The following is a 72,089-nucleotide window of genomic DNA, read 5'->3' on the forward strand; positions in this document are numbered from 1 at the left end:
AACTGATGACATATATGTGTAATAATAACTTGTCAAAAAAATAAATGTGTAATAAAAAATGTATATTATATTCTAAATCATTTTGTTAATAATAAAATAATCAAAATTGTTATTATTAGTGACATTTAAATTAAAAATAAAATGAATTATTTTTTTTAATGGCGAATCAAAATTTGTAGATATAATTAAAATATTTATTTATGTATTATTTTGAAGGATGTAAACATGGATTAAAATTAATTACATAAATAATTCTTAAGGAGAGAATTATACTCCAAACATCTCTTAATTAGGGGAGAAGAGTATTAAGGTAGCGAATTATAATACAAACATCTCTTAATTAAGGGAGAAGAGTATAATTTATTTTAGGTTTTTACTTTCAAAAGAGGAGAGTGTATAATCTTTGAGCTGTCAAAACGGGCTATCCGACCCGTGACGGGCCGACGAATGATAGGCTTGGACTTTTGCTGGCCGGACCAAAAAGGCCCAAAAGATAAATGGATTTAAAAATATTTGTCCAAATCCGGCCCTTTGCAGACTACGGGCTTTTGGGCTGGCTCGGTTACTTAAAACTTTTAATCTAAAAATAAAATATTACACACTAAAAAATACCTACCGATAATTCAATTAGCTATTTACCACAGTTTTTTTTTTATAAAGTACCTCACTTCTTAGAATAGTCGCCCAAATTTGTATTCATAACATTTGAAGCTAAAGTATATATTTACTACTTGTGTTTTAGTATCAGTGCAAAATGAATCTAAGTAGGACACATGTACGTCCAAATATATGTAACGATTAATAAAATTATATTAGCATGGTTACAGACTGCATAACAAGACTAGGATCACGTTAATTGTTAGATAAATGTGTCTCGTGGTAACTATTTTTATTCCTGCAAAGCATTCTTTAGTTAATGTCATTATACTTTAAATGTATTCAATCAAATCATGATTACATCTTTATGGTGGGCTATAAAAAAAATTATGATGTCAAAAAAATATAAATTAAATGGGCTACCCGCGGGCCGGTCGGGCCAGCCTACGATGGGCTCGGGCTTCAATGAGCTCGGGTTAAAAAGGCCCGGTTTTAAATGAGTCGAAATTTTTGTGTCCAAGCCCTACATATTTTCGGCCCGTTTTCACAACTCTATATAATCCCTTCAAAAAAAGGAGGGGAGTGTATATTATAATATGAGGGAAGGGGAGGGGAGGAAAATTTAAGCTTCTCTTAAGGGAGGGGAGAATAAATCACTCTAAAAATAATTGTTTAATTTTAGTATTTGCAAATGTATCACTTTTGGTCTTTTATTTTATTTTACTACCTACAAAATTTATACATGTTAAAATAAGATGCTATATTCAATACCGAGATTTTAAATTGCTTTTCATTGATGGAGAAGGATAGACTCACTTTGAAGAATTGTTTTTGTCATTTTTCCTGCTTTTACCACTACTAAACCATGTCATTTAATATAATTGTTCATACAAGTTTTATTTTTTCTAGGTCTAGGATTGACTCACTTTTTAAGATAGTTTAGCGATGCAGTTTTTGTAACATCTCAAACTACTTTAAGTATTGGCGAGTGTCCCTACTAATCAATAACAGTTTGTTCAGCCTAGTTTATCCTCACATGCTTTTTGAGTAGCTCCCAACAGATCATTCATCCCAAAGTTTCTCTAAAACAAACATGCTTAATTATAAAATTCTTATGGTATAGACTACTGAAAATAAGATGCAATTTTTGGGTAAAGATAACACCAATCAACTATCATAAGTCATCCTTCAACCACATTGTAACAACCCATATGATTTTAAGTATTGCCGACTGACCAAACAAATCAACACGAGTCCTTTTAGTATGTTTTGTCCTCACTCACAAGCTTTATAGGAAACTCCTTAGAAGGTAATTTCATAATTGCTCAAAGTCGAACATACTTAACTGTGGAGTTATTATAGAATGGGATATCAAAAATAAGATGCATCTTGTCGATACAGATAATATCAGACAATTCTTATATGACTTCTTTCAATCATGCAGTGTCATACCTACTCGGTCTAAGAATCTCTCTCATTCATTATGTAAATTTGGTACGCCCATGAGGTGTCAAGAGTCGTTCATTGTGATGTCTTGCGCACCGGAGACCACTTCCTGCTCTTGTCAATCTCGGACATTACATGTCCACCAGCTTCAGTTTGGTTTGTCCTTGAACTATATCGAACTGGGAGATGTCTGCTCTAATACCACTTGTAACTCCCCAAAGGAATTTAAGTATTATCTATTGAATCTAAAAACCAACATAAATTTTTTCAATGTATTTTGTACTCATTCACATACACTTTTCAGGGTACTTTTCTAATTGTCACACATCCCAAAATTAATCCAATCAAGTAACCATAACTATGAAGTTTTTATTAAAAAAGGGCTAACGAAAGAAGATGCATTTTGTTGGTAGTATATGTAATATTAATTAATTAATTTGTTATAACTCAAGTAACAATTCTGATGTGATTTTGATTCATATGTTAATTTTCATAAAAACGTCTTAAGAACTGCTCATTAACATGTCTTGTACACCAACGATCACTCCCCACTCTCTTCAGCCTCAGTTAACACGGTTTTTCTAAGGACTTTTGTTAAATAAAAAACGGTGCATTGATGTCAAAAGAAAAAAAGTCAGTGATATAAATTTAAAATATGTTAGAAATTATATATCAAATTAATAAAATAATTTTAATGTTTTAGACTCTTTTTAAAGATGCATTTATTCTCCTAATTTTTGGCATGCTTTTCTTGCGTATTAAATCATAGGTTAAAGTTTAACTTTTAAATCAATGTTCATATGGAGCGGATTTGTTGAAGAAAAAAAATGAATTTTGGTCCATGAGGTGCTACCTCAATAGTAATGGGTTGACTTTGTAACCTCGAAAAATAAAGTTGAAATCCTCTTGGAATTAGTTGTAAAATGACCATTAATGTTATTTAAATTATTATTAGTTTCTCCCTTCCAGTAATTTTTAAAAATATTAGTTAAAATACGTCAAATATACTCAACTATATGTAATTTAATGAACTACAAACAAGTTTCTGTCAGTGGAAGGTCTGGAAATTTGTTGGTCCCAAACTTCCATATCTACCGATTGGATATGGACGCTCGTGCATTCTTTCCAATAGTCATCGTTTTCTCCGTTAGAAATTGCTATTTGTTCGTCATATCGACTCTTTCGGTAGTTAACCGTTAATGAAGAGACCAAACTCATGATGCCACTTGTTTGTTGGTCTATATGACAAAAAAGAAGGTGCGCTAGACGGGGTGAATAGCATTTTTCAATTTTCAAGAGTTTGCGAAAGCGTGAACTGAAAACTTGTGACTTATCGGATTCGTGCGAGACAATGATAACAATTCTAAGACAATGAGTAATAACTAAGATTTAAAGTTGAATTCATAGGTTTAAATATTGAATCTTATTAAGCACATCAAATATCAATATTCAAGCAAACAAATTTTAAAACTAAACAATCTCAATCCAAACCTATTTGCAATAAATCACACTAACACTAATAAACACAAGGTATATGAATTAATAGTTTGAAGCTTAATTGAAGCTTGATTGTGATAAAATGGAATTTGAAAGAATCTTAATTCAAGTAATTAAGATTAGGTTAAGTGTAGTAAAAGTAATCACAATCAAATCAAATGGTTTCAAACATAAAATTCACATACATATAGCAATATGAAAATCTAAAAGGATTGGGAAGAGAAGAACACCAGAATTTATAATGGTTCCCCTTTTCGTCCTTGCTTCGGGGTACCTCCACCATTCTTGATAGAAAACGCCTTTATCAAGGACTTCCACTATTGTTGAAAAATGTTTACAAATTGTTATGATTACAAAAGATTTTCTTGATAACCCTAATCTTCAATCCTAAGCAACCTAAACACCACCAATCTTCAAAAACTCTTTAAATAGAAGATTCTTTAAGTCTTCGAAACTTAAGCTCTCATGAAATATTAGTTGGAATTCCTTCACCTTGAATTCTTCTTTTCTAAGTTTGAAGCTTGGATCTCCTTAAACGTAAGAAGTTAGAAAGAACCCCCCACAATTCCCGTTGGTGGTGGAAAGAAATCCGTCTTTTTTCGTAGACCCTTGATCCTCAATCAAGTTCCCTGAAAGAAACCAATGTACAATTCTTGTAGCACTCTAGCAATTTATGAATCAAAATCCACAAAGAATCTTAGAAAAAGTGTTTAATCTGAAGAGAAAGTGAAGAGAGAAGTTTGGAGACTCTAAAATGTTATTTGCAATTGATTTTATGAGTTGGAAAGTGTATGGGTATAGCTATATATAGACATGAGTGACAAGTGCAATTTTTGTGGCAAAAATAACTATATTATTCAAATAATGTTAATTATGATTCGATTTAGACACGTGAAAAGGGAAAAATCTGAAGCTATGAGATTAATACGAATCAAGAATATTTGATATGTTTCAGAAGTGTCCAGATGAAGATTGATACGAATCAAGAATATTTTATATGATTCAAAGGTATAGAAAAAAGTAGTTTTGGCACGAAGATTAATACGAATCAAGAATATTTGATACGATATTCAAAAAAAATCAAATGAAGATTGATACGAATAAAAAGAACAGTTATATGATTCATTCACGTAAATCACAAGATCAGAGAACTCAGATGATACGAATCAACAAATTGTTATTTGATTCAAGCATGATACAAATCAATAATTTATGATGCGATTCAAAGTAAGAATTTAATTCTTGTTTTGTTGTTTGTTTCAACAGATCTAAGTTTCTAAGTTAGTTCTAAAAAAGGTAATGTTTGAAATAAAATAACTTTCATAAATAAAGAAGAATGTTAATATTCCCTTAATACACTATTTTCATCTTTAAGATGATATTAACATCTCATTCATCTGAATATTTACGATTTAACTATCTAACACTCGCACAACGTGCGGGTCTCATTCTAGTATAATTTAAAATTCACCCCACCAAATCAACGTGTATCACTCTTCAATGGAAGACCGAAAATTACTAAAGCTTGGTTCTCTAAAAAGGATCACTGGTCCTAATAACGTCTATCTCCTTTCGTTGGACTCGAGTCACTGCTCAGTAAAAGATATCTTTCCAACAAAGAAGAAATTAGTTACACAGACTTTCCAAGTCTTTAGCAGAATAATTTATCACATGCATGAATAAAATTAGAGACGCATAACTCAAGGATGCATGGTCACGAGATACAGTTAAAACCAACAACACAAAACATAGCCCCTCCTTACTTTGTAAGGACTTGCGATAGTTCATAAAAAGCAAATTAATTCGTATATTCCAATATAAAAAATACATATTGTATAATTAGAGTAACATAAATCACACACCCCCTTAACATCTTTTATATTCGTCTTTCAAGGTCACTTAATCATATAAAAAGGACTCGACGAAAATCTCCAGCATTGCTGCAATTTTCAGCTTTTTTTTTCCTTTCTTTTATTTTGATTTTTGTTGCTTCTGCTAGTTTTTATTCTATTTTTGTTGCTAGTTGTAGCTCTTGTTTGTTCAGTCTTGTAGTTCTAACTTATACATTGCACTGCCTCTAGTGCATCCGAGGTAACTCAACTTTGCTTGAACTAATTCATGTTCCAACAATTGACAAATTTTTATGCATTTGATTGATTTCCTGTGCAAAAATTAGTTTCAGCATTACTTTTCCCACCCCGTGCCTTTCCTCGCGCGTCCTATTTTTTTTCAAAATTATTCTCGGAGCATTCCGGATTATATAATCCGGATCCGGAATGATGTTTTCTTTTGTTAAAGGGTGAAAAAATGGGTAACGGGTTTTTCCGGATTTTGTAATCCGGAAACTTCAAAAAATAGGGCGCGTTAAATGATGTTTCTGGATTACATAAACCGGAAACCCCCTAAACACCCTTTCTTAAGGTACAGATTATATAATCCGAACTGTATCAGCACAAATTCTAAACATGTTTGTTACATGGATAGTCATTTTAGGGACAATATTAATCTTTCTAACTCTCATCCTTCTGTTTTGGGTCATTGTTACATGTTCTTGGTAAAAAAATCGGGTTTTCGACTACTTGATCGGATTGCTCCGAAACTTCCCCAGAAAATCAGAAAAAATTCAAGGACCATGACTCCCTTAGAAGGAACTTCTTATGGGACTCCGCCCCTCAAAATCCAAAATTCCATTGTTTAGACTCATTTTTCTTTTTTCTTTTTTATAATTTTTCATATTCTCAGAAAAATTCGAAAAATTTTGCATTAGTTTTATTTAATTTTTAGAATTTTTTTTGTGCTATTTATATGATTTTATTTGATAGGTTTTTAGCATTTTTTACTTAGTTATTTTATTGTTTATAAAAGCAAAACTCAAAACTGCTGAAATTTGAGAGAGTCTGATGACTGATTATACATAAGAATTGTTTGGATTATAAAATCCAAAATAGTAAACATGAATCTGAATTTTAAATTCCGGAATGCACAAATGCATTTTTGAAAATTTTACAGGGCGCGGAAGAAGGTCATAGGGTGAGAAAAGTAATTGTCAATTAGTTTTGGTCAAGCATTCATAATAAGTATTTCTGTTTCTGGATGGCCAAATGGAAGAAAGTAAGAAAAATATAATAATTTCGCTAAAAAAAACAAGAAAATGATCAAAACAATCTACTTTATCCTTGTTGTGAACCTGGCGTGAAACCCTATCTAAAAATTTCGATAGAAAATGATTCCCGTAATAGGAAACTAATCCAAAATATGAGTTATGAACCTCTCAACGGAGGAAATAAAACATAGTTCACCAACTATAATTGCTAACAAGTTTTGTTACATATCATGCAAGAATGTCCACAGACCACTTTTCTAACTATTCCGATCGAACTCCATAAATGGTCCAAGGTATGAATCCTACAGTAAATTCATATCAACAAAAATGCCAAAAATTAGCTGGTTTATCAACAATTCCAAGCCTATAGTGTAAAGGCGTGACATATATTTGCTGGTTTGAAACTAGAACGTATAAACAGACTATGCTTCTGACTGTATTACTTTGCCTGCTTGAAGTGCATCTTGCAGGAAGCCCACAGCGTTATCATAGTTCAAGAAGCCCATAAACCAAAATTCATGATTGTCGACAGAGATCACTTGGATGTACTTTTCAGCAGGATTGGCTGTATTAGATGAAGGATTCACTGCTTTTAGCTCATGCAGTGGAATGACTACCTGCAATCATCACATAATACGCCATATCAAATGAAAATATATCACTTGATGCAATATTATTCTAGATCACACAAATTAAACAATAAAAAAGAGGACTACGTGTGATGTTATTATGAAACATGTTTTGTGCAAATATTGTTACAGAAAAAATATGAATTAAATGATTTATTATAGTCTGAACAAGAAAGAAAAGGATGATGTTGAGTAACTATATTGCAGATAAGAAACAGCAAAAAGAGAAGATCTTGAGCAAGTTAGAAACCTGAAAGCCATGAAATGCAGAACAGAGCTGCCATTGTAGATCTTATTTAGTTTCACATTTTAACCAACAGATAAAACTGGAGGCATTTGTTTTTTTGTTTTATGCGAATAGCATCAGAATTCAGTTTCGCTGTAAAATTTAAGACTTTTATTTTAAATTTTGCAAGACCGTGTATCTACAATTGTGAAAAAGTAGATTAAACGATGTAGATTAAAAGACCAGAGACTGTGTATCTAAAATTGTGAAAAAGTAGATTAAAAGACCAGAGAGCAGTAATCGAGTCTGCATTACATCAGAGGACAGCAAAGTAACTTTATCGAATGGTGTTACAATTGCAATAGACACAGAGCAGCTAGCAGCTAACAGTTACAGAAGCTGGGCATAAATAGGGATAGAGGATCTGGTTGAGGTGTGAATCTAACCTATGAAGACTAGGGAAACCAAACCCATTAAACAAGACATCCTGAGATTAGAAATGTAGACCCTGCCATATGGGACAAGCATTTAAACATTATGGGCTCAAGAGTATCCAAGAAATGTGCATTCAATGCAAGGAAGTTCTTCTAACTTGTGATGAACTGATGATTATTATTAGGACACAAAGGATAGTGTGAACAACAATAACCCTTAGAAAGCTATAGTAAGGGGACTTGTGAAATAAATGAACAAAGGGAACATCATCTTTTACAGATGTAGTAGGGAATTAATTGATAATTTAAACTATTGTAAGGAATGCATGGTTCTGGATGCACTAGGGAATGACTTCAGATCCTCTCGTGTTTGAATCTAACAAGAGGGGATTATCTTGGTGATCTTCCAGCTAAATCTCAATGGGTCTCACTTATATATTTGGTAAGTTGTAGAACCCATCAAGTTTTAATGGTGAAATCACCAAAATAACTACTCCCTCTGTCCCATAATGAGCAACACATTTGACTATCTCGCACAAATTAAGAAAAGTGTATAAATGAAGGAGATATTTTTTTTAATAATTATACTTGTCAAGTATTAGTGTAATCGCTATTACCATAAATGCATAGTGTAATATATTGACTTGGGAGTGAGGAAAGTAGTATTAAATTAATTAGATGATAAAATTAGAAAACAAGCAATTCATATTGCATTGAAAATTAAAAGGGTCATTCTTTCTTGGGACAATTTTGTGTTTACAAATGGATCACTTGTTGTGGGACAGAAGGAGTACCTCGTGTTGGATTCCAACAGGAGAGGATCCAAATCCCTAGTGAAATGATTGATAAGGTAAACTATAGTCAGGAATACACAGTCCCAAAAGTTGAAGGGAAAGGAAGTTTGGGTCAAGAAAGTTAAACCAGCTTCAATTGTGTAAGTGCATGCACTCTGATAGCATTGTGGTGGTGGTGGGAGTAGGCCTGTAGGGACAGATTAGTAGATAAATGAGCCCAAACTCGGATAGAAATGTAAAAAAGGGTCAAAACTACCCACTGATCTGTTTGGACAAATTTGGCTTGATTGGAATTCAATCATATAGTTTTTTACAGCTAAATGACAGTAAACATAACTTTGAGAGATAGATCCAATTTCACACTGAAGGCATCAATAGAGGAAATGCAATAAGGATAAACCACTACAGAAAGTCAGCATAGGTGCAGGCCCTCGCAAATAACAAGTTCAAGAGGTTAGTTGTGTGCAGTACTACATAGCTGGAGCAAAAGAGAAGATAAGATACTTTGTCCATGCAGCATGCAGTACAGAAACTGCAAGCACCTTTATTGGTAGAAATGCCATATTTGGAAGGTTGAAACAAATTAAACTAGTGTAGAATGTGAAGGTCCTACAATGCCATAGACTGTATGTAGTAGTGGTTATTGTATCTTAAAAACCAGTTATAGTAACATGAACAGTTAGAGTGGGTAAATCAAAAGCAGAAACACCATAGTAGCTGTCACTAGAAGTTGCATACATTGTAGTGCGTTGAGAGACCAGATTGGGAAAGGTTTTCTGTGAGATTAGTTGATGTGAGGATTTGTGGAGGAAAGTAAAGTAACAGACTAAAAGAATTGAGGAACCTTGATTTACTGACAAAGACAACCAGGACGCGTGCTCTCGATATCATTAGAGCATAATCCAAGAAATATAGTAAAGGATAGTAAAATGCAGGAGAGAAATCCCTGAAGAATGGTGTATTTCATATTCTGTTGAGCTCAATGAGGAGCTCTTACATCTATGGAGTCAGCAGTACAGTTGAAGAAGACTTAAAAACAGCCAACTAAATCTAACAGAAGCTGTTAGAAATTATAACCGTTGACAGACTATGAACAACTAAAAGCTAACATTTGCAAAAAATTAGGGGAAAATCCACTTAATCACAGAACAACAATGCAGAACTACACGGGATGTAACCTCTAAATGCCCAAAAATCTTCATTTAACAGATTAAGCCTTATCAACTAATTACCACTAATTAATTCTAGTTTTAATTCCCTCAACTAACATATACGATCAAATTATAACAGCAACTAACACTTTCTACAACTGAACTGGAGACTGGCCTACTAAACAATGCAACTATATCTATACACGTTCTTTTAATCCCGGTTTCCCCCTTAAGGTGGCCACGTGCTTTTGAAAAATACTGTGACTGGAAGAGTTCAACAGGAATAAAATTATTGGAATTGGTAATTAACACCTGATAACATACGAGTAGCAGATAGCCATTCAGGAAAATCAGTCATCTTCAGGAATTTGAGGTTTGAGGGGATACTTATGTTATGATTGACCATTCGCCAAATATGAGTAACTGATGAAATATTCTTTAAAGAGTAGTACTCCTATAATATATATGCTTCTAGTTAGTTGTTAGTGTTTGTTTGTTGGTAAAAAGGGTCAGGCTCAGGAGATGAGGTCTATAGATAGGAACTAAGGCAGAATTAGTAAGCAGTAACTGAGTAACGCATAATTTGTACGGAGGATTTATGCCCTTACAAATTTGCTAGAGATGTACAGAAAGGAGTTCTCCAATAAAATTTTGTTTCGTCAATCTATCCCTTAATACCAGTTGGTTGCTATCATCCTCTATATAAGGTGGCATGTTTCACCTTGACCCTAGATCCAATATTTCATGTCTCCACATTAAGCTGATGAACCGGATTATCAGTTCAGGTTTATAGACATCTGCCAAATCAATGAAGATGATGTACATTCTCCAGCAGATTGCAGGCAGCACATGAGTCTAGCTCGAGGTTGAGTCAGAAACTTGAATATGGCTTGACTAAAATTTGAGTCAATTATTTTCTAGTTGAGCTGAGATAGCATGTTTTAATATTTGGATTTTGGCTTTACTTGGCCAGGTTATATTAAACGAAATATTTAAAATCACTATTTTCAATTTAAATGTACACAAAGCATTTAATCCAGTTATTCATCCACTAAGATAGCTGACATCCATGTTCAAATTTTAAAGACTGAAACAGTCTTAAAATCAACATATAATATAGAGTTTATTTATGCATTAATTATCAGAATTAAGATTGCATTTATTTTGGTGAATACAGTCCAGCATAACTGGCATTCTCTTAACTAGCTTTGCAATATAATGAATGAAAAGCAAGAGAATCTGAAAAATAAGTTCTGCAAGTTCTGGAAAACAGCAAAACTAAGGTAATTAGGGTTATTATTTTATAGAGAAGGATAAAAATAGATATTCTCAGTATTATTTAAGAGTAATGCACAAATCAAATTAATTAAAAACCACACTAACTGTCTATGCTACCCAAAACAAAACAAAAACCACATGGATTATGAATACCAGCAGACAATGATAAAGTTACATGCTAAGAATATCATTATTAAGTATTTGGACAATAAAGTATAACCTAGCTGAACTCGTGTATTATTATTATTGTTGTTGTTGTTGTTGTTGTTGTTGTTGTGACTATTACTATTTATTATGAGCGGTGCTATGTAGCACGACGCCCTTTACCACACGACTAGCACGACAATGAAAATCATGCAATTTGCATTGTGAAAACATACATGCAAAACACCACAGACTCCACAACAACGGTCTACACACACTTGTATTCATCATGATACAAATTCTAAAGCATTATAGTGATAAAATAAGATAAATAAATACTATCTTTAGTCAAAAAAGAAGATAAATACTAGTAGTATTAGACAAGACAAAACACACTCACTTTATGATATGGAGATGCCACAAGATCAGTAATTTGTGATTTCTTTTAGGAGAAGTGCATCATTAATTAAAAGGGCTATTTAGGTTAAAAAAATATTAAAAGAACCATACCAAATGAGCTTATCTATCCATTCGTGCAAATATAACGACAAAATATGTCGTGCACAATAGTATTTTCCATTTATTATTTATATATCTCCTCCTTTAGAACAGTTAAGTCTTTTCGGTCAACTCAATATTTATAGTAGTAATATCGCTATGCATATCAATAAGAAGTAAAGAAGATCAAACTTAATGACATTTCTCATCATTAACAGTTTCATGAGCTGCTGCCTGACTAAATTTAACATAAAACAGCTTAAGTACATATTCAGAAGCCACTCAGATAGACTGCACCAAAATTTTTCTGGAAAACAGCGGTTCATGATGTAATGACAATGCATTCCCTTTTCTATGATAGAGTACTAAATATGTACCTTATAATAACTCCATTCTGTTTTGTCCTCATTTTTGTAGGAAATAGGACTGTCACTAGAATATGCAATCTTTGCTGTGGATATATACAAAACTCCCATTACTGGACCAGCTGACGTAGATAGATAACATGCAAAAGAGTTCTGAAGCCGTTCTTCTGGAACAGTGTCAAATGTACTTAGGAATATCTTCTCATATCCACCTTCTGCCAGGACCTTTGTTCCCTGCGCAATTCTTCCCATAGCAGCTTCAGCCATGCTAGGGCTTGTTTTCACTTCATTATAACATAACACAACAAGCACGTTTCAGTTATTTATCATAGAAGATTCAATGCAGATAATGAGAGGGTGGAAACAAAAGAGTATAAGACACAGAAGATAGGTCAATTACATTGATTGATAAAACAGAAAGAGCGAAATGATACGCTCAATACAACCACCGGTTGTCATCATGATGCTGACTCAAAGCAAATATTCAATAAAGTTATACAGCATCAGAAAACAGCATATAAGGTCAATGTACAACAAAGGATCGTTTGGTATACTCAATGGAAAATTCTTCACTAGCATTTCTGTGGATATTTGAAACCAACCCAAAATTCATAATAGAAAATCACTAAAACGATCATGAACTTTTGAAAACACGCCAAAATAACTCAAGAAATCATAGACCCCCATACAAGTTAAAGAACGGACCACATTATTAGTATTACGGGACCACATTATTAGTATTACCGGCAATTATTTTATCATAAACTTTTGATTATTCATGTTTAAAAGGTTCCAAGTTCCAACGATAGCTGAGTCTAGAAAAACAGCTAATTCCCATAAAACGATGAACCACAATGCGGGTCTTAATCACAAAATGCACATTTCTGACAAATACATATAACAATCTCAATCGTACTTAAATTTATATAACTCTAAAAATTAGTTTCTAAATTGGTTATTCCAATGTAAAATTCAACTTGCACCTACTTGATAACTAAACACATTACGACGACGAACCAAGAACATAAGATGAACAGAAAACGTACAATGTTGCCAAGTATTTCCAGCGAGAGTCTCAGCCTTCTTAGTTGCCTCTCCCACCTTCCTGCTCCATCTTCCCAGCACATTACGAACAGTCACCACCGTCTCTGATCACAATCAACAACACAATCACACACAAAACAACAAATAACTAAACTATCAAACTCGTCTCTAACTTTGTAAGACGCTCTCAAATAGGTCCGAGGCTATGAATATTTCAAAAAAGTCTCCGACTCTGTCAAAAAAAATTACCGGCACCAAATTGACGGTAAATGGTTAAAAAATATGAACTTAATTGATAGTAAGCGATTAAATATAAGGATCAATTTGAAATATTCATAATCTCAGCGCTTATTTCAAAACAAATGCATAAAAAATTGAATAAAATTATGAAAAATGACCGAACAAAAAAATCATCGAAAAACTAACCCATAACGTTGAATTGAGGAGGAGGTTGAGAGAAAGAAGGAGAAGAATTGAAATACGTATTCGAACGGTGTTCATGAGGAGAAGATGTGAACGTTGATTCCGTAACCAATTCAGGACTCCAATGTACCGATTTCTTCATGCTACCGGGCGATGGTTCCGTGCCTAGCGGTTCCGATCCAGATCCGGATCCGGCTCCCTTTGCTGCGGCGGCGTCTCCGTTCGGGTTGGGAGTTTCGGTGTTCGTTTCCGGCTTCGGTTGTTCCATGATGGCGGCGCGTGAAAGCGAGTGTTGAGGTGTTGTTTTTCTGTTAGATTTTGAAGGATTTGGATTTTATTATTTTTTTAGTTAGAATTCGGAAAGAGAATTTTTGGTTGGGAAGAGAAAGGAAAAGGAAAAGGAAAGAGAAGATTGGTTGAATGTGTTGGCTTTTTTTTAGCGCGAAGACGAAGGATGCGTGTTTTTTGTCCAATGGAGTTGAATCTTTCGAAGCTGAGGGTATGGGAGGAAATTGTATGAAATTTAAGGGCATTTTTAATAATTTCATGATCCATTTTTGTAAAAAAATAATAATTTTATAATCGGTTAATAAGTATCTTTGAAAATCGAAACATTATTCACGTATCTCAAAATAAACAATTATTTTTATGAAAAGTCAAATATTTCGATTTTAAATGCATTGAATACACACATTTTTTTAAATGGTTATCAGTAATTGTCTTTAAAGAATTTATTGTGGCATTATTAACATTTTCCTTGTAAGAATTGGAATAACATTAACCCTTGATCTATGTTGATGATAACAAAGTAAATACATGGTGATAATTTTGTTGATGTAATGTGTTTAGGTGTGTGCATAAAAATGTCCAAATTAATCAATATGAATATAGTTCAATTGATAAAGATGTTGCATCAGGTAAAAGTTAGATTTTGAACCTTGAATTTATCATCTTCTCATCATTGTTGACGAAAGATTTTTACCTCTCATAAAACTATTTACACGTAAGTATATATAGGATCGTGTCCACAGGGAGTTGCGTATTTCATAAGCATTTTCCCAATATTTATCACGTTAAGTGTTTGGGTATAAATTGTTTGTTTGTGTAAAACTATTTTCCTAATAGACATAAAAGTAAAACGAGAAGAGATAGGGCTATTCCGCTTGCGGTCAGAGACATCAACCAAGCGTAACAGCTGCAATCTCTCGATCGATTAACGGATTCTAGCTTTTTAAACTATATTATCACAATCACTCGACAATATCATTCGTGTCCAAATGATATCGTTATTTCTAAGGGATCGTTTAAACATCGATTTCCCAAACATTTAAACGATCACAAAGTCGATTGGGTAGTTTAATCGACGATTTCCCAACCGATTAAATTACCCAAAAGCATTAAGTTCTAGATTAAAAGTGATTATCAAATATTAACATCCATGTCTAGAGTGATAACTTAAGATAGATTGTTATTCTATTTCTAGATTCAAAAGTATGTGTCCATATCTTTTTGAATCTCAATAAAACAATAAAAGCAAGAATAACAACAATATTGAATAAATAAGCTAGAACCATATATTAAAATATCAAAAGATTACATAATAGCTTGTTTGAATACCTCAAAACTACAAGAGTAGATGTAGCTACATATGTCTATGATAGCTTTGCAAAGGATGAAGAAAGGGTGAAGATTCCATGACAAGATCCATGATGTCTCAACAAATCTTGGCTTGAATCTACTCCTAACTACCTTGCTTTGTGTTTCTCTCTCTAGAAAAGCCCTAGTCTCTCTCTAAAACCAGAAATATATGAATAAAAATGTAAAATGAATCATTGGAAAGAGAAGAGAAAACTATTTATATGGGCTGACTGCGTGCCAGTTCGCTTAAGCGAAGCAGAGTTCGCTTAAGCAAACATCCAGGAAATCTCCAGTTGACCATTGAGGTGCTGCCACGTGGTCCCTATCTTCTGAAGTTGGATGAACTTCGCTTAAGCGAAGCACAAGCGAACATGTGAGCGAACTTTCCTGGAGCTCACTGGAACTTGGTCGCTTAAGCGAACCATAGGTCGCTTAAGCGAACTGACCTTTGTTCATGAGCGAACTGGAAGCGTGCTTGTAAGCGAACAGAACGGTTGCTCTCTGTAATTGGTTCGCTTAAGCGAACAGGAGTTCGCTTAAGCGAACGGACCTTGGTTCAGGAGCTTCCTTCTTTTGGTCCTTGCTTGTCATTTCCTGCATAAATTGGGTAGAATCAGGCATGTAAAGCATAAATGGTAAAATTGCACTCAAATGGTAGCTTTTCCTTAGATAACTTGCAAAAAAAGTCACTAATTTGCCTAAGTTAACACATGAAATATGTTACTTTTGAGCACTTATCAATTGTCTATTTTAGACAAGCACGTCATCAGAGGCGGACCCAAACATTTGATATTAGTGTGACGAAAATAAACTATGAAGCAAATTATATTACTATAAATACTAAAAAGACGAAATTTTGACATGTAAAGTGTTTTAGCAAATTGGTTTAGGCAAGATCATTTAATCAGATTGCTTAAAGGTTCAATTCCCAGCAACCCACATTTTGTGATTAACTATTTTATGTTTTTTTTTGTCAAATTAACTATTTTATGTTAATATTTAAAAAAAAAAAACATCAAGGAGAGATGTGCGCCCGTATATTATACCTAATGGATTGTTTAGGTTTATTATATAGAAAAAATTGGGGAATAATCTGGTGTGGCAACTGTCACACTACCTTATGGTAGATCCGTCCTTGCACGTCATATATCTGTGTTTGGGATTGTGGATTATCTAAGAGTTTACTCATCTACTCAAAAAAGCTATTAGTGAACCTTTAGCCTTTTGGCGATAATAAGAACAAACTTTTCAAAGGATCCATTTTGAATTTCAGATGACTCGAAGAAAAGTATCGAGGTCATGATTGTACAAGTAGTGGCGAAGATTATGGAGAAGACTAAGCAACACATCTTCATTGAAGAATATTGCTAAGTTACATAATTGCAAAGCCAGAAAATAAAATTATCATTGTTACAGGCCAAAGATTCAAGAGATGTTTTGATAGCCAAGGATTGAAAAATCATTTTCAATATATTTGACTTTGTAATCCTCTAGTTAAGAAAAAGAGAAATGATATTTGTACAACCACTTTGTGACAACTTTTTAACAATTTTTTCTCTCATACTCACATTATTCTCTTATTCTCTCTCTTCCTTTTTCTCTCTCCATTGTTTTTGACCAATGAAAAGAGAGAGAAAAGAAGTTGTCACAAAAATTTTATCAAATGGTTGTTCAAATATCACCACTCTAAGAAAAAAGCATTTTTAAACTTCAATATTGTTGTGACTTGCCTTATACTGATTGTATTCCTCAAATGAATTGATCCTACTAAGCTAGATCTTTAAGAGTACTAGAGTATAGTCACGTTGACAGTCAGGGGCGGAGCCACCCCCAGCTATTCTGGGCTAGTGCCCAGGCTCGGCTCCAACTTTCTTTGTAGCAAGCCTAACCATTACTAGAATTTTTAGCTTTTCCTGCGGAGTTTTGTGTAAATTCCGCAGGAAACACATTTCCCTGCAGATTTTGCCAAGGATTTAGGTTCCGCAGGAAAGATATATCTGTAGGAAATGTGAAATTATCTGCAGAAAATGTGAAATTATTCGCAGGAAGGAAGTAACTTTTTACGATAAATTTTTTACCCAGACTCTTTAAAATTCCTGGCTCCGCCACTGTTGACAGTAGTATACTTGATGGTTGGTGTTGGTTATTGTGAGTGTTAGTGGAAATCCTTTAGGTTGCAGAGAATGGACTAGCTATCATGTTGACAGTGAACCGACATGGCAATGAATTTCTTGCCAAGTGTTGATAGAGTTAGGCTCCAATGAAATGCATGGTATTGGAAGACTATTAATGTCACTAAGTTTTGTGTCAATGTTCGAGATTCTTTGCAGCATAATCTTTGGGGTCTTTGGGTAATGATATGAGTCCCAAAGTCATTTTTGCCTAGGATCAATGTATAGCTTTGGAGTTGTCTTGGAATATGGGTGTCACTGCGGCAAATTATGCTAGTAATTCTTATTTGAATCGTTCTCGGCTTTGGGCTTAACTTACTCCCTTTAAGGGTTGTTTACCTTAAAGGTAATGGATGTGCAGACAAACTTGTCAATCATGGCCACTATATAGTTGGAGACATTTGGTAGAATGTTTTGCCTTCCTTTATTAGGGAGAATTTTTTTAGGTATCGATTTGGTTTTTTTTTTCTTCAGATTTTTCGTTTTCCTTAGCTTCATTGTTTCTATTCGTTTTTTGTCATTTTGAGGGTTTTGATTTGACCCCCCTTTTATATATATTTTACCCCTTTTTAAATACGAGTTTTGGTACAATAAACTCATTTCATTTTATAAAGGTCTATTTTAGTCACCAACATATTTTCCTTTAGATCCTAAATACCGTTAGTACATAACAACAAATTTATGCTAGTACTTAACAACGGAATCTCATTTTATGAAGATTTATACCCTAAATGCTTACCGTTAGTACTTAACAATGTTTTCCCTGTCTTTCAAAAGAAATACGAGTTTTCCTTTAGAAAAAACAAATGTCACGTTTCAATTCAAAAAACAATATATACCAAAAGTTATGTTTACCCTTCAAAAATATAGTTACGTTTTATGGAAGAAAAAAAGTGTTGTCACAATATATTTTTTTTACAAGAACTTTTTTTCCAAAATTACGGGAATTAAAAAAATTAATATTATTAAAATTGTGTGTAATCACTATCCTATTTTATCTTTTAAAAGAGAGACTTTGTTTATGTTTTCAACATGCTATTTATTGTTTATTGGAGAAAAAGATGTATAATATATAAATGTATGTACTTACAAGTTACAGTATAAGGATTGATATGACGGTAAGTAAGTATATTCAATGACTGATATCATTATTAACGGAACGTTTTAACATACATGACTATTTTGACTAACGAAGTGCATAATCAGAAACTATTATGAAATTTCGATACATTTAAAACTATTGTGGTTACTCGTTACATATTTAAGGACCAAAATAACGATTACTCCATAAAAAAGACAGGAATCTCTTTGTAAACATCAATTACTTTCATGTCCTCTAGTCTTAATTTTATTTTTTTTTAAAAAGTAAAATATGGGTATTTTCGTCAAAGAAAAAGGCATTAGTTGTTAAAATAGATCTTCATAGATGGATCTATTGTAAAAAAAACCTTATATATATATATATATATATATATATATATATATATATATAATATAAGATCCATTGACACCAGATGTCAACGGATTCGTTGACACCAAATCTTAAACTTTCATTTCTTTTAATCTAAAGGTCAATAATCATTTATAAAAATCTTAATGTAGGCATTCAATATTTCATATCTCCTTTCCTAAAAATCCTCTTGTTTCCTAAATGACGTTTCTCCTGTCTTCATTCTTTCGTTCTTCCGGTCTATGCTATTCACTCATGACTCATCTCCTTCACTACTAGGTACACTTGCTGATTTTTCTTATCATTATTATGATGATTGCTCAGATTTCCCATCTAAACCATTGGTCTCTTATTTCAAATGAAAATTACAACTTCTTCTCATTTAAATTTTCTTACCGGTTCAAATATATTAATGGAGGATTGTGATTTATTAAGCTAAAATCTATTTCAAAATTATAATCAACAAACTGTATTATTTTAAAAACTCAATTGTTAAACCTAAAATTTCGTCAATAAAATGAAACTCATCAAAAATACTTTTCTGGAATCTTAGATTTACTACTTTCATCTCCTTAGATTTACTACCTTTCTCTCCAATTACTATTGTTTTCATAAATCTGGCATAGATTGTCATCATGGCCTTGAATCCGTGCGAGGTACTAACCATAAGGGGATTGAGACGCATACCTGAATAATAATAGCAAGCAACCATGTTTTTGAATGATTGAAAAAAATTATAATATGTGATGGAGAGAAAGTTATGTGATGGAAAGAAAGTTACCCACGTAAAAAAATTGTGAACTAATTAACCATTTTTTTACATTCATATGCAATTTTTTTCAAGGCATTCTAAACGATGATATCTTGCAACTATTTTAATTATCTAGTTATTTTGCAGTCAATCAAGAGAATGAGTAGGATCATGATATGATCATGTTTCCAATTTCAGTTTTGTAATTCATTAAAAACAATAATAGTGTGTGATTGAAAAGAAGGGTACACAATAAATAAAAATGTGGCACTATTTTTAACCCTTGATCAAATTAATCAACGGATGAGATTTGGTGTCAACGGATCCTGACTCATATATATATATATATATATATATATATATATATAGGGGGCATATCAAGTGAGAATGGATAAATTATGTGAGAATGATAGGAATAATTATCAACCTTTGGATTAAAATGAATGGTTAAGATTAAAAGGCTCCAATTTAAGGTGAAAACACCCAAAAACCCACATGTTCTGGCCTTTCTTCTTCTCTCACCCGTGATCTCTTCTTTGGTTCTTCTCCCTTTCTTCTTTTTCGTTTCTAATTTTCCTTTCTAATCTTCACCTTTGATTTTTTTTATTTGTTTCCCTTCTCATCTTTATCATAAAACTCTCTCAAATTCGGATGCTTTGTCCACTTCAATTGATTCATAAATTGCTCCTTTTCCTCTCAAAGACTGTGCTTAAATCGTAAAACAGAAGAAAATTGGATCAATTAATTATGCTAATAAAGTGTGCAGCCATTGATTTGAGATCTAGCCTTCAAAATAGAAAACACAGATCGGGTATTTGGGTCGAGTGAAACTGGGAAGGAGAAAAGGTATTACACGATAGAGAGATTGAATAGGGAGATGTACTGTAGTATTAAATTGGAGCCTTTTAATCTTAACCATTCATTTTAATCCAAAGGTTGATAATTATTCCTATCATTCTCACATAATTTATCCATTCTCACTTGATATGCCCCCTATATATATATATATATATATATATTAGGCAGCAGAGGATTGAAGCTTCTTAAAGGTGCCAATCAATTAGGATGTATACATTTCTCCCTTCAAGTTTTCCGGTCTTAGCTTATCGTAAAAAAAAAGAAAAAAAAGTAAGTATGATCCTTTTCAAAAAAAAAATATTTTCTTATTTCTTGAGAAAAAAAACTATCTTATACATTTTCTCCTTAAAAAATGTATCTTATACATTTTTAACTATAAAAAATTTAATGATCGCTCATTATATTTTAATTTACCAAGTATTATTCATTTATAACCCAAAAAATAGTTGATGTTAAATTTTAAAATGAAAAGAATTCTATCAATTAGAAAGGATTTTGAATTGTTATTGATATTTTTTATTTATGTACACGAATTTTAAATTTAACTAACATAAATAAATACATTTTTTTGGTAGTGTTACAATGTACCAGGCCAAAAGAAAAAGAAAAAAAAAGAGGGATAGTCAAAATTAAGTTCCAAGCTTATCTTTCAAGATCAAAGATTCCATGCCATGTGGAGGGTTCAAGCGAGTAGAGCATCTGATACGTGATCTTTCCTTAGCCATAAAATCTACACACATATTTTGTTCTCTAAGAACATGCACCAATGTTGTATTTCCACTTCCATGTAGAGCATCTTTAATATGAAGGATGTCAGTAGTATAAGTGTGCAAGGTATGATCACGGCCAGCAATAATCAGGTCAACTGCTTCCAAACAATCACTCTCACAAATAATGTTGACATAACATTTTTCACTACAAAAACCAAGACCTATCTTGATAGCACGTAACTCAGCTAATAACGCATCAGCTTCAGCTTCATAGTGAGAAAAACCAACTATCCAATCTCCATCGTGGTTACGAACAACAACACCAAGTAACAAACATTATCATGTACACATTTTCTCGCAATCACATAATTCACCACTCACATAATTCACATAATTTACCAAACCACATCATCACATAATTCACCAAATTACATCATTAAGTATGAGACATTTCATAAAGACTCATATGCATGCAATATTTTAAACACTTCTACTTGCATTCGGAGGTAACTATTACCGAGATTCCACTAACGTAATAAACACCATAAATTACATTCTTCACCAAATAATGTAATAAACACCACCAATTACATTCTTCACCAAAGACCGAATATGATTATGAATGCATGGACTCTCAAGTAAAGACTCGACAATGCACAAATCATCAAACTATATTATATAATTTTCACCATCATATAATATTTTCACCAAATAAAATAATAAATAAAAAATTACATTAACTAAATTTACTATGGTTCAAGTCTTTATTAATTATATATTTCAAATAAAAAGTCTCTTCTAATGTGTTAATTTGTATTTATCAATAATTTTAATCTATGAATGAATATGTGTTCTCTAGTTCACGGGGAAAAAAATGTTATATTGTCATATGTGTTATTTGTGCCGTTGAATTTGCTATCATCCAACACTTTTATTGTTCTTTTGAGAATTTTGCCCTTGTGTGTAACTAAAGGCTAGAAAATAAATAATAAAATGTTTGTATAAAAATATAATGAACTCGTCAATAATTTTATTTGAGATCCCTACTAAGGTCAAGGGAACAATTAACTGAGCTATATGTACATTTTATTTGAGATCCCTACGAAGGTCAAGTGAACAATTAAGTGAGCTATATGGTCATGAGATGTTAATGTACTTAAAGAGACATTAAATAATTATAATAACATTAGGTACAGTTCTTGGAATTCTTCAAGTGCTCAGGAATAATTAATTGAAGCAACCATTAACTATTCTTATGGTATACACTCTCTACTATTATAAACAAAATTTATATTTTAAATTCATTCATTTAATGATATATATGGTTTTTATTATCAACTTGAGTTCAATTGCTTGAATATTATTTAATATTAGTAATTGCACAAACTATTTTACTTTATAAAATTCATGATCAACAATTTTATATCTATTATGAATACACAAGACCAAACACATGGCCAAAAATATTTTTTTTTAGAATAAAAAATGAAATATATTAACAACGGCAGCGGATCCCCTTTAGCATAAGTTGTGCTCAAGAGGCCGCTTCAAAAAAATACAAGCTGTCACAGTACAAAATCTGAAATAAGTGTCGGTAAATATCCAAACAAAGTAACGGATTTGACCACCACCTTTGAGTACCTAAAGCAAAAATAATGTTATTGGCTTTAAGCCACGACAACAAATTAAACTTAACCTTTTCCAAGAGATGTATCACGGAATTTTGAACGACATGGCCAAAAATATTAATGTTAAATTTTAAAATGAAAAGAATTTAATCAATTGAAAAGGATTTTAAAATATTATCGATATTTTTTATTCATATATATAAATTTAAAATTTAAATCAAATAAATAAATACATTAGCTTAATTTAATAAGGCTCAAGCCTATATATTTTTTTGAACAAGCCAAAATAATAAGCCTATATTAATGTGATATTTCAAAGAAAAAGACTTTTCTAATGTGTTTTTTGAAGAAAGACTTTTCTAATGTGTTAACTTGTATTTGTCAATAATTTTAATCTAAGAATGAATATGTCCTCTCGTTCACCAAAAAATGTTGTCTTGGCATATGTATTATTTGTGCTGCTAAATTTGCTCTAAAAAAAAAAAACACTTATTTTCTTTGGGAATTTTGCCCATGTGCATCACTAAAGGCTATAAAATAAATAATAAAATATTTGTATAAAAATATAATGAACTCTAATAACCATTGATGATTTTATGATATCGTTACTAAAGTCAAGTGATTAATTAAGTGAGCTATAGACATATCCATGTACTTAAGAGATGCTAAATAATTATTGTAATACTTGGAAGGGTTTCTTGCAATTCTTTGGGTGATAAAAAAACTATTTAATTGAAGCAACCAACTCATTGGGTGTATGTACATTATAAAATCATCAAAGAACTTCTTACTTGTTCCATGCTAATTTGGTGGAAACAGTAAGAATAAAAATCTTGAGTTCATTTATGCATCCACTTTGATCATATGTATCCTAAAAAAAACGTTGAGGTTATGATACTTTAAATATACTTAAAAGACATCTACTTATGATTGTACTTTTGATAGGAGTTCTTATTAAAAACTATTTAATAGAAGTAAACATTGAAAAGTTCGTGTGAGTTTGACATAATTGATAGCAATATTGTGATATGCATGATCGAAGTTTTAATCTCGAATTTTCTACTTATTCATGTATTTAGACACTAAACTATTTGATCAAACAAATTGAACATAGAGCAGAATTGTGTCCACTATAAAGTGATCAAAAAAGTGTTATATTCATTGCATTCAAATGATGAAAAATATGACTAAAGCTATCAAATTTGTGTATATTATGATCTTATTTCTTCCCCCAATTCTTGTTGGAGCTGGCGAAATTCGTAAGTTATTTTTCACACTCTTTAAAAAAAAAAGTTACCTAATACACAATCTTTCATTCCCTTTTATTAATACTTTTTTTCTTTCTTTCTTGATTTACACTATAGCATATCATCAATGTAAATTTGACATGGAATGTATGTTGATGAAATGTGTTCCTGGTAAAGTTAATGTGTGCAGTTTGGGAAGGTGTTATTGCGTCAACAGTTAAGTTAAAAAATAATTATGCGTTGCACCTAAGCCTATACTTTTATTTTTTCCATCATAATGTTGTTCATTTCTATAACACTATAGTGTGTGTGTATTCTACCTTTCAATATTTTCATTGGCTTAGAAATGTGTTAATCATATTATGCAAGTGTTACATCACCTTCTTTGATTTTTGCATATATAGATATTAAAGATAAATATGATCTAGTTTTTTAATACACTATCTATGAATCTTAGAATTGTGGTCCAAACCTTAGGAGAGTATCGTCTAAGTTTGATATTTGCTTGCATATATATAGAGAACATGTATCAAATAAGAGGAGTGGTTATTGTGAGCGATGAGAGGATTCAATTTCAATCCTTAGATGAATATTAATGGGTTCAAATTAATTATTGTTAAAATACTCTATTCCTTCTTGTCATGCGCACTATTCTTCTTCTTCCCTGTTTTCCATCATCTTCTTTCCTTCATTTATGTCTAGTTCTTCCTCCCACCACAACAAATTTGATGATGCACAGATTATTCCACTATCAAATCAAAAATCAAACTTTCCAATTGCCATTAAAAGAGATCCAATTTATTAATCTTCTACGAAACTTCACATATGTCCCATTAATTTGCTTTTGTTTCGCAATGGAATCCACAACCAAAACTTAGTACCGATCATTAAAAAGCATCAGTAAAACAAATCTATTATCCAAAATTCTCTTTATAATTTGATACAAAAGTCGTGATTTTCTTTTTGGTACATCAAAAGTCGTGGTTTTTAAAATAAAAAAAAAAATAGAGCTGATTAAAAAAAAAAAAAAAAACAAAAAAGAAAGAAGCTGTGTGCAGAACCCAAATAGTGAAATTTGAAGAAAAATTGCAACATATATATAGTATTATACACCTTAATTGTGTCAGCACAAGTATCTTCATCTAGATATGACTCGTACATTTAACATTATATAAGATGTCTCACCTTATATTTGTTTTCTATTCTTGTATGCATATATGTTTGCAGGTTTTTTTCCACATGGTCGTAAAAATTAATTGATGGAGCTTCTCGTGTGAGAGTGGATTTTGTATTTCTCTTTGTCTGTTTTTTTAGTATTTTAATTTTGATGTATTATGTATAAGATATTTGTACAACTCTAATAGTGAGACCCTCAAGATATTTGATTGTTATTTGCTTGTAATTCTCGAGTCAACCAACTTTATGAGTTATGAAATTATGTTTTGAAAATGTGAAAAGCAAACATGTATTGAATTTTTTAATTTTTATGAGAATTTATTTATGGTATAAACATGTAGTTTCTAAAGTGGTTCTTAGTGTATAAAAAGGTTTTCTAAAACTCTTGTGCACATTTAACTGGAAATCTTTTTAAGTAATTAATTATTTAATAACTAATGGATAATTACATTACTTAATAACTGGTGTAGAATTTCATTTTTAAATGAGATTAAATTAGTTGTCTTTCAACCGACTTAAGAAAATAATGCAGTGATTATTTTGAAATTAATTTAAACTCAGTTAAGTTGTCTTTATGAATAGTTGTTTGATATTCAAATTCAATTCCTTAATTTTTTCCTTAGAGTCAGTTGAAAAAAGAATACGCGTAATGGATGATCTAAGTAATCAGATTCATAACAAAAAGGCTTAAATGCAATTTTACCCCCCCTATTTTGATTGAATCTGAATTTTACCCCCCCTATTTTAAAATTCGGAATTTTACCCCCTCTATTTTGATTGAATCGGGATTTTGCCCCCCTTATTTTAAAACTTGGAATTTTACCCCCTCTATTTTACGTTTTTCAGAATTTTACCCCCTATTTTAAAATAAAGAACCAAAAAATACTAGAAAAATAAAGAAACGATTAGAAAATATTAATTTGGTAAAAAAATATAAGGAAAACAAGAAAACACAAAAAAAAAAAAAAAGAAGTAAAAAATAGAAAAACAATGAAATTACAAGAAAAAAATCAATTAAGAAGAATACATGAAAAAACTAGTTTGCACCTCTAAATATTTGCTATTTTCATGTATTTTCATACTAGTTTTTTATTTTATTTTTAGAGATCATACTAGTTTTATGCATTTTTTCTAGTATTTTTTATTCATTTTTTTTAGTATTTTTTTGGTTTTATTTTTATTTTTTCATTAAAAAACATTTAATACAAATAATTAATTATGTGGATAAAATAGGGGGAGGGAGGCAAAATCCTGAAAAACATAAAATAGGGGGGGTAAAATTCCGAGTTTTAAAATAGAGGGGGTAAAATTCCGAGTTTTAAAATAGGGGGGGCAAAATTCAGATTCAATCAAAATAGAGGGGGTAAAATTGCATTTAAGCCAAAAAATTATATCAATTTTGATCATGTTGATTAGATTTCTAAAAGGATAGTGTGTCGAATTGACTTATACCGAAAATTTCGATCGTCGAAATTCTAATTCCTACTTTGGTCTTAGTTCAATTAGGTCATATACAACGGTCGAAATTATTTGATTTGATACCGTTTGTCGGTTATATCCGTTTTGGTCGTCATAGGAATGTCCTTCCATGTTGACTAGGTTTTTGGATGGATAGTTTGACGGATTGACTTATACCAAAGATTCTAATTGCCAAAATTCCAGTTTCTTACTTCGTTCTTAGTTCAATCATGTCACATCTTACGATTAGAATTGTTTTATTTGATACCATTAGTCGGTTGAATTTGTTTTGGTAGTCGGAAGAATGTCCTTCAATGTTAACTAGGTTTCCAAAAAGATAATTTGTCAGATAGACTTGTACCGAAGATTTTGATTGCCAAAATTGCAGTTCATACTTCGTTCTTAGTTCAATTAGGTCATATCCAACAGTCAGAATTGTTTTATTTGACACAGTTAGTTAGTTGGGTCCGTTGTGGTAGTCGAAATAATGTTTTTCCATGTTGACTAGGTTTTCGAAGGGATAATTTGTCGAATATACTTGTATTAAAGATTATGATCGCCGAAATTCTAGTTTTTACTTCGTTCATAGTTTAATTAGGTCATATCCAACGATCAAAATTGTTTTATTTGATACCATTAGTTGGTTAGGTCATGTTTTGGCAGTCCGAAGAATGTCCTTCCATGTTGACTAGGTTTATGAATGGATAGTTTGTCTGATTGACTTATATGAAAGAGTCCGATCGTCGAAATTTTAGCTTCTAATTCGTTCTTTGTTCAATTAGGTCATATCTAACGGTTAGAATATTTTTATTTGATAATGTTAGTCGGTTAGGTCTGTTTTGGTCGTCGGAGGAATGTTTTTCAATGTTGACTAGGTTTATGAATAGATGATTTGTCTGGTTGACTTATACCGAAGATTCCGATCGCCAAAATTCCAGTTCCAATTTTGTTCTTTGTTCAATCATGTCACATCCAACAGTCGGAATTGTTTTATTTGACACTGTTAGTCGGTTGGGTCATGTTTTGTTCGTCAAAGGAATGTCATTCCATGACCCAACCGATTGACGATGTCAAAATAAACAATTTCAACCGTTGAACATGACCTAATTGAACTAAGAATGAAGTAGGAATTAGAATTTCGATGATCAAAATCTTTCATATAAGTTAATCTGACAACTTTTGCGACAATGTTCTCTCTAAAAATCATTTTTAGAAAGATGACACTTTGAAAAAAACATGTGATTTTTACTAGTGAATATTTAAGATAGTGAATGCCAAAATCTCATTTTTAACCCATGTTAAATAATAACTTCTACTATTTTTGAGTAAATTTCTAAAAAATATATTTTTAAAAATACAAATAAAAAATCCATTTAATTTGAGTGTAGAGATGTTAATGTTCCTTATGTTTAAGTTGAACTCATATAGACCATAGATCTAATCCAAGGGTAATATTTATGGCCTTTACCTTATCATTACCTTATGTTAGCGGCCACTACGGACGACCAAGACGGACTTAATTGACTAGCGGTCAGTTTGATATGATCTAAATGAATTAAGAACGAAGTAAGAATTAAAATTTCGGCAATTGAAATATTTCATATAAGTTAATCCGACAAACTATTCCTTCAGAAAAGTAGTCAACTTGGTCGAAATCTTTTATATAAATTTTTAATATCACACACACCCTTAGGTCACTATTATAAGCAAAAATTTACATTTTAAATTCATTTAATTTAATAAATAATGTATATGATCTTTATTAAATATCACATACAACAATTATTAAATGAACCTAAAATATGAATTTTTGCTTATAATAGTTATCGGATGGTGTATATAGCTGCAAGCATTTGATGTAATATATTGCATTAATCATAGAATCTTTTATTGCTTAACCTTTTACGGTTAATAATAATCAAATTCCGTACGTATACAATAGAATTAGTGGTACAATTGGTTTGATTAGTGTCTGTTCATGAAAAAAATTGTATCCAGTTCGATACCCATCGCCTGCGTTGTATGAGTTTTTTTATTTTTATTTGTTTTTACTACTTCATCTTCAACCTCCAGACGGGTCAAAACGACCCAGTCAAAAATCCTCGCGACCCGGAATAGAAAAACTATAACATGTCATTTTAGAAAACTCAATTTTAACCTAGAATCATGAATCAAATAACAATTCCTTGTGATTTCAAGCAATTTTCTGTATCTTTAAACACTCAAAACTGAAATATTTTTGTTTTCCAACAGAATACCCAACCTCAATCATGGGAAATAAAGCTCTTTTAATTTATAAATGGTTATTTAAATAAAAAAAAAAATTGACTTGTTGCGGTAGTTGTTGTTGTTTAATGAATATTGATGATACCGATGATGGTGGTGGTAGTAACTTGTGGGATGGTGATGCTGGTCATGTAGTAAGAAGGATGAATATCAGAAAAAATAGTTTTTACCCGTGCCATGAGCACTATTTTTGTGATGATAGTGCTGAAAAGAGATGCAGGGAAATCAGAACAAGGAGAGAATAAAGAAGAAAGAAAAGAATAATTAAAAGTAGTAACTTATTTTGTTTTTTAAATAATAATAACAAAAAAAAGGGGGGACATGCCAATTTCGTAAACAAAAAAACTCGAGTGGAATATTTATAATTAACTTAGGTGGATCAAAAGTATAAATAGCAAAAATAATATAAAACTATTAAAGCTAGTGGTGACCTGCAATTGCAGGTTTTTTCTCCCCTCCCACCGTGAGAGACCTGATTTGGTCTCCCACGCTAGCATGAGCCTCAAAAAATAGGGTGAAGCAAGAATTTAACTTTGAAACGTCTATTCTGACCATGGGACAAAAAGGACATAAAGAAAACAAGGATGCTAGCCTATGAAAAGTCTCAATGGCCAACTCAATTTAATTGGCAGAATGAATACGTCTCTATTCTACGAGGACAAAGATGTCAATATCTCAACTTTATTTTTTCCACTAGTACTAGTTACAAACCCGTGCTTCGCACGGGTTGAATTACGTACTTTTTAAAAAATTTGTTCTAAAGGAGAGATGTTCAAATTACAGAACATTGTCATTCTTCGTAAACTTGAGAACAAAGGTCCCATAATCTGAATATTTGTGAACTTGAGTTGCTATTAAAACGATAAACTGTCAAATTCATAGGTTTATAAATTAAAAAGGAGAGAATAATTAGTAAAACTTAGTCCTAACCACTGGTAAATTTGCACTTACTTCCTGTAAAAAGTCTACCACTGGTTTCCTTTCGGGACACATAAAACCCATTGAAGCCAAAAAATCAGGCACTTATACACAAGGACCTTGGTACACAATGTGTCCATCAGAGAGTAAAATAATGTCATAAAAAAGATAGTAAGTCTCTAGTGATGGCTGTTGTAGTGATATCACAGCAGTATTTCGTAACTTTTAATTGCATAGTTTTTGGCATATTCGAATAAGAGAAGAAAAGTCACAAATATATGGCATGAGTCCTTGAAGCTTTTTAAGGGTTCACAAAAGGAAAAATAACTAAACATGAACAAAATCTTGTGTGCAAAGAACCTTAACATCCCACTGCCAATAGTTATATGTATATAGAACACAGAGAATAGCCCAAGCATGCACTAAGTGTCTCATTTGCAACTTTTACTTGTCAAATATTACTAAAGTTTTAGTAAATGAAATACATTTTATCATTGATATCAACTCAACTAAACATTTTCTTAGGAACCATGCACAACTCAAATGAGACACTTAAGTTATAAAGAGACGGAAGTAGGATAAAATAATAACACGTTAACACCTCCACTTGAACAATGCTTATACCTTCGGGGAGTTCTGGCTGATCAAAGGGAATACAGAGTGTCTTTGCAGCTCCTGTCTCACCCTTTGTCCTTGCTTTGACATCTTTTTCCACCTCCTAAAGCATTATAAACCCAAGAACAGTTTACCAAGAAAACACCAAACCGTAAATTTAAATACTAATAAGTGATCATTACCAGAATCCTCTATCTTGGTCCCATAATTCTATGAAGCGGTGTATCATTCCAAAAATAAACATTTCATGCGTCAATATTTTTTCACTATACAACACAACTATTATGAGTAATAAAGTTTCAAATGTAGCTCAACCCTTTATAGCACAGCTTTACCAACAGCTAATCACTATATAACTAATATGAAAATGAAATTCATCTATATAACTGATGCAGTATGACAGATTAAGGTTCATATGGATCCTAAACCTAAAGTGGTAAGAAAAACTTCGATATTGTTCTGTAAGTTGTAACCATGATTTGATAGCATCAAGAACACAATAACAAAGATTATAGAGGCTTAATTTATAAATGAACAAATTTTAATTAGATTTTGTACTAAACTTATGTGAAATATATCAGATTTTATATGAATAAATTCATGACATTAATACCTGAAGGCCCCTCTCATTTGTGCATCTTTCAAGCCTTCATCCTCATCCTATCATATAATTTCGGAAAAATAAAAATAAAAATATTTACCAGCTAATGCAGAAATTGAAGTAGCAGTATTGTTTACATGATATTTAGGCTCAAGCATCAAATAACTGATGTTCTTACCTTGACTACTATCCAATGCCAACTGCTATTGTCCTGCAAACATAGTACAAGAAATGAAATTAATCATCATTTTTATTAAAAAATGGTCCTATTAAAATAAAGACACACAACATAAATAAATTACATAAAAAAATATATATTGCCTGGTTGCCCACCTGCACTGTTATGGGAGGCCTTAAAATTGTCATGGTTGTTGAACATTCCAAAGGCTACACTACATCCCAGGAGCGAACCGGCAATGCTTCCATGCACAGTTTTGGCAAGAACAAAAGTCCCTTCGTCGTCCCAAAGACAAATACCAACACCGGTGCGATTATGGGGGATAGAAAAAGCTGCATCAACGTTACATTTGAATCGACCACTCGCAGGGGGCTGCCACTTGATCTGATGCGGTTCAGCAATAACTGATGCTGCAGGAACATAAGCTGAACTGTCATCAGCAGCAAACTGTTGCTTCAGACCGTGTGGTGCAGGCTGCACAAATGAATCATGTAAGTAAAGTAAAATTGTAAAACACGAAGGCAAAAACACAAATGAAACCTGATAATCTATATCCATTTTTCCCATTTTTGGTTGCATACATACTTTTTTGAAACCTCACAATGCTCTTGAAGATAATGCTCTAAAGGTCACTCATATATCATCTCATTCATCAAATACTTGTCCAATTAGACAAAAAGATACTAAAATATATTTATTACAATATATAATACAACTTGGTCTCACCAGTTTTCTCAGGAGTGGCATTTTTTGTTTTCTTAGAAACTGGAGTTTTTGAAGCAGATTCATTGGGCCTCTTCTTTCCCTGGTCCACCTTCAAAACAGAATGACAAGTTTATCTCAAATCACAGTAATAACGATAATAATTATAACAAATGAAATAACATCATGATAGCAATGTGTCATTACCTTCTTCACAGGAGTCTCTTCCTCGTCATCTTCATCACTCTCATCTTCATCTTGACTATCACTATCAGCATTCTCCATCTACAATTATCAAGATCAAAACAATATTAATAAAATGTTGAGCTCAGACATGCATAATCAAGACTTATATTTACTGAAGATGAGAAGAAAATTTTCCTAAGCTGAGAATACTATATGATAACCCCCTAGCACTTTTAACAAATTTATCTCATTTCAACTTCGTATATATTAGATTGAAGGACAATATGGCTACCAAAAATTGACAACTTATAGCAACATGCAACTAAACAAAACATTGATCGAATACCTCATCATCAGAGCTTCCAATTTCATTATCAGATTCATCAGAATCTTCATCTTTCACATCCTTTGGATCAACAACCTTCACATGTTTTGCAGGTGCAGCATTTTTAGCATCAGCTTTTTTAGGTTCAGAAACCTTCAATTTTCATGTCTGAAAGTTTACTAAGCCAGTTACTCTTGCCAAACTACTAAGCTACTAAATTATTGCAGCACACCAAGAATTTCAATACAGATTAAAGCACAGAAAATGAGACTTCTACTTTTAGTCCCAATCAACACATAAACAGATGTGTTAAACATAAAATCATTTCTGCTACTCCTTAGACCCCCAGAAAGCACTCTTCTCCTAAAAGTCTTGCTAAGATTAGATTCACTTCATGATTATTTTTTCTGCATTTCATTATACATTCTTTATTACATCAACCAAGTGTTCTAACATGAATAAGTGCAACATGATCAGACTCATTATGAGTTTAGTAAATTCATGAATGAATGCAATGTAACTGTAGATAGAAACTATGCACAATTGCCTAATTTCAGAAATATGCAGATCAACTAAAAGCTGAATCAAAGTATGCACATATGCAGAAATATTACAGAACATTGAGACCAAGACTAAAGCAACATCCTGTATCACACCACATATCAAATTTTACCAGATCAGATACACAATTGCCTTACTTCCACTGGATGAAGTTTTTATTCATGAATATTAACTGATTCATGTTCCACCAGATTTTGCAGCAACTCCAACAAAAGTCTTCAACCTGAAAATTAAAATAAGAAAACATCTTAACCAATGTTCTTATTTCATTTCTAATCATTAACACTAATACTAATAACAAACATTCAAAACTAAACCTGTCAAGTTTTATTAAAATAACAAATAAGCAAATTTATTATATACATAATAAATTTATATTGCAACTACTACTAATATAATACATTAGTCTACTTAGTTGTACATCAAACAACTATTAAATACTACAAGTTTATTATCATACATTACCTGTCTACACAATGCAGGGCATTGTGTTCACTTACCTCATTTGAGATTCTCTTCTAGATTAAGTTTCATAATCACTATCAACTTCTACACTAATCACAAGTTCTGATATAAATTTATCAAATGCCTTGTATTCATAAAGTTCTACCAAACCAGTCCTAAAATTCAGTTTACAATAGTCAGAGCTCAACTTCGTCTTTTTAATTAAAATATCAAACGACGTCCAAATTGAGTAAACGAACATTCCCTGGAAAGCTTAGAATGTATAGTTTATAAATATTATTTTATCTTTGGTGTTTAACAATCTAATTCATACAGTTTTATCAAAGAACTTGCATATATACAGAAACAGGGCAGAAACTTTAACTCAACTTGAAACCTGAATTGCTCATACTTCACTCAATGTAATTCAACGATTCTTGAGCCTATTCTGTAGATATTTTTGTCTACATTGCAATGGTTCAAGTTTCACTCTCAAATGATCTTTGTATAAAAAAACTATGCTCAATTTACTAACAGGGTATCCAATCTGCAAATTGCAGAATTTTACTTTCTCTTACTTACTCAATTGATTCTACTTTTACATTTCTTAATCTAAAACATTATTATCATGATATAACAGTATAAAAGTAACATTCACAAATAAGATTTAGCACTAACATCCATGCCAAATTCAATCAAATGCAAACACACTGATTCAACATGCAACAACTTCATCTACTAAGATTTCTATGCATGAAACATGTTCTATTATTCCCAAACTACAATTCCCAAACTAAGATTTCTGTAAATTTGAGTTACTTCACTAAAAGCAATAATAGCGGTACAATATATTATGGAGAGAGTAACAAAAGAGTGCTGACTAAAAACTCATTCAGTTAACAAATTCTAACTACCTAACAACAGTTGTGCTAATGCTTCAAATAACTATCAGTTAACTACATATACTAGCATTCAGTGGCAGTTCCAGCTTTCTGATTCTGATACATTATGACGTACTCGCGGAGTCTCTCGGCTTTTTGTGTCATGGAATCAATAATCTCTTCCGTTTCATCATGTATCTGTTTTGGCAAATAAACTTCCAAGAAATCAAACCACTCACCTAAATTCATCTTCTCCAAATCAGGCCAATTCTCATCCCCATTCAAATTCTCCTTTTCTTTCGCATCATAAATCTTTTTACCAACTCCATCACCAACACACTCTTGTGATTTCTCCTTCTCTTTATCTTCTTCATCACCAACACACTCTTCCTGTAATTTATCCTTTTCTTTATCTTCTTCGTCACCAACACACTCTTCCGGTAATTTCTCCTTCTCTTTATCTTCTCCATCACCAACACGCTCTTCCGGTAACTTCTCCTTTTCTTTATCACCAACACACTCTTCCTCCAATTTCTCCTTTTCTTCAGCATCATCACAATTCTCTTTACCATCTCCATCACCAACAATTTCTTCCCGCAACTTCCTCTTCCCCTTAGCACAACCCCTCGTTTTCTTTTTCTCAACATTCTCCACTCCATCCACCAAGCTCAAATCTTCCCCAATTACAACCCCTTTATTCTTCACATTCCTTGTCATCCTCACACTCCTCGGCTCCTCCACCTTCTCTTTCACACCATCCAAATCCCCAACACTCAATTCAGAAACCCCCATTTTATTTATCTTATTCCTCAAATTCCTTGTCACCCTCACATTTTTCTTTACTTCCTCCACCTTCTCCTTCACACCCTCCAAATCTCCATTACTTGAATCACAAATTTTAGCCACATTCTTCTTATTCTTCGAATTCCTTGTCACCCTCACATTCTTCTTCACTTCTTCTACTTTCTCCTTCACATCATCCAAATTACCATTACTGGAATCACAAATCTCAACAGCATTCTTCTTATTCTTCGAATTCCTCGTGGCCCTAGCATTCTTCGGTTCTACAGGATCCAAATTCACATTAGTAGAATCAGTAACAATTTTCCTGCTCCGCGTATTCCTCGTAACCTTCGTTGGTTCAGGTCGATCCACAATTCCATCTTCATCATCACCATTCAACATTCCATCTTCATCAATACTCTGTACCGGAACCCTAAATTTAACACTTTTACCACTATTCCCTTTTTTACCCTTCATTGGTTTATCTTCTACCATGGTTTCCGTAGGTTTACTTTGGGGATTGATGAAATTGACAAGGATGGAAGTAACTTCACCGATCTTAATGGTGGAACCATCGCAGAGATGAAAAGGAGTATTCGGAGGAACAGGTTCGTTGTCCAAAACGGTGCCGTTAGAGGAATCGAGATCTGTGAGAATCCAATTACCGGAATCGAAATGGATAGTGAGGTGTTTGGTGGAAATACCTGGATCTTTGATGGGGAGGTTGTTGCCGCGGATGACACGACCGATTTTGACGGTGGATCCAGGTTCGAATTGGTGGGTTTCTCCGTTGCGTGGACCGGCGAGGATTTGGAGTGTGAGAGTGGGTGGGTCTTGTTGTTCTTCCATTTTAGTGAGAGAGTGAGTTTGGAAGGGGAGGATTGAGGTGATGAGTTTGGAAGGGGAGGATTGAGCTATTGTCATTTTACAAAAGAGTTATTCAATTTTATTTTTTAATCATTTTATTTCTTAAAAAAAAAATCATTTTTTATAAGAGGCTTTTTTTTTTTGATAACGTAAGAAAAATGAACAAGAGAAAAAAATAACTAATTTTTTTGGTAAAAAATAGTGAATAGCTGATAAAGCTAACTTATAGCGGATAAGCTAGCTGATTGAATTTGCAGTGTTTAGTAAAATTTGTGGTTGAACTAGCTTATAAATATGAAATGACATAAAAGTGATGTATTTAATGAATATTTACTATTTTTGTTCAATTAAGATTACAATGGTAAAATTGAGATAAATGATGATAAGCTATAAGTATTTGAAAATGATATGGTTTAATAGTCCTTTTGCTTCTGGCATATTTGGAGGTTATGATGTAAATGGCGATATTCTATCCTCATTTTTATATGTGCAATATATATCATCAGATTTGTTTTGATTGACCTTTTTTTTATTATTAATTCTGGCAAACATCATGTGGTGCATTTAAAAATGTATTGATGCAAAAGATGAATCTCTGGCTTTAACAAACCTAACTTGGCTCTTGTGCTTACACCCTGTTATAGTATATATAGGGAGAATTGCAAATGATAATCAGTGTGTGTTATGTTTATATTTATGTTTGTTTGTATTAACAACCAGAACAGGTCGTTATTTTTAATATGGTGTAAATATTTGTGCCACTTTTTTGGAGTGTGAGGCAATGCAGCAAATGCTATGTTTGCTAATATATTACTTAATATTGAATAACAGGATTACAAAAGGAATGCATTCATGGAGGCAGATATACAGTGTTCAAATGCCATACATTCTATGGAAAAGAGGCTGAGGGCTGCTTGTAATGCTTCTGATGCTAGGGTTGATAATGTTGCAAAGGTAATATGTTGCTTTTAAGTGATGCATTTATTCTTTTCATTCCTTCATTCTTTCATTTTGTTGGTTGTATTGTAATATCTTGTTTGAAACCTGAAAGGGGAAAACAAGAGAGCATGCATGTTCTTTCAATAAATCTTTTATGAGCTCTTTTTTGCAAAAAAAAATAAAAAAAAATATCAAGATGGCCTTGTTGAATTGACGACCAGGTTGGATATTTTATCTTCGACGCAGGTTCTTGATGCTCTTTTAACTGAATATGAAAAGTCCATTCAAGGTCCTGGAAAATGGAAAAAACTTGCTGTCTTCTTGCAGCAAAGGTTTGTTCAAATATTTTTCTGTGAAGTTTCTTTTTGTGGTTGAGTGGAGTGGAACCGGTCTTTTTTGCATCTTTTTCCTAAAAAATTATGTTTCTTTGAATAGTTTTGAAGGCCCTGTGCTTGACCTTTTCAAGAGGGTAATAGATAAAGTTGAATCAGAAAAAAGTTCTCTTGCTTTACAACGTCGGTTGAATGAAGATAAAATGACCTTACTGACCAAGCGGCTGGAAGCCAGTGAAGGTGAAAAGTCTGAGTACATCAAACGCTATGAGGATGCCATCAACGATAAGAAGAAATTAACTGATGAATACATGAACCGTATTACTGAATTGCAAGCTAATCGTCGCTCACTGGACGAGAGATATTCTAGTATCTTCTTTGAAACAACTAATTCACCATCTTTCTCTTCTTCATTACTACCAAGGTGGTATTGATGCATCACCCAATTGGTCTTCTCAGGCTTCTTTTGCCTTCCATAGTTGGTGTAGAGGACTAGTATCTTCTTGAAACCTTTCATAACACCATCAATAATAACTGGTCTAGTTTTCCCTGTTTTGTGCCATCTTGTTTCACTTCCTTCTTCATCAGTTTGAACCTTTCTTCTTTTCCTTGTTCCTGTTGTGTATGCTTTAGATGGCCTGTGAAAAAAGTGCCGGATCTGTCCATCTTTTTTTACACCTGCATGTTTCATATAAAGTGAGACTTCTCACTGCCATAACATTAGATTAAACCAATTTGTTTAGATCTAAACCCGTGTCTTAACCCGATCACAGAGACAACCAAAATGATCCCAAAACAAGTTGTTAAATAGTAATGCATGAACATTTATTTTATTTGGAAATAAATTTAACTAACATGTAACTAAGAATTTAAAATCAAGAAACAAATCATTTATAACAAAGAAACAGAAAACAAAGTTTCATAAAAATCAGAATTAGCACGAGAAAGTGAAAGTGTAAGACATTTTTTTTGGAGAGATAATTAGTAAAAAAACACATATGTCCTTTTAATATTTTGGAACGGGCCAGTTAACCTGAGGGTTAATCCGAGTCTGTGTTTTTATCTCTATTATGGTCTCTAATTTTTTTTTTTTTTTTTTGGATTCGGATCGGTCCCAATCCAAAAGCTTAAGTGTCGGCCGGATCAAGTTTTGTAACCCAAAACATACGGAAAAGAGATTTAGCTAACACAAGTACTATGATGTATATGAATTGCGAGTAACAGATTGACATAAATGGCTTGTTGGTGAAGATATAAAAAGTTTATCAAAGAAAAAATTAATTGCATCTCCAGGATTTTGGTTTGTTCTTTCTCACTTTTTACCTTTTGATAATTATGTGCAGTTACGTTACGTCTTGACATGTGATTAATGTTTAGGATAGTTAAGATTCAAGACACCTTTCTCATTTTTGTCTCCTTCCTTGTGCTTTATTTTCATTGGGAATAAAATGCTACGTACTTGAGTTACATAAAAACAGCAATAAAGAAAATAATAGAAACAAAATTAGTTTTCAATGTACATGTCATGAAGTCATCTTTAATTTTTGGAAGAATCATCAAGAAAAGGAATAGAAAACAAATACTTTGATTCCTTATGAGTTAAATATAATCAAATCATGTGAAATTTTGTTTACGCAAACTTCTATTTGGTATAATCAATCATTTGTATCATGTTAATTTTCAGGTATAGAAATATTATTGCCCATGATTAAAGAATAGTGTACACGTTTACATTTCAATGCCACCACACTCACTCATGCATGCAAACTTGTTGAGTTGGTTAAAAAATCATGTGATCAGTCCTTTCATTTGCTTAAATTCTTCGAAAGATAGAATCTCCAAAGAATAATCACATTATCACGTTACAAATTAATGCAAGAACTAAACATGAAGCAAACTAGACGTTATTCCTTTGACTGGTAAAATATCTTATTCCAGGGTCTTTATTAAATAAATTTCTCCACTAATTATTTCACAAACCAACCCCCAGCCTCGTGTTATTAAACTTTTAGGATCTATCATAACATACAAGGTATATATTTCATAGGAGATTCTATATATATATATATAATTTTTTTGAGTCATTTATATATAATTTTAAAATCAGCAAATTAGTGTAGACTATTTATAATGTCTTCGCCAAAAAAAGAGCATATATTATTTTTTTGACAAAAAAAGAGCATATATTATTTTTATGACAAAAAAAGAGCATATATTATATACAATAACAATTAATTTAGTTCTTAATCAGCAAAAAAATAGCTGTATTTTTTGGTAAACCAAATTTTATCACTGAGAATGCAAGGGGTACTCTCTAATCCGTTTCCTTCAAAGAAGTGTTATAAAAAAACTAGAATTTTAACAATCAACTTTTCTTATAAAAAAACCACTAATTAAGTTTTAGATAAAACATAAAAATCGTACTTCTAATATTAATTTGTCTCTAAATTTATTAAGTAAAGAGTTAAGACAAATATCAATTTTTTTTTATCATTAATTGATTTTTCTCCCTAGTAGTATATGCATAAAACGGGATTTCCAAAATCCAAACCATGCATCAAACAAGAGAAAAAGTTAGAAAGTAAAATGAAATTAAGACCTGGTAGCTTTTCTGGATGTGTATAACAGATTCCGTTCTCTCCTTCAAGTGTTGGTATGAACTCATCAATAAGAGGATGAAGTTTGGGCACATCAAACAGAACCTTTGCTTCCAAATGCTGAAGTATCTCTTGATCATTCGGATCAAACTTCACTCCTGCCGGTAAACCCGGCAGTTCATTGATTCCACCCTATTCAATCATTCACACACAACCAATTATAAAGTTAAAAAACTAAATAAAGATTGGAGCATTAGTGATTGGTGCGTCATGTGTGTGAGTGTTGAAAGTCCAGAAAGTACTGAGTTCGATTTCTGCTAATAAAATAAATATAATTAAAAAAACACAAACACTAAGGGTAATAAATAATACTATTAAAATTAAAATACCTGATCTTGAAATTCAATGTTATGGCCACATGAGGGGCAAGTTAGAGTTCGAACTTCGGTTGGTTTTGTTTCATCATCTGTAACAAGAGGACTTTCATTGCTAGTTCCAGGAATAACAGTAGATGTTATTAGTTCAATGCCCCTATCTTGATCATCTGAGTCATTGCACCATGTCATGATCCCTTTAATTGGGATTTTCCAATTCTATCAACATAAAAACAAAGCTCTTTATTTCTTCCACACCACCCTACAACAAATATCACAGATTCAGCTCCAAAATTAGTAATAATCAAAACAAAACAAGAAAGAAAGAATATATAACAAAATAAAAAAGGAAAAAATAAAAGAAAAGGAGAAAAGGGTTTCCCTGAATCACCTATTATAGGAAGAGAATGGAATAAATCCTAACACTTATTCTATATAATTGAAGTGCAAAGAGGTAATAACTTGTTGTTGAGAAATAGATATAGAGAGAGAGAGAAGAGAAGGAATGAGGCAAAGGGAGAGGGGTGTAAGTCATAAAGAAAAGAAATGTGGGACTCAAGTGGGCTCTACATATAATATATAAGGAAAAGGCTGCTTGAACGCCAAGTTTGCTTGTTTTTGTGTCCCGTATATACGCTTGTCTATATCATGGTATAAATGAGTTTGCTAAGTATTTCTAAATTATTATCTTTCAAAAAAAAAAAAAAGTTTTTCTAAATTAATGTAATGTGGAAACTGTTTTTTAGACACCCAAACACTCAATCTATACGGAGTGTGAAAGGAAATAAAGAGAGTGATGTGATAGATTTGATAGATTAGTCACTACAAGAAATCTTGTATATTGCCAGGGAATAATGCCAGGAGCAAGAACTCCTGGCAAATTTGCCAGGAGCCATGCCAGGGAAAACTCCTGGCAAATTTGTCAGGGCCAACCCCTCACAAAAGCCGTGGCAAAATGTATGGACAGAAAAGATTCTTGTGTAGTCAGAAAAAACAGGACGGTACAACAATTTGCCAGGGGTTGTGCCACGAAAAAACCCCTGGCAAATTGCAAAACCTGCAAATTTGGCAGCACAGCCTGCAAAGGCTACGTGAGTAGCTGTTAAATTTAATTGATTAAAGAGCCGTTGGGCTCTGTGCGGTTTGCCAGGGGCAAGACCCTCGGATAACCCCTGGCAAATTGTATCCGTACAATTGCATCTATACAATTGCATCGCTCCCTTTCATTTTACTTACAACACTCAAAAAAAATTTCTCTTCTTACCATAAAACATAAACCTCAAAAAACCACTCTCCATAATTTCCCTAAAAAAAAAACTACTCTCCACAAAATACTCTCTTCTTCAACAACACTAATTTCTTTTACTTTGGTAAATTACTACACTTACATTTTTATGCTTCTATTTTATTTTCTTATATTGGCATATAATTTTATATATGTTGTTGTATTTAATAATAAATATGCATATTATTTTTTGATGAAGTATTAATGCATGTTGAATATATGTTTGTTTTTATCTAGATCATCTCTTGAATATATGTTTTTTTTTTCTTAAAATGTATGTTGAATATCTGTTTTTTTATTAGATCTATTAGTTTTTTTTATTAGATCTATTAGCTTCTTTTTATTTGATATATATGTTAAAAAAAAGAAAAAGCCATAATCGAATTTTTTTTCTACAAAAAATGTTTTTATTATTTAAAACCGTATTTTTTTTAAAGTTTAATTAAAAATATGTTATTTATTAAAATTTTAAATTTATTGGTGTAGTAAGTATTAAACTGATGTTATTATAAGTAAATAGAATTAAAAAAATAATTTAAATGAATAATTATAAAATTGATTTTATTATAAGTAATTAGAATTAAAAAAAATAATTTCAATGAATAAGTATAAAACTGATTTTATTATAAGTTATTAGAATTAAAAAAATAACTTAAATGAAAAAGTATAAAAAGTGTTTATTTAGGAAAAATAAAATAAAAAAATAGCTGAATGTTATTCACGTAAGAAAAATAGTCTTGTCTTACGCAAAGAAATAACTGAAGGTTATTCACACAAAATTTGATTATTAGTAGTGTGTAAAAAAAAAAACTCTTCACGTAAATAATTTTTGCACAATTTAGTTTACTTACGTAATCGGTTATTTAGCTGAAGGTGCCAAATATGGAGTATTATCAGCATTATCGTAGTTGGATGTATGACAGAACATTTCCGGGAAGAAGGGGATTAAAACCCCATTTTGTGGAAGGAGTTCACGGATTTATTTCATGGGCATGGGGACAACAAGCTTGTAAAGATGAGGGAGGGATAAGATGTCCGTGTCTGAAATGTGCGTGTAGATATATAAAGACTGACCCCAATGAAGTGAAGAAACACTTGGAGAAAGTTGGATTTATGCTTGATTATTGGGTTTGGATTTATAACGGTGAACAATTTCAAAATTTTGGGGTGGGAGTCAATGCACAAGCTACGAGTAGTGGAATAAATGTGGATGACAACGAGCAATTCAACGATGAACAATTCAACATGATGAATGATATGGTCGCTGATGCTTTAGGTGTGGAATTGTCTTACAATAATGACGTTGAAGATGAACAAGGCGAACAACCCCCAAATGAGCAAGCCCAGAGATTTTACGAGTTGTTGAATGAATGTAATGTCCCACTGTTTGAAGGGTGTACGCAATCAAAGTTATCAATGTGTGTCAGACTTTTAGCTCATAAGGCAAAATATGGTGTTGCTGATAAAGGCGTGGATGAAATTACGGAGATGTTGTTGGATGTGACTCCTTTTAAAGATAATTTGCCAGCAACTTATTATGACGCTGAGAGGTTGGTGATGAGGTTGGGATTAAAAGTTGATAAGATTGATTGTTGCATAAACGGCTGCATGTTGTTTTATGACAATGAATTTGGGAAAAATGACGGAGCATTGGTGGAATGCAAATTTTGTCAAAGTCCACGGTATCGTCTAACCAAGAGTGGGAGGATTCCGAATAAGACAATGTTTTACTTGCCAATAATACCAAGATTACAAAGATTGTTTGCATCGATGAAAACTGCTAGTCATATGACGTGGCATCATTCAAACAAAATTCCTGGAGTCATGCGACATCCATCTGATGGTGAAGCTTGGAAACACTTTGATGAAGTATATCCTGATTTTGCAGCAGATCCGCGTAATGTAAGACTTGGATTGTGCTCTGATGGTTTCACTCCACATATCCAGGCATCAGGGAAACCCTATTCTTGTTGGCCGATCATTGTAACCCCATACAATCTCCCTCCTGAGATGTGCATGACAAAGCCGTACATGTATTTGGCGTGTGTTGTTCCAGGGCCAGATAACCCTAAAGCAGGCATAGATGTGTTTCTAGAACCTTTAATTGATGATTTGAGGAGGTTATGGATTGGAGAATTGACATACGATATTTCAACCAAACAGAATTTTCTAATGAGAGCATCTTTGATGTGGACAATTAATGATTTTCCTGCGTATGGCATGTTGTCTGGTTGGTGCACTCATGGGAAAATGGCTTGTCCACATTGTATGGAAAATAGGAAGGCGTTTACTTTGGAAAATGGAGGGAAGAGTTCGTGGTTTGATCATCGTTGTTTCTTGCCTCATGATCACCCGTTTAGAAAAAGTAAGAATGGCTTCCTAAAGGATCAGAGAGTAGTAGTTGGCCCGCCCCCTAAAATCACATCAGAAGAGGTGTGCACAAGAGTTAGTGATTATCCTAAAGTCACTGATTTTGGCACAACTGTCCCAATACCAGGATACGGAGTTGACCACCACTGGACAAAAAAAAGTATATTTTGGGACCTCCCCTATTGGAAAGATAACTTGCTCAGACATAATCTTGATGTAATGCACATTGAGAAGAATTTTTTTGACAACATATTTAACACAGTGATGGATGTTAAAGGGAAGACAAAAGATAATGAGAAAGCCAGAAAAGACTTAGAAGTGTATTGTAAAAGAAGGGACTTGGAGTTAAAACCTCAACCGAATGGAAAGTTGTTGAAACCCAAGGCAATATACGCTCTAACTTCCGAAGAAGCTAATGCAGTTTGTCAATGGTTGAAAGATTTGAGAATGCCTGACGGATGTTGTTCTAACTTGGGCAGGTGTGCCGATGTTAAAACTGGAAGGGTAATTGGAATGAAAAGTCATGATAATCATGTTTTCATGGAGCACTTACTACCAAGTGCGTTTAGTTCACTACCCTCCCATGTGTTAAATCCACTTACTGAGATCAGTCAATTTTTTAAAAACATTTGTGCTTCAACTTTGACAGTCGATGAACTTGAGAAATTAGACAAGTTAATTCCAATCATACTGTGTCAGCTTGAGCAAATTTTTCCCCCAGGTTTTTTTGACTCTGGAACATCTTGCAGTGCATCTGGCATATGAGGCTAAGCTTGGCGGGCCTGTTCAATATAGGTGGATGTACCCTTTTGAAAGATTCATGGGAGATTCAAAACGATCTATTCAAAATAGAGCTAGAATTGAAGGATCAATTTGTGCTGTTTACGTTCATAAGGAAACCTCATACTTTCTCGGTCATTACTTCATCGACCGTGTGCTTGTTCCAACCACTACACGAAATGAAGTTTATGTTGACAGTGAAAGAGACCCGTTGACCTTATCAGTTTTCAATCTACCTGGTCGCCACGCTGGCAAGGCGAGGCAACATTGGATGATAGATGCGAAAGAGTACCGATCAGCTCATGTTCATGTCTTAATTAATTGCACGGAGGTTAAACCATACCTTGAGTGAGTATACATTTTTCCCATTACATTATTTATTAAGTTAAAACACGTCTAACTTTGTTTTTAATTTTGGTATAGAGAATTTAATACCTTTTATGAAGAATTTGGTGATGATTCGTCTGGTTACATACATGAATATTTTCCTGGTTGGTTTAAACAAAAAGTATTCAATGCCGAACCAACACATGAAATCCTTCGTTTAAGAGGTTTAGCTCAAGGTCCTTTACAATGTGCCACTGAATATCATACATACTTCGTAAATGGATATAAGTTTCATACCCAATCATGGAGTGAGGGGAAGAAGACATATAACAGTGGTGTATATGTAAAAGGAGTTACAGAAGGAGGTGCAGATGACTTCTATGGCGTGATCAAACACGTTTACGAGTTATTTTACAATCAAGATAAAGTGGTGTTATTTTATTGTGACTGGTTTGATCCCTCGCCTAGGTGGACAAAAATGAACAAAATAAGCCACAATGTTGACATTCGAGTGGACAAAAAGTATAATGTGTATGATCCGTTTATCATGGCACATAATGTTAGGCAAGTGTACTATGTTCCTTATCCCCCAACGCAACCACGCAAACGAGGGTGGTCGGTTGCAATCAAAACAAAACCAAGGGGTCGCATTGAGACTGAAGAACCAACTGATGAAGTTGAGCAAATTGATGAAATTTCAAATGTTAATGAGTTAATTGAAGTTGAGCCGGTTACAGATTGGCGTGATGCACAAGTTGAAGGGGATCATGTTGATCCTGATGTTTTGTTAACTCCTAATGAAGATGAAAATGATGAGGATGATGTTGGTTTCGAAGAGCCCAATGTTGAAAGGGATCTGGATGAAGGGGATCAAGTCAATGAAAGTGTTTTTGGATTATAATTAATGTATTGTTGTATTATTATAATTGGTGTATTGTTGTATTCAAGGGCGAACCTGAGCAGGGCAGGGGGGTGGCAATAGCAACAATAGATCAAACCAGTTTTTTTTATTATAAACCCAGCCCATAACTCATGTTGTATAGGGTTGATCTGAAAGCCTTTCCATTTTCTTTTCTTTCCTTCAGCCGCATCATCAGTTCGTTCTCTCCTCTCCTCTCCATCAGTTCCGATCGACCACCAACTTCTTCCATTTTCTCTCCTCTCTCAGACGGTTCGCCCTTCTCATCTTCTCTCTCAGTCGGCCAGTACATTACCATCTCCTCTCTTCTTCTCTTTTAGGTCAGTACATAAATTGAAATTGATTTTAATTTTTAGGGTTTGGTTACTAAAATTGGTAACTTGAAATTGAATTAGGATGTATTATTTTGTTTGATGATTTTATATTGATAGTGTTGAATTAGGGTTATATTGGTTGTTGATTTTAACTTTGATTTTATATTGTTTGTTGAATTAGGGTTAGTTTTAGATGTATCTTCATTGCTATCTTCTTCATTGTTGAGTTACGGTTCCCACAATCAAGGAAAATCAGAAAAGTTACAAACTTGCTGTCCATTTTTTACCTTTCTAGATTAACGGCTTATACTTTACACTATTTTCTAATATATTCTATTGGCAACTAGTTATTGTTATCAAGTATTACAGTGTAAATAATTATTATAAATGAAGCACGTTTCACATGTTCATATGTCATACAGTGTAAATAATTAGTAAACAAGTTGTTGATGTGCAATAAGTATGGTATAGTTTGATTAGGAAAACAATTTTCTCTAAATTATACAAAAAAAATAAGTGACTGTTTGAAAACTCAACAAGTACTGAGTATAAATATTCTGAGCACTAAAATGATTTAACAACAATACAAGTTTAACAGTTATCCAATCCTTTTGTAGTAGGCTTATACATAACAATATTTGATGGCGTCTTTGCATTAGATTAGGAAGTACTATGAGTAAAATAATTAAGTAGAATTGATTCTACAACCATTTCAAGGTTCTTTTTTTACTCTGAAATTTTGTGAGCTTAAGAAGATCAAGTAAACTATATTCTTTAGACATAAATAACTATTGCAGTCATGTTGCGTTCTTTAATTGTCTTATGATGATTTATTGTATTGATATGATGTTTTTGTTATTGATAAATATCTAGAAATGCCTCCAAAAAATAAAGGAAATGGCAAGGGCAACAACAGGAAACGATATAATACTCACGTTGTGGACCCAGCAACAGAAGCTAGATTAAATCCCATGCCCGTCACTTCTGCTGCATCTTCTGACCAGGGATCATCTGCGTCCTCCCAGGCTAGTGTAGGTGTTCCTGCTATGACTTCTGCTCTTCCTCCCACTTACATGTTGCCTCCAGTACATCCAGGATATTATGGCACCACACCTCCTTTTGGGATCTTACCTCCTACCTATCATTTCCCACCATATTCAGTCCCACCACAAAACTTTCCCTTTCCCCAGCAACAACAAATCCCTCCACAACAAAATCCACTCATTCCCCAACAACAAATCCCTCCACAACAAAACTCACCCTTTCCCCAACAACAACAAAACACACCACAACCCCAACAAGAAAATGTGGTCGAAGAGGATGGTGCAACCCAGATGAATGGTGGTAGAGAGCTGGTGTCGTATCATGAAGTTTACCCGGATTATCCGAAAGATTCTCTTGGTCGATACATTTTAAGGCCTAGTGGAAACTCGTAAGTATTATAGTATTAGCTACATAGTTCAATTTCAATTCTTTTATGTATATATTAAGTTGTAGTAATGTTTAATTATGAGTTTTTATTGTTTCAGCTTTTTGCCATGCAAACCGGCTGCTGAAGCTATCAGAGACATAATTCATAATTGTTATCATCACTTTTGGAAGAAATATGGTGACGTGGATGACGATGAGAAAGACCGCTGGTTTAAGCTCTTTGAGGTTACTTCAAATCTATATCATAATTTTTATTTTATTTCATATGCACAATTGTTATAGTATACTAATAATTTTCTTTAATATGTTATAATGCAGTGCAAGTGTTCTTGGGACGCCATTTATCAGGATATAATGCGGCGTAATTTTCACATTAGAGTTTCTGCCCGTTTTTCAGATTTGCTTAGAAGAGCCCGTTTTCGGTTTGAGGAGACAGGAAAACGGCCACATTGGATTGGCTCGCCTATCTTTGCTGACTTGGTTAAGTATTGGGCGTCTGATGAGTTCAAGAAAGTATCACAGAAAGCAAAGACGAACCGGGCCTCGGAAAAGGGAGGATGCATTCACACTGGCGGTTGTTTAAGCAACGGCGAGCATGCCGATCGATTGGTAAAAATAATAAACTTTTATTTATTTTTCCATATCATATTTAAATTTGATTGTTTTAAATCAATACTACTAAATTTATGAATTTGACCATAAATTTTAATGTTTAATTAATTCATAATTTTATTATTTCTTGTGACAAATAGACTACGAGGTTACGCCGCGATCCTTTTATTAATGAGATTCACGACAAAACACACAAAACTAAGTCTGGCCAATACTGTGACGACCGTGCAAGGAGAGTGCAGGTAATCTTTGATAATTATGTCACATTTTAGGCCTTAATGTTATTATTCTGTACATGTAATGTTTATGTGTCAAAGAGCAAATTTGCAATAATGAAAGAGCATTCTGATTACTCTGTTCCTTGTAATGAGAACCTCTTGTTCACAATGAATGATGCATACACAATGAATAAACTAGGTGTGAATGTTGGCTTACTGGTTACTCTGATTACTCTAGTTATTGTTTACACAATGAATAAACTAGGTGTGAATGCATACACAATGAATAAACTAGGTGTGAATGTTGGTAATAACACTTTTAATTGGAGTGGTTTGAATTGTAAGAGTTTTGAATGTTTGAAAGGAAAGAAATTGAGTAGAGATTGTGTTAATTGTTTTGATTTGGTTAGTGGTGGAAATGAGAATCAGAGATTTGTGAAGTCAAAAAGTAAAAATGATTTTTTGGTTGATGATGTTTTAGCATTAGGAAATGGTGGAATTAGAATGGGGTTTGATATTGGTGGTGGTTCTGGTTCTTTTGCTGCTATAATGTTTGATAGAAATGTTACTGTGATTACCAATACTCTTAATGTTGATGCACCATTTAGTGAATTCATTGCTGCAAGAGGACTTTTTCCACTTTACTTGAGCTTAGATCATAGGTTTCCATTTTATGACAATGTGTTTGATTTGATTCATGCTTCAAGTGCATTGGAGTTTTTAATGTTTGATATCGATCGAGTTTTGCGGGCCGGTGGTTTGTTTTGGCTTGATAATTTCTTTTGTTTTAGTGAAGAGAAGAAACAAACTCTAACAAGGTTGATTGAAAGATTTGGATATAAGAAATTGAAATGGGTTGTGGGAGAGAAAGTTGATAGTTTTGGATCAGGAAAATCTGAAGTTGTGTTGTCTGCTGTTATTCAGAAACCAGTTAAGGGTTAAAGGTTAGGAGCTTATACAACAAATGTAGCCACAAGTGAGAATAATCTGATTCTGCTATATCTCTTTCGCGCGAAATTTGTGCGAATGAAATTGTTTTCAACATCATCATCAAATCTCATAAGGTGTGGATTATAAGTACAAGAATTGTTTCCTTACCAATTGTAGACCAACATTTTGAGGTGACATATATCATGTATTTTAGTTATGTTCTATATCCTGTTCTGTATTTCAGTTCTAGATGGATTTTGTAATTTATAAGTTGTTGGAAAATGGAACACAATAAATACTGAATTACATTTTTGAATTTTCATTCTTGACTGTGATGGATTCAAAAAAAAAAAAAAAAACTAGGTGTGAATGCATACACAATGAATGATGCATACACAATGAATAAACTAGTTGTGTCCTTATTTATTTTGTTATTATTTGAACAGGAGGAGTATGACCGGCTGCTTGCCGAGGCTATTTCTAAAGGAGCAACTGTTGATCACTCTTTGACCTTCCGCACTTGGAAAAAAGTTGTCGGCGAGAAGAAGAAAGGGAAGCTCTACGGTCTTGGTAACTTGGCTGCTAACTATCGGGCGGGTAGTGTTGCATCAACGCTCACATTTACGCTCAATCATGGTGAAGGATCTTCCCGGTAGCCTGAGCTGACGCCAGAGATGCGGGAGCTTATTAATAGATTGGCACAAGAGCAATTCGCGCAGCAGATGGCGACTCAAGCGGCTGTTGTGCAAGATTTGCTCAACCGCCAAAGATCTTATGAGGAGCAGCTCACTCAATTTAGGCAAGCACAAGCTCAAGATCCCTCGCCGGTTTTAAGTCCCAATGTTGAGCCTTATCCGGTCGATAGAGATGAGGAGGAGGATGGTGTGGATGGTGATGATGATTGAAGTTGGTGTGTCCTTTATGATAAATTTCTAGGGCTGTAATGTTTGGGTAAGTTTCTTATACTTCCCAGTACAATTTCTTTCTACCTATTTGATACTTATGATGTATAGTACTTGGTACAATTTTAAATCTAGTCACTGCTAGACAATATTTTATGTGTGTTGTTGCTTTAATTTGTATTGTTAACTACTTTTAAATTGTTTGTTAAAATTATTTTAAATTCCATTAATTGTTAAAACAATTTTTATAAAAGGAAATAAAAAAAACAATTTAAAAACATTTAATTAATTAATTTTCGAAAAATAAAATTTAAATTCTTTTTTACAATTATTTTAATTATTAAATTTTAATATTTTGATTTATTTTAACAAATAAAAAATGTTTTTAAAAGAAAAATCGTACACAATTTGCCAGGGGTTAACCCCTCGCACAGTCCCTGGCATATGATGCTGACACAAGTCTCGTCAAATCTGCAAAAGTCTGTGTTGACTAGAATGCGTCAGAAAAGTCTGCAATCATGCAGTTACACTTTGCCAGGGGTTCAGCCAGGGCCTATGCCAGGAGCGAATTTGCCAGGAGCTAAAGCCCTGGCAGAGTCATTTGCGACAAGCGTATTTGCTGGTGATTCAGCTCCTGGCAAAACCCCTGGCAAACGTCCATTTGCCACGGCTTTTGGCATTTTGCCAGGGCTTCTGCCCCTGGCAAAATGCAACATTTCTTGTAGTGAGTGACGTGATAAGAAAATAAAGATAAGGAAAGAGATGAGGTGGTAAATGATAGTAGGTAAATTAAAGGTATTCAGATATATTTGATCCTTCTTAATTGCAATTACAATTGAGAGGAGCAATACAAATTAATATTAGGCTTTGGGAACGGAAAGACCCATGATGCCTTTAAAATCAATCGCATGTATTTTATTAAGTGTCAAACATAAAATTCTAAAAAAGAGTTAGTGGAGTACACGCGATTGATTTTAATTAGTTGTGTGAGTAACTTATTCACAATTTTCCAGAAACAACCTCGAAGTTACCTATCATAACAATATTATAATTGTAACTGCGACCACGTTAATTAGTTTTATTCACCTATAAAGTCGGTCCAACAAATATTAAGAGACATGTTCTATGGAGAAAAATGGTCTCTAAAACCTTTTTTTTTAAATGAGATTCTTTTTAAAAAAAACATTGAAAATAAAATTTAATATGAACAGAAAATTGTACCATGCCGGTGTTCAAACAATGGAACATAAATGACTGTTGTATTTTTTTTTTTGGTGGTGTACAATGTTCAAACCCCGTACCTTGCATATATTATGCATTGTCCACAAGATCAAATACAAATCTATTAGACACAAAATATTACTTCAACTTTTTATTCTTTTAATTATTTAAAAATATTAAAAATTAATTCTACATTTTGCATTTTTGTGAGTGTGCTGAAGACTTCTTTTTTTTATTTAAAAAAAAAGGAGTGTGATCAAGACATTTTTAGTTTTAGGGAGAGTGTGATCAAGACTTATAATCATACAAGTCTTGTGACTATATATGGAGGACCTGCTTTTCAGATTTTATCAACTGAGCTAACAAAAAAAATTGTAAAATAACTAATAAAAGCATAAACTTTGTTTGGATGTTTGTCCTATAGATATTTTTTAGGTCAAAACCCTTGCTTTAGAAGTTTGGAGTATAAAAAGTTCACATTTTAACCGTAACTGTGGTTTCCTTTTGAGAGTTAAATAGTTAATTAATATTTTATATATGAATCAGAGATTAATACATCGGTAGTAAGTAAAGAAAACTAGTGTAATGAATTAAAACAGAAATTAGTAACTAAGAAAAGAAAAAAGTAGAAAAGGGTGGTGGGTAAGAGTGGAGATGGGGCAACCTGATTCTTCTTGGTTGGACGTTTCACCTCTTTAGAGTATATGTGTCTTGTGTGTTGAAAGTTCAGCTGCAGTGTCAAATTTGAGTGTTCTTAAAGCTATGTAAAATTTCAGACACGTACATACAAACCGACACAGAATGTAACAGATTTCACACGGGAAAAATACGTCTATGATCACAGAAATGTATACATCTATCTATATATGTATGCACCAACCAATAATTATACTACTACTACTATTCCTAAAAAAAAATAAAAATCAAAGAATTAATAATTTCTCAGTTTCTTTTTTGAAGAAAAATAATTTCTCAGTTATTCGTCGTGTTTATTTAACACAATTTACACCTCTTTTGTCACGTCGAATTCTCATATTTTTTGTTAAGGAAATGGACGTCGTATTTTTTATTTGAGTAAATGAACTTCTTACATTTATGATTTTTTTTTAAGCTAAGTGTATTAACATGTACCGAAATGTTTGATGATAGATATCTCAATTAGGTTGACATCCTTATAAAACAATAGTACCATGCATGCATACTCATAATATAATACAATAATAATAATAAAAACAATACATCTAGAAATCGGAGGACCAAACCTTACCTATAGGAAAAAATATTAAAAAATTAATAAAACAAGAGGAAAAAAGCAAAAAAGAAATAAATAACAAAATAAAAGATGGAAAAAAAAACTAAAGAAAAAGTTAAGAAAATAGACATCATTTAGAATGATGAGACCCCATTTGGGGTTGGTCTAGTGGTTGGTTTGAGATCTTAGAGTTTGCTCCTCTTAAGGTTTCATGTTCGATTCCATCTGGTGCCAATTTCGGTGGGCTAAGTCCATACGGAGCTATGTCTGGCTTTAAACGGGGCCCCCGCAAGTGGGCGTGGGATTGGTCCCCTCGAATTAGTCGATTCTTAGATCGAATACTGAGTTTTCAAAAAAAAAAATTAGAATGATGAGATAATGCAACCCTAGAGCGGGTGTTTCCTTGAAATATAGAGAATGACTAAAACAACTTTGCCATTGCCATCATCAGCCCTAGCTTCCAAAACTTTCTGAATAACCTCGAGATCATCATGCACTACCTAGCTTAGAATTGGTTGAGAATGGGCCTATTCACATGTGTCTTTTGAATAACCTGCTCTCCATCCGGTGATACCCTTCCCTCATGTTGAGACAAGGTAATAAAAACCGGACCGGACCGGCCGGTCCAACCGGTTGAATCGGGAACCGGACCTATCTCCGGTCCGGAAACGTATAAAAACCGCTCTGCTACAGAACCGGGAATAAACCGCTAAACCGGAAGAAAACCGGAAAACCGGAGGTTTTGCGATTCAGCAGGTTAAACCGTTTTTTTGGTTTAATCCCAGGAAAAAAACGAGCAAAAACGATGTTTCTGTAGCCTGTAGGTAGAGATGCACAAAAAGAATGAAGATTGCACTTTTTTTATCAAAGAACTTGAAGAACAAAGAATAAAGAGAAGACCGAGTGGCTGACGGCTGAGTGAATTCTCTCCTCATTTTCATCTAGTATTTTAGGGTTAGGATAAATGGGCCTGGGCTAAAAGTATTCAAAGTCTAATAAAATCATATAAATACAAGAGGGTGCCAAAAGTATTCATAGGTAGACTAAGCAGTCCAACATATCTTATATATATAGAAAAACAACTTATTTCTTTTTAAAACGTGTTCATGGGAGATTCAAAATTGATACTAAATTATTTTTTTAAATGATATAAGGTTACAAAAACTTTGTTATTTTCTATTTATTATTATTTATATGATATATTTAAATTTTAAAATTACATTTAATCATAACCGGTTGAACCCCGGTTGAACCTCCGGTCGAACCCTTAAACTTTGAACTCATGCCTTCACCGGTTCAACGTCCGGTCCGGTTTTAATTACCTTGTGTTGAGAACAAATTTAACATGCTCCTCATTAGTCTCGTCCCAATATGTCATGAGTAAAGAATCGAGCTACAACTCTCGATCTATACAAAATGCACTGTAGGATTAGCGGCACTAGCACTTTATTTAAAAAAGAAAGAAAAAAAGTAAATGGGCTTGAGTTGATCCAATAATTATTACGTAGCAAATACATATTTTCTTGTAGTGAAAGTTGATTAATATAGTGTATGATACTTGCTACAAAAGTATTTGAATGTTTTCACCGTTGTTACAAGACATAGCATTTTTAAAATATATATTCCCTCCGTCCATAATTATAAAACCCTTTTGAAAAAAAAATTTGTCCCTTTTTATAAGACCTCTTTGTTATTTCCAATTACATTAATTATTTCTTTACATACATGCCCCTATTTATTATACATCTTTTTCATCTCCCTCTCTTAAAGGATAAAATTGTAAAAACAATAGTAATTACAAACATATTTAATACAAATATCCACTATCTTAATTCCCGTTATTTTTTCAAAAGGGTCTTATAATTAGGGACGGAGAGAGTATATAAAAAGGTTTTCTATAATAGACCCACTTATTTTTATGAAAGTTTATTTTATCAACAAACACCTTTTCAATTGGACCTAAAAACCCTTATTTTTGTTTTTTGAGCAAATTAAAACTAAAGGGCACAAATGTAATTTTAATTTAACATTTAATTTTTCTATTTTCTTCTTCCCGTGAAATCCAAAGGTCCCTCAGTCTCTTTCTTTCTTCTCTTCTTTGTCCTCCTTCCATGTCGTCTGCAACACATGATTGTCAATTCCAATTCAATTGAATCCAAATCCAATACAATCCATACAACCAGAGAAAACTTTCCAATGTCAAAAGTTAATAGATGAATGAGACCTTTCATTTTTCTTCTATATATCCATACAATCCAACCAAATTTAGCATCTGTGACAATTTGTGATTTTACTTATGAATTCAAACCAGAAATTTTGGTAAAAATTCAAGTATAAAAGAGCGTTGACCACAACAGATAAGTATAGAAGAGTGATGTTTTCTAACCAGCTGATTGCAACAGAGTGCCAATACCAAAAGAAAGATAGAAATAATCAAGCTAATGGATGGCAGAGGAGAAGAAAGACAATCACAAATCTAATTAGACGCCGGAAACAAAACTCAATGAAAGTGGTGTGAGAAGAAGAGGTATAACTACGGGACGGGGAAGGAAGAAAGAGAATGAGCGGGACATAATTCTCGCAGAATAAAAAAAAAATCTAACTTTTAAATTAAAATTACATTTGTGTCATTTAGTTCCAATTGAAAAAGCATTGGTTGCTAAAATAGAACTTCATAAAAATGAGTTGGTTTATTGTAGCAAATCTCATATTTAAAATATGAAAAATGCTAAGAAATGTCTTTAGGATTTTTGTTAGAGCATTTGTTTGAAGATTTAAGTACTTATAATATCTTAAAAATTGTGTGGTCAACTCGTTAAAAATCTAAAAAATGTAACTTTTTTCAAGACATATTTTTGTTGTCAAGTGGCTTAATGATTGAGGCTCACACATTCTAAACGTAAAGAAATGAGAAGTCTTCGAATCCCAGGTCTTGCATTGTAGTTGCAGTTGCAGTTAGTAGCATAATATATGATTTGGAACGATGCAATTGGTTTAGTATTGAAGTATAACGGGTACGAAGAAAAGAAACGAGATAATAGCCTAACCTTTCATTAAGAATAAGTGAAATAATTTCATGTATGTACATAGTATCCGACAAGTCATCATGAGCTTCTTTAATAAGTTTAATAACGTTTTGGGTAGTTATTAAGAAAAGATGAAAATTTCATGATCGTCTGTGTAGGGTTTTAGGGCTTTTTTAACTATGCTGTTTTTCGAGATATATACGCGTACAATGCATGATCATTTTGAGGCTTTCCCAAATGTCCACTTGTCTTGAGTTGTTGTGGATGGGGGATTATTTGGTTGAGGAGTTAGGGAAGAGCCAAAGAGGTAGAAAAAGAACTTAAATGCAATTTTACCCCCTCTATTTTGATTGAATCTGAATTTTGCCCCCTATTTTAAAACTCGGAATTTTACCCCCTCTATTTTAAAACTCGGAATTTTACCCCCCCTATTTTATGTTTTTCAGGATTTTGCCTCCCTCCCCCTATTTTATCCACATAATTAATTATTTGTATTAAATGTTTTTTAATGAAAAAATAAAAATAAAACCAAAAAAATACTAAAAAAAATGAATAAAAAATACTAGAAAAAATGCATAAAACTAGTATGATCTCTAAAAATAAAATAAAAAACTAGTATGAAAATACATGAAAATAGCAAATATTTAGAGGTGCAAACTAGTTTTTTCATGTATTCTTCTTAATTGATTTTTTTCTTGTAATTTCATTGTTTTTCTATTTTTTACTTTTTTTTTTTTTTTTTTTTTTTTTTGTGTTTTCTTGTTTTCCTTATATTTTTTTACCAAATTAATATTTTCTAATCGTTTCTTTATTTTTCTAGTATTTTTTGGTTCTTTATTTTAAAATAGGGGGTAAAATTCTGAAAAACGTAAAATAGAGGGGGTAAAATTCCGAGTTTTAAAATAAGGGGGGCAAAATCCCGATTCAATCAAAATAGAGGGGGTAAAATTCCGAATTTTAAAATAGGGGGGGTAAAATTCAGATTCAATCAAAATAGGGGGGGTAAAATTGCATTTAAGCCTTTTGTATTTTGTTGTGTTATGTTTCTTGATCAAATTAGTTAAGATCTACTTATAAGTCACACATTACTATCAAATAGAAGGTGTTGACTCATCTTAGTGACCTTTTAATTTTATATGGTCAATCCTTTTAAAAAGCAATTAACATATGATAATGCTAATTTATTTGAAAAATCATTTTTATATTAAGATGACCATTGACCAATATACTTTCACATAATTATATATATATATATATATAGCTGTCAAAATAGGCCGGGCCGTACGGGTCGGTCCGAAAACCCGAATAAAATGCAGGGCCTGGGCCGAATAATAGAAGCCTGAATTTTTTCAGGGCTTTTTAGCCCGGCCCAAAAAAGCCCGTAGCCCGTTAGGGCTGAGGGCAGCCCGGCTAAAATTGATCCAATCTAATCCTAGAAATGAAGTGGCCTTCAACCTTCTAACTGTGTTATTGGTAACGCTTCACTAATTTAATAAATGAAATGAAAAGTACTTTGAAATAACTGTATATATTGAGAAAGTATCAAATAATCTTGTGAAGGTTGCAACAATTGTGAAAGAATATGTCGCTTCTGTCATCTGATATGCTGTTGTTGTGTTTATTTATGGCCTATTTTTTGTTTATATAAGTGCTTAAGCTGAGCCAAAAGTATGTTAATAATTGAGCTTTGTGATGGATCCGTTTCAAACTTGCTTTATGATGGATCTGTTTTGTTTCAAACTTGCCAAAAGTATGTTAATATTGAGCTTTGTATCTCCGGCCTTATGCACTTCTGCTAGGCTGTTTTGTTGGAATAATATTATGCTAAACTATCTTGGTTAAGTCTTGTTATGTAGAATTTTAGTTTGGCAATTATTATAAGAAACATTCAACCAATTTTATTATTCTTATGTCTCTCTTTATACGCTAAATATTTAATTAAGTGGTCATGCTTTTATGCTCTATATTTATCAATCAAATTTCTTAAAGAATGGAAAGAGAGAAAAAAAAAAAAAGGAAAAAGAAAAGGGTCAGGGCTGGCTCGTTAGCCCGGAAGCCCGTACAGGGCCGGGCTCGGGCTCTATTTTTCCAGCCCATATTCAAACAAGGCTTTTCAGCCCGGCCCTTAAAAGCTCGTTACCCGGTCGGTCGGGGCTGCCCGTTTTGACAGCTATATATATATATAAGGTGTATTTTAGCAACCCACACTTCAAGGTGTGATTTCCACTTTTTAGTTATAACTTTGTTAAAAGATACTTTCATAAAAATTAATTGGTGTCTTTTAACAAATGCTCATAGAATAAATTGCTAAAAAACACCTTCAAAAAGGTGTCTAAAAGATATTTTTTTAGCAAAACCATATATATAATGTTCAACCATTGACCATGTCCATAGGCACAACATTACGTTTATTAATTAATTTATTTCAAAAATAAATATGCTTAATTTAATTGTATATATTATTTGTATTCTTTGTACTAGCAAAAAATACAATAACATTCCACTTAGAAAATTTATATTTGGAATAATTATATTCTCCAATCTAATCATCAAATAATAAAATAATTCTTTAGTAAGAACTAGAACACTCGTTTGTATATGACACTGTAGGTTCAATATTAAACTGGTAATAGATTAATCAAATTATGAACGTTATTTTTTTTTAAATTTTTTTATGAAATTTTGGTTTTGATTAAAAGTAAAAGTATAAATGTTTGTTGTTTTTTTAGTGACACAAACAACAATCTTTATTATAGAAAAAGTTGTTTAAAAGTATAATTGGAATAATGAAAAAGTAAGTATAAATATACTCATCTAGTTTGCTATACTATTTAAATTATAAAGGAAAAAAAACAGATATACATATATTCATTTTTTGAAGGAAGATATACATATATTCATATCTTGTTTGTTACATTTGTTTTAATATTTAAACTTATTCTTATCTATTTGTTATATGTGTTATTTGTATTGAAAATTTAGGGTATTTTTGGAAAGAAAAATCTAACCCCAAAGTGCTGAAAGGGGTAGTTTTCTTTATATATAGTATATATACAAAAGATAAAAATATTGGGAAATACTTTCATAATTAAAAAAAGGGTTAATAGTGCTTTTCACCCATGTAATATAGCCCATTTTCGGTTTTCGCCCCTATAAAATTTTCGGTTTGAATTGCATCCTTATAAATAAAAAATTCTTCCAGAAAACACCCCTCCCCCATCCAACTCATATTAGTGGTTAGAGTAGGGGTGCAAACCCATATTTTGTATTTTCTCTTTTCTTTTATCCTCCATAGTTTGAATGTTAGTAGTAGATATTGATGCATCTACGGTTCAAATTTTCTGGTTAAAAATTCAATTAACATTTATCTCAATTGTATGTTATTTTTATAACTAATTTTAAAATTGTTTAAAATTACTATTGCTCTTCTGATATTTTTCCCTTGTATGTATTGAAGACTAAAAAAGAAATACAAATAATAATGAAGGCTCATCAAAAAAATGTTTTCCTTTGTTTGGGTGTCGGCTAACTGCGTATTTGTTTTTCAGAACTCTGTTTTTTTTTATCGTCTTTTCTGATACGTCTTGTGTTAGAAAGGCGTCTCTGATAGTGTGAATATAAATTCTATTTTTTATTCTTAAAAAAAAATGTATTACCTTTTATTGCAAAAGGATTTGTGTCTGAGATCATTATTAAGTTCAACTGATCGCTTTTGTGGCATAAAGGGACAAACACATTTAATAATAATTTTAGTTTTATGATCGGTTTCTTTCTCTTTTTTTTTTTTTTTGCTACAATTTATGACCAATTTCTTGTAGGGATGACAATGGGTACCCATTGGGCAGGGTACCATAGTGCCCATCTCCATACATGCGTTTTAAGAAAATCCCCATACCCGAGCTCATACCCTTGTGGGCAATAAGTTTGGTGCCCGTCCCCATACCTTATGGATATCTAAGTGCCCATACCCGCACCCAATACCCGCACTTTCACAACAAAAAGATAATCAATAACAAAAAAATATCACAACATAATTAAAATATGATATGAAATATGTTAAATCAACATATAAAATATTATGCATCATATTATTTAGCCAAATAAAAAGCATCTAAAATATAAAAAAAATATAAAAAAAATAAAAACAAGTGCATATTACAATAAATATGAAAGACTTCGGATTAATTAACTAAATTTAATATAAATAAAATTATTGGTATAGTCTATATAATGTGCGGGCATGGGGCAGGGTGGGTACTAGAGTGCCAGTACCCGTACCCGTACCCTTTCAAATTTGCGGGCAATTACCCATGCCTAGGCCCATACCCAACTTGTATAACATGTGACATTTTTTGCGGGTGCCTATAGGGCTTGAGTCCAATTGTCATCCTACTTGTATGACATGTGACAAGGGAAAACACAATGCTTTTTACATTTTTAACTAGTAAAAGAACCGTGCTTTTACACAGGTCATGTTACACTCCGATAATTGTATATAAAATAATTAGATTGTTAATATTGTAGAATATTTATAAATAACAAATGAAAATTATGAGTATTAATGTAGTGTTTCTATTAACTATTTTTTTTATATATTTTACAAATTTGTTAAATAGTTGAGTCACACGAGTTATGGATTTTATTAGTTTATATATGAGAAAACAAATTTTTATTTAGATATATGAAAAAATGATATGATAAAATTTTGAAAACTCATGACTATTTTCAAAATCAAAATTAATGTACTGTTTCTTTTAAATAACTATTTATTTTATATGCAAAAGACTGTTCAATGTCTGCACCATATCCGTTGCAGATTTTATATACTTATATCTGCATGAACAAATTTTTATATACATATATAAGAAAGTCGATACGACAAAGTTTTAAAATCATAGTTAATGTAGTGTTTAAAAACTCAAGTCTATTTTAAAAACTCAAGTCTATTTCAAAATCATTGTTAATGTAGTGTTTCTATTAAATAAATTTTTATTTTATATGCAAAACACTGTTCAATGTTTGCACCATACCCGTTGCAGATTTTGTGTACTTATATTTGCATAAACAAAATTATATATATATATATATATATATATGAGAAAGTCGATATGATAAAATTTTGGAAATACATGATTATTTTCAAAATATCAACATTAATGCATTGTGTCTATTAAATAATTTTTTATTTTATATTTGAAACATTATTAAATATTTAAACCGCACTCGTTGAGGATTTTGTATGCTTATATATGCAAAACAAAAATTTTATGTACCGATATGTGATTGTCGATATAATAAAATATTAAAAACTCTTGACTATTTTCAAAATATCAATATAAATGTAGTGTTTCTAACAATTAAATTTTTATTCTATATGTAAAAAAAACCGTTCAATTGTTGCACCGCTCCCGTTGCAAATTTATTAATTATAGCTAATGAAATTAAGTATGAAACTTAATATTTTATAAACCTTTCTTCAAGTAACGTCGTAAATTTAACTAGGTTATTTTACCGCATATGTTGTCGTGAGGTTAATAAGGATTTATAAATTCAATTTTTTAAATCATAAGTTTTACTAAGTTATTTCCAACAAAGACGGAGGAGGATTCAAGGATTCGCTAATCGCCGTTAAACCTTTGAATCACGAACCTAATCTAGCATTGGGCTTTTCTTAATCTCTTTTAAATTTCACTCTTTTAAATAAGTTATTCTAATTACTAAGTTGAAGGACAATCTACGTGGAGACGAAAAAATTTACCATTTTATTACTTGTTATGATTTAGTGCATTTTCCAATTTCACCGATCAAGTTTTTGCCGTCGTTGCCGGAGATTGTTGATATTCCAACTGGAAAACCCTATTTTCTTTAACATCGAGAACTTGGTCCTCACTGCTCTGAAAGATAACCAGTACTCAGGTAAGGAAGATGAGAATTGTAATATTCATCTAACTGATTTCTTAGAAGCTTGCAAGACCATTAATCTCAAAGGAGTTTCGAAGTCAGACAAACGACTTACGTTGTTTGGGTACTCTCTTAAAGGACGAGCCAAAGATTAGTTGAATGCATTTCCAAGTGGTAGCATTGTCATTTGGAACCAACTAAAGAGGGCCTTTCTTAGCCACTTTTTCCCAACCTTAAAGTACATGGTAAAAAGGTGAGAAATCTCCTGTTTTCAACAAGAAGACGATGAGAACCTCTATGATGCACGGGAAAGATATAAGTTGCTGCTTAAGAGGTACCTTAGGCATAATTTCTCTAAATAGGAGGTAACCCTTATATTTACTAACGATCTTAAGACCTGAACTGTAATGATGTTAGATGCTTCTACAGGTGGTTCTATGAAGAACAAAACAACCACCAAGATTCGAGAACTCATTGACAACATATCTTTAAACGAGTATAGACCTTAAGGTAATGATAGGAATGTTGTGAAAAAGAAAGATATTTTGAATCTTAAAACCCAAGATGCTTTACTTGCGGGTCACAAATTTCTTAGCGATAAAATTGAAGTTATAGCTAAAAAGTTGGAAGCAAAAGAGGTGGTGAGGCTGCGAACCAATGACATAGGATGTGCCTAACAAAAATATCATATGATGTTTTGTCATTGCAACCCCAAACTTAAACAGTTGCTTGTCGGTAAGAAACACAATAACAAGAAGTTATAATTTATCACTAAGAAAGGCCCTCGTACCGGGTGAAAATGATGTTACCTCCCTATTGGATAAGTTAGATTGATAGCTTCAAAACTTTTGATATTTGTTTAAATATCTTTTATTGTTATGGGTATCACTGCACTTAAAGAGAATCTAAGTGGAATAAAAAAACTTCAATATACATAACTAATAAATTTCTCCCTTTCATAAATGTCAATGTGTATATATATATATATATATATATATATATATATATATATATATATATAACTTGTAAATTTGTGGCTTTCAACACTTTATAAGTTAGGCCTAATTGTATTTCAAGGTATGTAAAATCTTTATAGCCAAAACTTCACAAGTTCTATTTTTTATTTTTTTAGATTTCCATTGATATTTATGAAAGGGCAAAAGTTATTAATTATGTGTATTTAAGTTTTTTGACTCCGCTTAGATTCTCTTTTGGTCCAATGTTAACACCTTCCCGTATAGCCAAGAATTTTATGAAAACAAATATCAAATTCTTTTAGCTACATAAATAACCCATAAGTTCCCTAAAAAAAAAAAAAACCCATAAGTTTGTTAAATTAAAACATGATCTCTACCAATTAATTTAACAAAGGATTTTTTTTTTTATTTTTAATTTGGAACCCTCTTTCTTGTATTTCTAGTACCTTCAAATACAACTAGGCCTAACTCAATTTTACAAAACATTTTAAAAATGTTTATAGCCAAAACTTTACAAGTTCTATTATTATTTTTATATTTCCATTGATAGTTATATGCATTGAAGTCTTTTATTCCAATTAGATTCTCTTTTGGTCCAATGATAACACCTTCCCATAACCAAGAAGTATATGAAAACAAATATCAATTTTTTTAGCTACATATCTAACCCATCAAAAAGGGTGGTAAAATAATTTTTACCATTTTACCTTTGGAAGAAGGGATTAATAACAAATGTACCTATAGCTACATACCCCTCTTGGGCTTTAATTAATAAGAAATTTAGATAAAATCTTAGAACAAATTTCTAAGATGTATGGGGGAAAGGGATTACCTTGTCATAAACACTTTGAGAATTAAAAGATGGAAGGGAAACTCATAGAATTAAGAACACTATGTAAAGAAAACATTTAAATTCAATCACGAGTCTAAGACATATCAAGTTTAAGACCTACCATTCCTTTTTTACCTTTCACGTGCTTCATAACATGAAAACTTTCAAAAGTTGGGATGACAATATCAATAATTATACAGTTAACAACAAAAGACCTTTGAAAAGAAACAATAATATAATGATAAAATACCTTTGAGTGTATCTCTATAGTTTTGTACACAAATTTATATAAGACGTTGCAAAGGAAAATTGGTGTGAAATCACCTTTGATTTTAGGGATGAGTCTAACCGCACATTACCATTAATTTTTTTGCTAAGCCAGAATATTGGATAGGCATCAAGGGGAAGCAACGACATCCCAACTAGGTTGGCACCCTGCATAACCCCAATCCTATTCCGCCGATCTCAGAAAATTTTATTAAAAAAAGGGGAAAAAAGTACAACAGGGCACTACAAAAAATCAGGTGAATTGTGGCGGCTAAAAACCCTCAAAAAAACAAAGAAGAAACAACAAAAAAAGAAAAGCAAGTTGTGCCAACGATCAAAGCACTCGTCGAGTCATTCCAATAAAGAAAATTCATTGATCATCTGAAGTGGATCCTCCCTGAGAGTGGGTTTTATAAGGCGGTGGCTTACCAATCTGAAGATTTTTTTCTAACATGTTGTTTCTGTTTCCGAGATAAGACCGAAGTGAAAGGTCTATCCGCATTAACTTTGTCATGTTCATGCTGCACATTCGGATTGCTATGTGGTTCATAAACAGTCAAAATTTTGTCACCATTCGGATGCATACTTGCGCATTGTATTTCTCTGATTATGCATATCAAAATCCACTGACCATTCAAATAAACGTAACACCGCCGGCTTCAAGTTCACAGTTCCCATTGCCCAAACAATTTGCAAATCAGATTCAGTGACAAAAAAGAATTCATAAAAGCCCTTACCTAAAGATAGCAACCTCCAAGGTGCAGCAGTCTTCCATTGTTTCCGAAGCTTGTCTTCAATTTCCTTCGAAGCATAGGGTTTATCTCCTTTGTTGAGAACCAACCTTCCACGAAGGTTTCTCTTACACACATTGACCCCCTATTCATAAATTGGCTGAGTAATACGAATAGAGAGAGAGAGAGAGTCTCACCACGGATTGTAGGTTGTGGTATATTGTCGTTGGTAGCTTTGCCATGCGATGCAACAAGTGCTTGTGCAAAGGACCGCGGTGGTGGTTGTGGTGCTGGAACCGCCGTTGTGGACGGCAGTGCCATGGGAGATGGTGCAGCTTTGGAGGATGCAGCTGCCGGCAATAACAACTCTGCCTGCTAGTCGAACGGCATAGCAGAAAGTCTGTCCGTAAGTGATCAATCAAATCACGTAACTTCAATCAACAGAATTGGATGGCAAAGTTGCTTATGTGAATATTCCAAATTGATTTTTCGACACAAATCAACAAAGCAAAAAGCACCGAAAGAACTAGCACCTAATGATGAATTTGTTGAAGTCTGCCACCGATTGCTTAATTTGTATGGAAAATTGCTTAAAATGTATATTCCAAATCATTCCCACCGATTGGAAATTGATGAATTCTAAAGGAGGCTCATGGTGCTAGAAACCCTAGCATACCTGACGGCTCCATTCTTTCTTAATTTGTTTTTATTTCATTTTTTATGCCGAGTCCACGAGTTTTTTTTTTTTTTTGCTATCAAAATTTCTTTTTGAAAATGCATATGTAATTTTTTTTCTTTGAACATGATTCATCTTTGGTGGCTGCTGCTTCGAAAAATAGCACCCTCATCCCTTGGATGATAAAAACAAGATGGTTAAACTACATGAAACTAGGAATTTAACCATCTAGGTTCTATAATCACTTTAGTGATACTTAGGGACAGAGACACATTTTTTAGGGAAATAATAATTTTAATTTTATGAAGAGGTTTCTTGTAACGAGTTATACTTTTTTTTCTTTTTATTGAACAAATCACAATATGATTTTTTCTACATTATAAATATCTCAAGCAAGCTTTTTGATTCCATTACATTCAAAGGAGGCAAAATATGGATGAAAGTTTGAAGTTTGTTTACACTATGATCCTTTTTCTTTCATTATTTTTTGTTGCAATGAACGTTAGTAAGTCCCTTTTCTTATCCTTTTCAAACTCTCTTATTTACCTTACACATAATATTTCATCATCTTTTAGTAACATTCCATTATATTTGTTTCACATTACAGAATCTCTTGATTGTCATTCTGACCATGAATGCTATAATCAACTTAGTTGTATCATCGAGGAGATATGTTTGGATGGTTCGTGTCATTGCCCTCCAATATTGTAGGACAACAATTGGGTGCCTTTGCTAGGTTTTAGTTTAGTCTCCTCAAGATGTTTGTCCTCTATTGTAATTTTTAATTCTATTTTACTTTGAGGTGTTGCTTTAGGGGTTAGGGTAGGGGTGCAAACCCATATTTTGCATGGAAAATGTTACATGAACACCCTTTATTCCTACACCTCTAACCCACACCCAAACCCGTCCCAAATGTAAAAAACTACTTTATGTTGATATGTTATGTTATTTTGTTTGATAATTGTCATGTTAATAAAAACTACCATTGATATTTAAATGATCAACTAAATAATTTTGTCTAACAAATGTGAAAGTGAACTTATTGTTGGATAATGTATTACAACGTTGCTCTTGGGGATGCAAAAAAACTTATATTTTTTATTAAAAAAATTATTCAATGCGGGGACGGGGATGGGGCGGGGATACCCGAACCCGTTGGGGACGTGGATGTGATTCAATTTCTCATCCCCGTTGGGTATGGGTAGGGTAACAGGTAAGTATATAAGAATCGGGTATGGGGACAGGGAAGATAAAACACGTCCCCACCCCGCCCCATTGCCATGCCTACATCTATGGTTCAAATTTTCTCGTTAAAAAATCAAGGGTTAATACCCCTTTTGGTCCCTGTAATATGAGAAATTTTCAATTTTAGTCCCTGTAAATAAGAAAATTTAGATTCTGTCCCTATCATTTCATATTTTTCCACTTTTGGTCCCTCGCTCAAACTAGTCAGCAGAATATGCTGACGTGTCCTACTGATTGTGTAATTATTTTCTTTTTTTTTTTAATTGGTTTCAGATGCCACTTGTATATTTAATTTATAAACCATTTATTTAAATGTTAAAATTTTTAAAATCAAATCATCCAATTAAAATCATTCATCAATGTTTTCCATCTTCTCCTTCCCATCGTGACTCTTCTTCTTCATACTCCTCAAGATTCTTCTTCTTCCATTCAAACCCAAACTCATGAATCTTCATCATCTTCAACTCAAACTCATAAAAACTTATAACCAGTAATCTCATCACCCATTTTCTCCCTCATTTTCTTCAATGCTCTTTCAACCTTTCTCTTTCCCACACAAACCTTCATCTCCAAAACAAAACCCATAACCCAAAAAAAACTAAACTTTAAATAAAAAATGGAAAAGTGTGAGTCAAGGATGATGGGTTTTCCAGATCTGGAATTGGGAGATAGAAAATCGAATTCCAACACCCATCCATTTTCAAATCTGCAATTAACCCTGGAGTTGGGAGAGAAAAAAATGAATTCGAAATTACCATGTTTTGAGAATGAATTTCAGGGTTTGTTGATGGATTTTTGGATGAAGAAGTTGAACACTTGTTAACCAAAAAAATTGAAATTTATGAAAGGGTAAAAGAAGAACCTGAATTTATGGATGAAGAACCCGAATTTATGCCACTTGGGTTTATGATGAAGAGGAAGAAGAAGAACCTGTTTTTTTTTTTTTTTAAGAGAAGAAGAAGAATCGTTCTTGTTGCTGCATATTCTTGTTTTTGTTGTTTTTTATTTATTTTTTTTTTTTACGAAAATATATTTTGTGGTTTTTTAATTGTAATTTTAATATGTTTTTTATTTAATTTTTAAATAAAATAAACAACTGAATCCAAGTGGCATTTGAATCCAATTAAAAAAATGAAAAAAAATAAGATAATTACACAATCAGTTGGATACATCAGCAAATTTTGCTGACAAGTTTAAGTGAGGGATCAAAAGCGGAAGAATCTCAAATGATAGGGATAGAATCTAAACGTTTTTTTTACAGGGACAAAAACCGGATTTCGCTCATATTACAGAGACCAAAATATGTATTAATCCAAAAATCAATTAACATTTGTCTCAATTGTATGTTATTTCTATAACTAATTTTAAAATCGTTTAAAATTATCGCTCTTTTGATATTTTCCCCTTGTATGTATTGATGAAGACTAAAAAAGAAATACAAATAATAATGGAGGCTCATAAGAAAAATGTATTACTTATCCCCGTGAGCATAGTTCAGTTGATAGGGACATGCATTGTTATATGTAGGGGTCGGAATTCGAACCCCGGACACCTCACTTATTCACCTTAAAAAATGTGAATTATAGTTACTAGGATTCAAACCCAACTTTTATTGCAAAATGATTTGTGAGAGAGGTCATTATTAAGTTCAACTTATCACTTTAGTGGCATAAAGGGACAAACACATTTAATAATAATTTTAGTTTTATGACCGGTTTCTTGTAGCATGTGAAATGTGGGCGCGGTTTTGCATAAGGAAATCCTTATGCACCCTGCATAAATCCAGAAATGATTTTTGTGAGTTGTATTTCAAAATCATTAGATGTACTTAATAGTTTACAGCACCCTGCATAAAATTATATCAAAACCATTTTGCTGTGGAAATGGTTTCTGAATTGTACTCCAAAACCATTTCTGGATTTATGCAGAGTGCATAAGGATTTTCTCAACAAAAAAAACCATGCTTTTTACATTGTTAATGTCTCAAACAAACTTTTTAATTCTCTTACATTCAATTGAGGCAAAATATGATGTAACAACTAACAAGTGATACTTTTTTTTTAGACAATGTTTAATTCCCTACCATTTAGCCGAGTTTTGTTTTTACGCCATTAAAATAAATGTTTTAGATTTTCCCTTGTTGTTTTAAAATTCTTTTATTTTAAACCTTGAGCTCATTTGACTCGGTAAGTAAGATGATGTTACAATCAATCTTTCTCTTCACCTTCATTCATCTTTGTCTACACATTCATAACTTTATCATCAAATTCACAGAACCTAGAAAAATCAAAATCAAAACCTACAAATATATGCGAGTTATGAATGTGAGGAGAAAGATGAAGGTTAGGAAGATGAAGGGGAATGAATTTTAATGGGATTGATGATGAATTTGGTGATGAATGTGATGAAGTGGAAGAGAAATAATTTTTATAAAATATTTATTTATTATGTTTAACTGTAACACCCCGTTACCCAAAAGTAATAAAATAGCATATAAACATCAGAGTATTTCACCAAACGGGCATGCTACATCGCAACTTCAAAATTCTTAAATAGAAAATAAAACTATTTAATTCAACAACAGTCATAACTTCAATTAATGCAGCGGAAAGTTTTGCATTTTCAATAGCAACAACAATGTTTTAATCTCCAACAACATCTTGGCATTAAGCCTAAACAACAAAAGTTAGCCAATGAAAGGGCACATCAACAAGTTCCAAAATTTGATACATGGAAGGGAAACAACAATGAAATAATAAAATGACTCCCAACCCACGTATCAGAGCCCTAGACACGACTCTTGAGCCACCACCGACTACTCAGGATCACCTGCAAGTTACCCATAGGAAGGGCAACATTTTCAAGCAGAAGGGGTGAGATTCACAACAATAAATATAGATATTAAAATCATCAAATGAATCTAACACCCTATAACTTCAAACATGTTCACTTGCAAATATTATAATTATTCACAACCACAACAACATCATCATAATCATCCACTTAACAAGTAGTATACAATGTATATAATATCATCAACATCAACAATACATCAAGACCACAATGAATACACATATATAGGAATGTATATCAAACATCAACATCAACAATACATCAAGACTCATGCAAATGACATGACCACTGCTAAGACACCATCTTAGACTTCTTAATGAGATGCAATTATGCATGTGGTACCAATCAGGACCGAGGCCCTCACCGCTTTTGAATGGTTAAAGCATTCATCAGGACCGAAACCCTCACCGCTGTTGAGCAACTAGTACTCCAGGACCGAAGCCCTCACCGCTGTTTTATGCATATGCAATGGACCTACTTGTGTATATCTACATACAACTGACCATGCAATGCAACTCCATGTGACTCCAATTAAATACAACATGTATGATTCAATACTTTGCATACATTTCATTCATCATCAGTACTCATCAATTCAGCAATCAAATCAATCACAATAATGTATAATTATACGCAACCATACTCAAATACAACAACACCAACCACTACTAATTAAGCTAGCAAAACTACACTCTGGAACTGGGCAGCTCGCCTCGCGAGCACATCTGCTCGCCGTGGCGAGTTCACGGAAAACACTAGCTCGCCATGGCGAGTTCAAGGCGAACTCGAGGCGAGTGAAAATCAGGTGCTCTCGGGAAAAAGTGACATTTTCTCACTCAAACTCCAATTCTAAGCTCCCTATTCATCTTTTTAACCTAAAACTTCCACCATTCATCTTTATTATCATCTAGGTACCTTAAACCATCCCCAAAATATCTTATACAACTTTTCAAAAATCAAGTTTTATCTGGGCTTACTCGCCATGGCGAGTTGGACTGCTCGCGAGGCGAGTAGTGATGTTGTTCACTCGCGAGGCGAGACATGAATGCTCGCGAGGCGAGCGATGAACATCAGTACGGGCAGAAAACTGGTTTTTCCCCAAAATCCCATTTTTCTTCCAATCACTCCCCAAATCAGTTTACAGATGCAAATTAACTTTCTGTGTGCAACTAGAACCTATTTCTAACATCAAATTCATGCTTACAACTTCAAAAACTATAATTTCATCATAAAACCCAAAATCCCCAATTTCTACCAAAACCTGTTAAACTCAAAATCAGACTTTAAATTCTACATTAATGAAGTAAACCCCACCCTTACCTTAGTTCAGAATGACAAATGCACAGCAACAGGGGTTCCTCTAGTTCTTCTCTCTTGCTCCTGGTTTTCTCTTCCTTGGTTTGTTTTCACGTAAAATGATTCTGACTCCCACTTTCTATTTTCTTAACTTCCCACTTAAGAGTAACTCCCCCTAAATACACTTAACTCCCCCAAATCCTAATAATTCCAATTAATTCCCCAAACTCCAAAATAACTAATATTTCATACTTATTTTAATTATTAATAAATAAACCATATACTAAAATAATACACCACATAAAACATCCAAAAATCACATATACACGAATATATGCATATACTCCACATAAATCACCAAACATCATATATAATAATATATATATATATACTCCACATAATAAAATTAATTAAATAAATAACTAGGGCGTTACAACTCTCCCCAAATTACAGAATTTCGTCCTCGAAATCTTACCTCAAGCAAACAACTCCGGATACGACTCCCGCATCTTACTCTCCAGCTCCCAAGTCAAACTTTCACCAGTCGCTCCACCCCAAACGACTCTCACAAGAGGTATTTCTTTACCTCTCAAGGACTTCACCTTCTTGTCATCAATCCTCAACGGCATAGTCTCAACAGTCAAGTTGTCCCTAACCTGCACATCATCATCCCTCGGAATCACATGAGAAGGATCCGCAACATATTTCCGAAGCTGAGAAACATGAAACACGTCGTGCAAGTTCGAAAGATGTGGTGGCAAACCAACTCTATATGCCACTGTACCAATTCTCTCTGAAATCTGATACGGTCCAATAAACTTAGGAGTCAACTTCCTCGACTTCAAGGCACGTCCAACACCCGTCAACGGAGTGACCCTCAGAAAAACATGATCACCCTCCTGAAACTCAAGATCCTTTCTTCGCTTGTCATGGTAACTCTTCTGGTTTAGGCAAAATCAAAACAGGAGCAGTTGTCAATCTTCGCTTCAACTCATTGAAACTACTCTCACACTGAGCATCCCACACAAAAGGTTTACCCTTACAGGTCAACTGCGTCAACGGAAGAGCCAACTTCGAAAACCCTTTTATGAACCTGCGGTAATAACCAGCCAAACCCAGAAAACTTCTAATCTCAGTTACTGACTTCGGAGTCTCCCATTGTGATACCGCATCAACCTTTGAAGGATCCACCGCAATACCACTACCAGAAATAATGTGACCCAGAAAACTTACTTCACGTAACCAGAATTCACATTTTGATAACTTAGCATACAACCTCTTTTCCTTCAACACTTGCAACACTATTCTCAGATGCTCTGCATGCTCCTCCTCATTCTTGGAATAGATTAGAATATCATCAATAAATACCACCACAAACTTATCCAGAAAAGCATGGAAAATTCGGTTCATGTACTCCAT

The 72,089-nt window shown here is 32.7% G+C and overlaps 5 protein-coding genes and 3 long non-coding RNA genes across 15 annotated transcripts; 4 read left to right on the top strand and 4 right to left on the bottom strand.

Moving 5' to 3' along the window:
* Window positions 1-6,709: 6,709 nt before the first annotated feature.
* LOC11444272 (GLABRA2 expression modulator) lies at window positions 6,710-14,116 on the bottom strand. Its single transcript, XM_003628871.4, has 4 exons — window positions 13,633-14,116; window positions 13,209-13,310; window positions 12,175-12,446; window positions 6,710-7,260 (listed from the first exon to the last, which is right to left on the bottom strand). The coding sequence occupies exons 1-4, from the start codon at window positions 13,895-13,897 to the stop codon at window positions 7,066-7,068; spliced, it is 834 nt and encodes a 277-aa protein (XP_003628919.2). The 5' UTR covers window positions 13,898-14,116; the 3' UTR covers window positions 6,710-7,065.
* Window positions 14,117-23,615: 9,499 nt separating this feature from the next.
* LOC11444273 (uncharacterized) lies at window positions 23,616-25,531 on the top strand. Of its 2 annotated transcripts, XR_005643672.1 has the most exons (3): window positions 24,059-24,094; window positions 24,200-24,298; window positions 25,310-25,531. It is a non-coding gene; the product is annotated as an uncharacterized lncRNA (long non-coding RNA). The 2 variants fall into 2 exon arrangements; XR_003007809.2 differs by lacking the exon at window positions 25,310-25,531 and having other exon boundaries at window positions 23,616-24,094; window positions 24,200-25,097.
* Window positions 25,532-30,174: 4,643 nt separating this feature from the next.
* On the bottom strand, window positions 30,175-31,350 carry LOC120577761 (uncharacterized). 2 transcript variants are annotated; one of them, XR_005643743.1, is made up of 4 exons: window positions 31,315-31,350; window positions 31,149-31,195; window positions 30,718-30,745; window positions 30,175-30,638 (listed from the first exon to the last, which is right to left on the bottom strand). It is a non-coding gene; the product is annotated as an uncharacterized lncRNA (long non-coding RNA). The 2 variants fall into 2 exon arrangements; XR_005643742.1 differs by lacking the exons at window positions 31,149-31,195; window positions 31,315-31,350 and having other exon boundaries at window positions 30,718-31,142.
* A 727-nt stretch (window positions 31,351-32,077) lies between these two features.
* LOC25501438 (FHA domain-containing protein At4g14490) lies at window positions 32,078-36,121 on the bottom strand. Of its 6 annotated transcripts, none has more exons than XM_024772196.2 (5): window positions 34,653-36,121; window positions 33,226-33,311; window positions 32,549-32,623; window positions 32,224-32,301; window positions 32,078-32,128 (listed from the first exon to the last, which is right to left on the bottom strand). In XM_024772196.2, the coding sequence occupies exons 1-2, from the start codon at window positions 36,118-36,120 to the stop codon at window positions 33,307-33,309; spliced, it is 1,473 nt and encodes a 490-aa protein (XP_024627964.1). In that variant the 5' UTR covers window position 36,121; the 3' UTR covers window positions 32,078-32,128; window positions 32,224-32,301; window positions 32,549-32,623; window positions 33,226-33,306. The 6 variants fall into 6 exon arrangements, with proteins under 6 accessions (XP_024627964.1, XP_024627962.1, XP_024627961.1 ...); XM_024772194.2 differs by having other exon boundaries at window positions 32,549-32,680; XM_024772193.2 differs by having other exon boundaries at window positions 32,549-32,695.
* A 714-nt stretch (window positions 36,122-36,835) lies between these two features.
* LOC11428266 (NAC domain-containing protein 73) lies at window positions 36,836-40,852 on the bottom strand. Its single transcript, XM_003628876.4, has 4 exons — window positions 40,697-40,852; window positions 40,321-40,567; window positions 39,934-40,123; window positions 36,836-38,012 (listed from the first exon to the last, which is right to left on the bottom strand). Exons 2-4 carry the CDS (start codon window positions 40,495-40,497, stop codon window positions 37,600-37,602), a joined length of 780 nt encoding a protein of 259 aa, XP_003628924.1. The 5' UTR covers window positions 40,498-40,567; window positions 40,697-40,852; the 3' UTR covers window positions 36,836-37,599.
* Window positions 40,853-42,472: 1,620 nt separating this feature from the next.
* Window positions 42,473-45,968, top strand: LOC112417405 (uncharacterized). Its single transcript, XM_024773047.1, has 3 exons — window positions 42,473-44,519; window positions 44,710-45,088; window positions 45,164-45,968. The coding sequence occupies exons 1-3, from the start codon at window positions 42,473-42,475 to the stop codon at window positions 45,966-45,968; spliced, it is 3,231 nt and encodes a 1,076-aa protein (XP_024628815.1).
* A 187-nt stretch (window positions 45,969-46,155) lies between these two features.
* Window positions 46,156-50,147, top strand: LOC112417134 (uncharacterized). The gene is made up of 6 exons (XM_024772162.2): window positions 46,156-46,306; window positions 47,174-47,732; window positions 47,830-47,956; window positions 48,050-48,340; window positions 48,484-48,585; window positions 49,938-50,147. Exons 2-6 carry the CDS (start codon window positions 47,176-47,178, stop codon window positions 50,145-50,147), a joined length of 1,287 nt encoding a protein of 428 aa, XP_024627930.1. The 5' UTR covers window positions 46,156-46,306; window positions 47,174-47,175.
* A 15,510-nt stretch (window positions 50,148-65,657) lies between these two features.
* On the top strand, window positions 65,658-66,237 carry LOC25501439 (uncharacterized). The gene is made up of 2 exons (XR_003007766.2): window positions 65,658-65,781; window positions 65,884-66,237. It is a non-coding gene; the product is annotated as an uncharacterized lncRNA (long non-coding RNA).
* Window positions 66,238-72,089: the final 5,852 nt, after the last annotated feature.

Source organism: Medicago truncatula, chromosome 8 (genome assembly GCF_003473485.1).
Source record: "Medicago truncatula cultivar Jemalong A17 chromosome 8, MtrunA17r5.0-ANR, whole genome shotgun sequence".
Classification (NCBI taxonomy): domain Eukaryota; kingdom Viridiplantae; phylum Streptophyta; class Magnoliopsida; order Fabales; family Fabaceae; genus Medicago; species Medicago truncatula.

Coding starts and splice junctions, on each gene's coding strand:
- LOC11444272 (XM_003628871.4), bottom strand. CDS start 13,897: ATGGAACAACCGAAGCCGGAAACGAACACCGAAACTCCCAACCCGAAC. Junction 13,311..13,632: donor TCCTCAATTCAACGTTATGG/GTTAGTTTTTCG, acceptor GATTGTGATCAG/AGACGGTGGTGACTGTTCGT. Junction 7,261..12,174: donor CAGAATGGAGTTATTATAAG/GTACATATTTAG, acceptor TGATGATTGCAG/GTAGTCATTCCACTGCATGA.
- LOC25501438 (XM_024772196.2), bottom strand. CDS start 36,120: ATGACAATAGCTCAATCCTCCCCTTCCAAACTCATCACCTCAATCCTC.
- LOC11428266 (XM_003628876.4), bottom strand. CDS start 40,497: ATGACATGGTGCAATGACTCAGATGATCAAGATAGGGGCATTGAACTA. Junction 40,124..40,320: donor ACATTGAATTTCAAGATCAG/GTATTTTAATTT, acceptor ATGATTGAATAG/GGTGGAATCAATGAACTGCC. Junction 38,013..39,933: donor ACATCCAGAAAAGCTACCAG/GTCTTAATTTCA, acceptor TGAAACATGCAG/GTGTAAAAAAAGATGGACAG.
- LOC112417405 (XM_024773047.1), top strand. CDS start 42,473: ATGGAGTATTATCAGCATTATCGTAGTTGGATGTATGACAGAACATTT. Junction 44,520..44,709: donor CATGGAGCACTTACTACCAA/GTGCGTTTAGTT, acceptor AACATCTTGCAG/TGCATCTGGCATATGAGGCT. Junction 45,089..45,163: donor GAGGTTAAACCATACCTTGA/GTGAGTATACAT, acceptor ATTTTGGTATAG/AGAATTTAATACCTTTTATG.
- LOC112417134 (XM_024772162.2), top strand. CDS start 47,176: ATGCCTCCAAAAAATAAAGGAAATGGCAAGGGCAACAACAGGAAACGA. Junction 47,733..47,829: donor TTAAGGCCTAGTGGAAACTC/GTAAGTATTATA, acceptor TTATTGTTTCAG/CTTTTTGCCATGCAAACCGG. Junction 48,586..49,937: donor ACCGTGCAAGGAGAGTGCAG/GTAATCTTTGAT, acceptor TTATTTGAACAG/GAGGAGTATGACCGGCTGCT.